At 35.9% G+C, this 72,089-nt stretch overlaps 3 protein-coding genes across 9 annotated transcripts; all 3 read right to left on the bottom strand.

Annotated features, from left to right (window-relative positions):
* Positions 1 to 33,149: 33,149 nt before the first annotated feature.
* Positions 33,150 to 48,706, bottom strand: LOC114286631 (J domain-containing protein required for chloroplast accumulation response 1). Of its 7 annotated transcripts, none has more exons than XM_028229810.2 (10): positions 47,367 to 48,706; positions 46,064 to 46,569; positions 45,758 to 45,838; positions 45,258 to 45,679; positions 41,155 to 41,266; positions 40,210 to 40,277; positions 39,847 to 39,912; positions 39,695 to 39,775; positions 35,084 to 35,260; positions 33,150 to 33,327 (listed from the first exon to the last, which is right to left on the bottom strand). In XM_028229810.2, the coding sequence occupies exons 1-10, from the start codon at positions 47,795 to 47,797 to the stop codon at positions 33,289 to 33,291; spliced, it is 1,983 nt and encodes a 660-aa protein (XP_028085611.2). In that variant the 5' UTR covers positions 47,798 to 48,706; the 3' UTR covers positions 33,150 to 33,288. The 7 variants fall into 7 exon arrangements, with proteins under 7 accessions (XP_028085611.2, XP_082729893.1, XP_028085606.2 ...); XM_082873767.1 differs by having other exon boundaries at positions 45,288 to 45,679; XM_028229805.2 differs by having other exon boundaries at positions 45,758 to 46,569.
* LOC114292762 (elongation factor 1-gamma) lies at positions 43,378 to 44,602 on the bottom strand. The gene is given in 1 exon segment (XM_028236788.2): positions 43,378 to 44,602. A coding segment is annotated over 1 exon segment (987 nt). The 5' UTR covers positions 44,498 to 44,602; the 3' UTR covers positions 43,378 to 43,510.
* A 264-nt stretch (positions 48,707 to 48,970) lies between the features above and the next one.
* LOC114286632 (putative protein phosphatase 2C 55) lies at positions 48,971 to 58,592 on the bottom strand. Its single transcript, XM_028229812.2, has 7 exons — positions 58,250 to 58,592; positions 57,342 to 57,375; positions 56,450 to 57,247; positions 52,471 to 52,795; positions 51,586 to 51,735; positions 50,505 to 50,795; positions 48,971 to 49,330 (listed from the first exon to the last, which is right to left on the bottom strand). Exons 3-7 carry the CDS (start codon positions 57,211 to 57,213, stop codon positions 49,298 to 49,300), a joined length of 1,563 nt encoding a protein of 520 aa, XP_028085613.1. The 5' UTR covers positions 57,214 to 57,247; positions 57,342 to 57,375; positions 58,250 to 58,592; the 3' UTR covers positions 48,971 to 49,297.
* Positions 58,593 to 72,089: the final 13,497 nt, after the last annotated feature.

The following is a 72,089-nucleotide window of genomic DNA, read 5'->3' as shown; positions in this document are numbered from 1 at the left end:
AAAGATGCATGATCCTAACTATGTGAAGATGACTAATGCAGCACATGCAAAATGAAATTTAATATGCTCGGCTACTAATATGACATTTGAAACAATTTGATAACATGCAATTTCAACACATTTTCAACGAAGTATGTAAACTACAATGCAAGTTTGAATGATGAACCGAGCCCAATGCATGCAAAACAAATGGATGCAATCATGAAGTATGCTAAACAAAACATGATGCTTTATTATATCCATCATAAGCAGATAAATAAAAAGGAGGAAGACGTGGGATTGGAAGACATACACGTTATTACAACATTTGCGCCCTCGCAAAGGAGGGTCCGAATAAATTAACTAGCTATTACAAAACGAATGAAATAATCAACTAAGCTAGCTAATTACATATTACAACAAATTAACTAACTAATTGAATTTATTAAATACAATTCAAAACGAACTAATTAATTACAAATTAACTAATTTAAACAAGAAAGAAGTACTAAGCTAGCTATTCTAATTACTCTGCCTTGGGAAACGAGGAGTGCTCATGCATGCACAGATTTTCACCTGAAAAAGACCATTGTTCTGCTGCCAGATGCCTTTGTCGCATAGTAGAACAGTTACACTATTTTTCACCTCAAAACCAACTCTGTTTTGCTAGAAAAGCACACTGCTTGATTTTGCAAAGGTGGACGGCTGGCTAGAAATGGTGGCCTGCTGGCCACAAGAGGTGGCCTGTCGGCCACTAATGACTGGTTTTTCCTACTGCAACAGAGAGCAAACAGAGCAGGCACTGGGTATTCTCAAGGATTTGTTTGCACAACTTACCCCTCCTTATCATCCAACAGCTCAAAGGAGTTGTAAATTTGATTCACAAACCATCAATGGACACAACTTCATTGCATGATGGCTTATGAATCAAAGGGTGCAAGTTCAATAAATACACCACAAAAGACTCTCAAACCTCTTCTCTATCATGAATGATCAAGGGAAATGGTTGACAATGACTCTTGAACCATTTTCATCACTGATAAGTATTGAACGATTCAAGACTCAAGGGTTCAATTAACGTCCGATTGAACCCAAACTAAATTATTATCTTGCATCATTTTAGTTCGAGTTTTATTGTTCCACTTTAATTACTTTTCCATTCTTTAGTTCATTAAGTCCAAAGGTGAAGATTAAGTCCTCTAATGGAAAGAAGCATCAAACCAAGAGTTGTTTTAGGCATGAGAGAAGTGTCATGCCGTTGGTAATGAACCCTCAAAGGGATTAAAACATAAGCACAAGACCTCAATCTTATGTTTTAAACAAGTACGTAGTTTGAACCAACTTTCAAAGCAAAGCAAAAGCCAAGAAAGGAGGGAGGTTGCAGAAGTGATTAGGGGTGAAAACAAGTATGGAAAGCCATGAATAAATACTATCAACTCAAATAGGATGGTGCCTAAGGCCTGAACCACCAAACTATGAGGACAACTAAACTACAAGCATGCAAAAAAAAGCATAAATGCAATAAACACCTAAAAGAATCCCAAAATAGTCTTAAAACGTGCAAAAGAAATGTTGGAATTAAGACAAAAATAGCTAAAATAGTAAGCTACAACATGGAGCTATATAAGCTAGTGAACAAGACATAAGAAGGGGAGGCTAACCCTTCCAATTTTGGATTTCGAAACAAGTTTTTAGCCACTAAAATAACTCTGATAATCAATTTTTAAAAGTTTTAAAAAAAGATAGTGTAAAGATGGGAAACACAAGGGTAAAGGCTAGAGAAGTAAGGTGGAAAGAAAGGTGAACCACCCCTTCACCCTTTAAGGCCCTATACCACAAGTTTCAGCCCAAAAATACAGAGTTTATATAACCAAAAAATAGTAGGAAAACAGTAGGAAACAAAGCATATAAAGCAATGAAACAAGCTAAACGTTATACCTCTTGAAGAGAAGAGCACTTTTAAGTAACAATTCAACACATACACACCCTCAAGAGCTCAAGATGGGCTCAAAGTACCTTTTCTCAAAGATGGTACGGTTTGGTTAAGAGTGTATAGGCAAAAGCTCAAGAAATTTCAAGAGAAAAAGAGAATTGTAGAGTGAGAAAATTAATTTTGCTCCAATTTTTCTAACCCTAAAAAATGGGAGAGAAGGTCCCATATTTATAGAAAAACAAGCCACTCCCTCAGAAACATCCATCCATACACGTGGGAGTAGATGCAAGCACCTGTGCAAACAGCTGGCACAGTTGGCACAAAATATCTGCAAAACACATTTATGGTTGGCAGGCCACTCCAGTGGCCGGCAGGTCAGAGCAGGGGCCGGCAGGTCACTAGGGTTTTTAGGTTTGAAAGGTTGGGGTTTTGGTGCAAAAACAAGGTACAAGGTTAGCAGGGCTTTGAGACTTAGAGCTGTGACTTTTTGCTGAGGACTTTTAGGCACTTGACAAGCATATACATTCATCATCGGGTGTGCAAGTGATGGTGCCCAAGTCATAAGGGCGGTAAAAAATGGAGTGCCTACAGTTGCCCCTTTTTGACAGAGCTCGAAGTCATGAAATGATGTGAGTGAATGTCAAAGCCCGAAGATGACTCATTTTGACAAGGCCGTAAGACCCCCTCTAGCCCTTGTGTTTTAGGCCATAAACACGGTAGAAGTCTTTGGGAATGTTGTGGACTGGTTTTCATATATCGAATGTGGTAAATTTCTTAATCACTAAGAATAAATGGGTGAGTAAGGACTTGATTAGGTCATGAGTAACAAAAGATGACTTTGAGACTTTACTCTTGCGTGCGTATGTCCACAGAGACAATTATTGGTGAATGTGCATTGAGATAGTTGAGGTTGTGTTATGAGATGTAATTTAAGTTTGAAATCTTTTCAGATTGAAAACGGTGAATTACAAAGATAAGAAATAATGAATTTTCTTGAATTGATAAAAAGGGACTTATGGGAAAAGATATACTATTGTATGAATACTTCGAATATGAAACGTCACATTATCTATATTCTACAATGTGAAGCATTCATGATCATAGCTATCTGTATGTTGTTATTGTTTAGGATCATTTGGGATCTCTACTAGACCTTTATGTTCATCCCACGTTGTTGATAACTTTTCAGGTACACATTTTGAGGAGTTATTCTGGATTTGAAGTCATCCTTATCTGTAGGCTTCGGGGAATTTATTTGTTTGACATAATGCCAATGTTATGTCTAGAGGGTTAATCCCTTTCGTTTGTTTGTTTTTTTTTTTTTAGTAAGCCTAAAGGCATTGTAACTTAGTGTAATTATTTTTCATTATTTTTTTATACGAGAGAGAATGTTATTGCTTCATTATTATTCTGTTGCTTCCGGATGTATGTATGATGAAAATGGACTTAATCAAGTTTTGATAATGTTATTCAGGTAATAAAAGTTGGGGCATTACAACTTGGTATCAGAGCGAATTAGGTTTGAATACTTTGGGTTCATGGAAAGTGGTTTATACCACAATGGATTTTGTTACGCTTGGTGAGGACGTGGACGTTTGCATATAGATAGACTAAGTGTTAGGACCTTATGTGTAGCATTTATATGAGCATGGGGTTAAGTTTTAGGGGATAGTACTTGTAGCCAGTTAACTTGTTTGAGGTATTATTGGAAACACGCTTGATTAATGAGGTTTCTTATGAGAATTCCTTAAGAGTTCCAGGACGAGTAGTTATTCTCGTGGACTTGGCTCGATTATGTGACTAAGTGTCTAAACTGTTTACATGCAATGTGATTATGTTGTTATTTGTTGAGTGGGTTTTGTAGCTTAGTGGTGGTGAGCGAGTGCCTTAGAGAAGGCTATCGTTTCGTTCAATAATTAGGTTTTGCCTTTTGTTAGGATGTCTAGACGAGGGAATAGAAGACGTGTTGGGGATAGAAGTACAGGTAAGGGCACAACAATTCTAGTGGTACCTGCCTTAGTACACCGGCTATGAGAGAGGAAATTGCACGCTGTGAGAGCAGTAAGAGAAGCTCTAGCTCGTCAACAGGGAGATGACACTTATGCCCTTAAGCTTACTAAGGAGTTTCTTTGCTCCAATCTACTAGAGTTCATAGGGTGCCTAAACCATTGGATGCATATGATTGGTTGTAACATATTACCAAGATCTTGATATGCTCAGAATCAAGGATAAGGCAATGAAAGTTGCATTGGTGAGTTTCCAACTAAAGGGGGATGCTAGTGTAGACACCCCATTTTGACCGGTGCTAAGACTTGGGCACTTTCTGTTAATTACACAATGAAGACAATCAGAATGTGTTTCTTACAGAATCCTTAGAAGAGAGTTGGAATTTGAGCTTTAATCCCAACCTTCACATATTTTTGGCTAAACAATTTTAGACCTTAAAACCCTCTTTTTAAAATATTTTTCCGAATGTTTCTACGATGTTCCGAGGCTTCCATTTCGATTAAAATATTACACTTTTCAGTAAACAGAGTAAGGACAAAGTGGAAATAAATGGAAGGGGGATGAATTCTTTGAAAAATATTTAAAAACATCTTCTTTATAGATTTGGAGTTGAAGGAAATACGAGGGGATGGAAGCCTTCACTAAATAAGGCATATCTCTTTGTACACTTAGAATTTAGATGTTAGGCCACCACCATTGGAAAGTAGACATCTGGGGGTTCAATTTTGACTCAAGAATCACCTAAAACCGAGTGTAAATAAGGGAGATATGCCCATTTGAAGTCGAACTAAAGAACAGATTTTGTTGACTAGGCCCGAGACAACACTAAACCCTTTTTTTAGGTTTTGGTTCTAGTGCTTGATCCATTGGAAATAAGGCTTCACTTTTGTCTCCCATTACCTCGATCTTCCTTTGTACTCTATCTTGTCTTCCACCATTTCTCCACTTGCTTAGCCTATATGTATAGATCAAATTGTTGAGAGGAGAAGGACGATAGATTAAAGAGAGAACATTTGAGCTAGAGAAAAGAGTGAAAAGTTTAGTTTTTTTAGTTAAAAACACTCTTATCTTCCATATAAACCCCATACCTTCCATACAAACTAAAATTTCATCTTTTCTACACCTAAAACTCCTCTAAAAATTCTGAAATACTTGAATTTCAGTAGCTTTGATCAAGAGGAAGAGTGGGTGTTGATAAAAGTAAACAAAAACAAGAGAGATAATCACTTTTCACCACATACATCTCCAAGCCATCATTCTAGCAATAATTCCAAGCTTTCAAATTGAGGATTGAAAACATAATTTATACACTTGAAGGTGATCAAAAGGAAGTTTGGAAATCATGAAGTTTATCCTTTCTTGAAAAGATGAATTTTCAATTTATTTCGTTTTCTTGCATTCCTTACTTATTTTGCTCTTTTGTTTTGATTTCGTGTTATATTATATATTGTTGTAATTTAATTGAAAGTGGTGAGTTAAGAGTCCTATATATATTGTTTTTAGTTTTGTTTTAAGCATGAGAAAAAGACCTTCCATGCTTAATGGTTTAATCTCTTCAGAGGTTCATTACCAGGGTATTACATCTCTCATGCCAAGAACAAACTTCTTGTTTGATGCTTCTCTTCATTAGTGGACGTAATTATCACTTTTGGACAAAATGATTAAAGAATGAAAAGGTAATAAAAAGTGCTAATAAAATTGAACTAAAAGAGGCACAAGATAATAAAATTGAGTTGGGTTCAATCGAACATCATAGTGAACCCATTGCATTTCTTACTTATTTTGCACTTTTGCTTTGATTTCTTGTTATATTATATATTATTGTAATCTAATTGAAAGTGGTGAGTTGAAACTCCCATATATATTATTTTTAGTTATGTTTTTATTGTGGAACTATAAGAAAATAGAGTTTGGCCGAGCCTATCAAGCTACCCAGCATGCTAGTTCGCCGGGTAGCCACCTAAAAGTACACCATCGCGCCCGCAACCTTCATGACCATGCCCGTGACTTCTAGGAAAAATCGAGTAGCCTTCCGACGTTGAGAAGATCAACCTTCGATGGTCTTTGAGGCGCTTGAAGCTGCTATTTTGTTATATTTATTTTATTTTGAGTGTTTGTGAGGAATTTTTATATTGTGTTGTAATATTTATTCATCTCCCTCAGATTTGTAATATTTAAAGTGTTGTAATAATTCTCCATCCCCACTTGTTATCTATCCCATTCTTTAATCACTTTCCCTAACTGAGTATATGTATATATCTTGCATGCCATGCATAGCCATGTTTTTAAATACATGATTCTGCCTAAATCTGGCTAAATTTACATCTTTGTGCTTTAATTATTACATGATTTTGTACGCTATCGTATGTTTTGCAATGTTTCACATGTCATGTTTTAGAAGCCGGATCTTTAGAATCATTCTTGTGTATGTATTGCATTAGGATTTTGTATATAGGATCATGCATATTTTACTAATTTTATTCACGGGACGTCGGTAAATATGTAAGTTGTTATGCTTTAGCATCCCGCTTGTACATAATTTTCTTATTATGTTTAGCATCCTACCATGTGACTATTTACTTACTTGATATAATTGTATGAATGCTAGTGGATGGAGACTGTGTCGCTTAATTTGGAATGATGTTGATTTTTCATATTTGTAAACTCAATTTATTTGAGTTGTACATCTTCAAAACTCTTTCAAAATTATATGAAATCAAGTTGTTCCAAATTGGGTGACATAGTCTATACTTGTATGCTTTACGTAGTAATTTTTTTAGGATTTATTAAATAATCAGATTATGAACATATACAGGAAATAAAAATCATATCATGGTTGGTAAAGGTTGATATTCTCCTTCATACCTGATATTCCGAGCTAAGCATCCTTGGTTATGACGAACAGTGGCCTCGGCATGAGTTATGGGTTTCCTAATTTTTCCAAAATAAATATTAGGTGGCGACTTTGAAAGCTGACAACGCAGTCCATTTTTGACAAAATTGCAATAAAATAGATTTTCAATAAAAGTTGCCAAATGTGGACTCTCATCTATGTTTCACATTGCATTCGTGAGATTAGATCATAGAGATCTCGGGAGTCCGAATTGTTTAACGCGCGCAGGTACCCCTCGGGCATGTTACAACTAGGTTTGGTGGAAGTATACGATGACCACTGTAGACACATAAATAAGACCTGAAACGATTCTTATAGGCCACACAACAATCACCACCATGCATCATGCACAGTAGTGACACCATGTCTGGTTTTTAATTTGTTAATTTGTTGTTGAATTACTTCCTTTTCATGAAAAAAAGTGTGGCATTTTGTCTTGAGGATGAATACAATGATTTGAGAATTTTTTTATTTTTATTTTTATTTTTTTTTCAAATTCCTGTTACAATTTGATATGGTACACTACTTATACCTGTAGACACCCCATTTTGACCGGCCCTAAGACTTGGGCGCTTTCTTTTGATTACTCAATGATGAAAACAGGAATATGCTATCTCACAAAATTCTCAGTAAAAAGATGGAATATAAACTTTAATCTTAGTCTTACACCTGTTTTTGCCAAATTATTTTAGACTCCTTCTCCATTTTCTTTCCTTTTATTATGTATTATATGTATATATATATATATATACTATGTTATATTATTATATAATATTTTATTAAATTTATTCAGTACCCTGGTTTCACCCACGCACCATACTTTTGTATATACATAATATTATATTATATAAGGGTATTATTCCTCCTTTGAAAAAAAATTCATTACACTCCCATCGTGCGTCTTTTTGTTTTCTGTGCCTTTAGACCCGCTTTGGTCAAATTATGTTGCATATTTCGCCTACTAAAATATATTTTATTAGTCCATGTATTTTAATTTTACGTATTTGTGTGTTTTTATATATTTTTCTGGGTATTTGTACATGTATTTATGCTAATAATCTATTTTATATATTATTATATTGTAAAGTGTATAGTAATTTTACTGTGCAATGCACAGTAAAATCACTGTGCATCTTTTGAAATTAACTCCTTCCACCACCGTTTCTTCTTTTGTCCTTTTCTTACAATTATTTTCTATAAAAGGGGGAAGATCAGAGAAGGAAGGAAGAATTTTTTGGCAGGGGAGAAATCAGGAGAGTCAAAAAAATTGGGAGAGAGAATAAAAAAAATGGGGATTGGTGCGAGGGAATATTGAGAGAAAAAGAATCAGAAAGAAGGAACTGTTAAAGTTGTAATTCCAAATTTTAACTGAGAATTGAGAACACATTCCACAGACTTGAGGGTAATCAAAAGAAAGTTTGTGAATCAGAAAATTCATCATGTCCCCGAAAGGTGAGTTTTTGCAAACTTTCATTTAATTTCAAAATGTGATATAATTTGTTTAAGTACTTTATTTATTGTTTTTCATAATATTTTTTTTTCGCTTTAAATGGTCGGTTGAACCACCTAATTTTACTACTTTATCTGCTGTAATTTACGGTTGTATATAAACTGCTGTAATTTACATAAAATGTTGTAGTTTACTATTTATAAATTGTTGTAATTTTATCGCTTTAAATGGTCGGTTGAACCACCTAATTTTATTACTTTATCTGCTGTAATTTACGGTTGTATATAAACTGTTGTAATTTACATAAAATGTTGTAGTTTACTATTTATAAATTGTTGTAATTTTATCACTTTAAATGGTTGGTCGAACCACCTAATTTGTTAAAAGATGTGACCCCGCCAAATGAATAGTGATCGGTGGTGAATAGTAACCTCCGACGGTAAATAGTAACTTCCGGCGGTGAATAGTAACCCCGACGATGAATAGTACCTCCGGCGATGAATAGTACCTCCGGCGATGAATAGTAACAGCGGATGAAAAAATGCCTGGTAAGATGAATAACGATCAAGAAAGGTGAATAGTAATTGTCGTGATGAATAGTAACTTCCGGCAGTGAATAGTATCTCGGGATGAATAGTGCTCCCGCAAAAATAAGTTTTCCCGAACAGAACGGAGCAGTCTTCCTACGTCAAGCAAAATATTTTCCGGCGCACATAAAGTTTCTTTATTTTATTTTATTTTATTTTTGAGAGTTTGTGAGGTTTTTTATTTTGTTGTAATATTCCTTTCTCTCTCTCTTATCTGGTTGGTAATAATTTATTCAGAGCGTTGTAATAATTCCCCGCCCCGCTTCTTTCTATCCCGTTCTTTTACTTGCTTTCTTTATTTGTACATAAACATCATATTTATTTTTCATCATAGTTATGCTTCGCATCCATGTTTCATGCATCTTGATTCGGCTAAGTTTGCATTTGTGGATTTAATCAATTCCTATGTGACTATGTGCGCTACCTCATGTTCTTGAGATGATTCACATATCATATTTTAGAGGCTGAATCTTTAGTTGCATCTCATGAGTGAATTGCATTAGGATTTTGTATATAAGATCATGCATGTTTTACTAACTTTGTTTTGTAGCTTGTTCGCGGGTCGTCAAACATGTAAGTTTTTATGCTTTAGCATCCCGTTTGTGTATGTTTTTCTTACTATGTTTAAGCATCCTACCATGTGGCTATTTGCTTATATGATATAATTGTATGAATGCCAGTGGATGGAGGTTGTGTCACTTAATTTGGAATGATATTGATTTTCATGTTTGTAAACTCAATTTATTTGAGTTATACATTTTCAAAACTCTTTCAAAACTACATGAAATCAAGTTGTTCCAAAATGGGTGACATAGTCTATACTTGTATGCTTCACATAGTAAATTTTAGGATTTATTAACTAATCAGAACATGAACATATAAATAAAATAAAATTCATATCATGGTTAGTAAAGGCCGATCTTTGATCGGGTGGGCGGGGGTGCTCATTATTGACCTTCCCCTCTCATACCTAAGGTTCCGAGCCAAGCATCCTTGGTAACGACGAACAGTGGCCTTGGCACGAGTCATGGGTTTCCTAATTTTCCCAAAATAAATATTAGGTGGCGACTCTGAGATCTGATGACGCAGTCCATTTTTGACAAAATTGTAATAAAATGGATTTTCAATAAAAGTTGCCAAATCTGGACTCTCATCTATGTTTCACATTGCACTCGTGAGAATAGATCAAAGAGATCTTGGGGGTCCGAACTGTTTAACGCGCGCGGGTACCCCCCGGGCATGTTACAGTTTCTGGCGACTCTGCTGGGGATTTTATGAAACCTTGACTCGAACTCCATGATATGACCTTTATTTTCAATTATATGTTCATTGCATTGCCATCATTGGTGCACTTCAAGTCCTTGTGTTACCCAGATACTGGTGGGAGCACAGGTAAGCTTTTTGTGACACTACACCTATTTTTACGATACTTTAGAGGCCTTGTGTTGTAACCTTTTGAGATTTGTCAAAAGGGTAGCTTTGCTATGTAGCCCTGCTATCTAGCTTTGCTATCTAAGGTTCTCAGACTACGAAGAGAGGCTATTTGACTCTTCTGATTTCCTGGGATCTTTATTGGTTATGACCCAAAGGACTCTTTGGTAACGTCACCTTGGATTCAACCCATAAAGTAGAGCCAACCTTGTACATATGGTGAGCTATAGTACCTTTCAAATTAGGACAGGATGCTTTCCCGTTTCTAGGATGTATGATACCGCTTGTGTGAATAGTGAAACCCTAGATCATTCCAAGCTAGGACAGGATAACCCTACCCTCTTTAGGGGTGTTTGTTCTCTTTCTTGCTTTATGTGCAATGTATTGGATCTATACAGGGGTTCTCAAATTCGAATGAGTGGTTCAGGATGTTCAGTTTAGCATCATTACTTCCAAAACAAAAAAAAAAATATAACAAAAACATAAAATCAAAAAACAAAATAAAAATAAAAAAATAAAAAACTCCAATATCCCACAAAGTCGACCATTGTAAATAAATAGAACTTGTGGGGTATCCGACCATCTCTGTGATTGGGGAGTGACCACCTGTTGATTGGACGGGTTTTATTTTGAATATTGCGAATGGCCCACACGTTGATTGGCAATTTGAGAATGGTTTTATTCTGAGTTCTGAACTGAGTATTCAGTCTAAGTTTGATTCCACCAAGTTTGTAGAGTTGGGATCAGACTCGAGTCATTCTAGAGAGTCAGAGTCTATTGATTTCGATAGTGCTAACCTAGACATTTCTGTCCTGTCCAGGTCTTCTTTGTCATTTTCTTTTGAGTCTGTTGTTAAAAGTTTGTTGCCATTGTTGAGTCATAGTCTCTTTTCAATAAACAAAAAAAAAGAATGCCATAGAGTCTGTCTACTTCTCTGTGCCTTTAAATCATAGCATTGACCAAAGTTTTTCAAAACTTTTTCCAAAACTCTGATAAAAACAAAGAGGAAATATTTCCTCGGGATTTGCAAATTTTGATCAACTGAGAGAAAGAGAGGTGTGCTAAGCCTTTGATGAATAAAATCATTTTTGTTAAAGTGGGTACTGAGAAAGATCCTGGCTTGGTCCAAATTGGTTCTATCTTGTCTTCGTAAGAGTACGAGCGATTAGTCACTTTGTGAAAAGATTTCAAAAAACCATTTTTGTGTGGTCCTACAAAGACATGCCTGGAATTGATTATACAGCATAGGATCCCTCTTGACTCCAGGTCCGACCTCCTTAGCTCCTTAGCTTTCAAACCTTAATTCGAAGTATTCAATGATCATTCAAAGTGTAAGGCTTGCGTAGCCGAATTGGAAATATCCCTTGAATTAGGGGCCATGATGTGATTCAAATGGAGGCAGCCCTTCAACTAGGGGCAAGAAGGTCGAATGTGATTCAGATTTGAAACAGCCCTTGAACTAGGGGCAAAAGTATGAGGCTTGCATAGCTGAAATGGAGGTAACCCTTGAACTAGGGGCAATAAGGTACCACCCTTGAGAGGCTCGCTGGGCCGAAAACCCGAAAGGGCGACCTAGGCAAAAGTTAGAGCACAAAAAAATAAATAAATAAATAAAAAAAGAAGGAAAAATAAAAAGAAAAATGAAAAGCTCGCAAGGTTGAAAACCCGAAAGGGCGGCTTTGGCAAAAGTTAGAGCCTAAAAGGAGAGTGTCAATACCTGAGTGAACCTTAGCCAAAACTATGTAGGGCCTGTGATTCAGATTGGAAACAGCCCTTGAACCAGGGGCAAGAAGGTCGGATGTGATTTAAGATTTGAAGCAGTCCTTGAACTAGGGGCAAAAGGTTGGATGTGATCAAAGAGTTAAAACTGAATCGTTTCCCAATGAAGACCACCCATAAAGGCAAAACCCAGAATTTGAGAGAATGAATTTTATTATTGAAGGACAGTCGAGTTCCTATCCATTACACTAGGGGCAAATTCAGACCCAATTAGCCTAGTCCCTACATCATCATATCTACTGGTCAAGTGTAGCAGTCATTGGCCTAGAGATTTCACACCCAATCAACATGGACAAGCTAAAATAAAAGTACCATCCTTGAGAGGCTCGTTGGGTTGAAAACCTGGAAGGGCGACCCAGGCAAAATTTAGAGCAGAAAAAAAAAAATCAAAAAAAAACAAAAATAATGAAAAAAAAAGAAAAAAAAAAGAAATGAACAAAATGAAAAAAAGTAGAAAAATGAAAAGCTCGCAAGGTTGAAAACCCGAAAGGGCGGCTTTGGCAAAAGTTAGAGCACAAAAGGAGAGTGTCAATACCTGAGTGACCCTCAACCGGAACTACGATGGCCTGATTCCTATCTTGAGGATACGTAGGTAGCTTCATCTTGAAGTTCGGCCCTAATAATTTTTCAACTCATTCATCTCGTCCATGTTTGCTTGGTGTGTCTTTAGTCGACTTGGTTGTCCTATCCGTGTTTGATTGGTGTATCTTCATTCTGCTCAGTTCAATTGGTTTGATTTAACTTGGTTCAGTTCGGTTCGATTCGATTTGGCGGTTCGGTTCGGTCTGGTCCAGTTTTGCTCGACTTCATTCGGTTCGGATTGGCTTGGTTCGGTTGGCTTGGTTCAGATATCACCTTTGATTATCTGGTTTGGGACTATGCACCCCAATGGTTGATTCCATGTTAGTTGAGTAGTGGCCATTTGCAAAAATAGGTTTTGATTAATTTGAATGAAGCTGACTAATTTTTCTCAAAAATTGTTCCATTTTTGCAAAACTTAGACCATTCTTTGGATTTGAAAAGGGAAAATTTTCAGTGCTCACAGTTTAGCTTACATGATTTGAAACAGAAAATGGAATAAGTATGCTAATCTAACTGTCATGTTCATCAAAACATTTTTATGAAAAAAAAAAAAAATCAAAAAAATAAAATAAAAAAATAAAAAAAATTCAAGGTAATGAATTAGGGGCATAGTCGAGTTAGAGATTCTGTCTTCTCCACCACTCGAGTCAACTCCTCGGTGTATGTGAGTGTGTATTCATACCAGTCAAGGTATTCATACCAGTCTGTGTATATAAGTGTGTATTCATACCAGTTAGTGTATTCATACCAATCAGGGTATTCATATCAGTCAGTGTATATAAGTGTGTTCCTTTCATACCAGTCAGTATATTTATACCAGTCGGTGTATTCATACCAGTCCGTGTATATAAGTGTGTTTGGATTTTTTTTTTTTGGTTTCGCTCTTCTTTCGTTAAGTCATTCTTTGATTCAGGTCAATATAGAATCAATGTTCAATTCAGAGTTCAAAATTCGATTACTCTCAAATTCAATCAAACAAAAATGTTTTCAAGTTCAAAGTGATATGCTAGTCACGCCATCGATGTGCAAAAACTAAACTGATTTTATTGTAGTCAGGGAAGGACATCCTCGATCACAGAGACACAAAACAAAAAAAAAAAAAAAAAAACAAAAAACAAAACACAAAAAAAAAAAAAAAAACAAAAAAACAAAAACAACAACAAAAAAACAAAAAAGAGAGAGTAGCATTTTCTCAGTTTTTCGGCAGTAGCTCGGCGGCGAAGATTACAACCAGCTTCATTTGCACACAGTTTCGTTGCCTGACTTTACCATCAGCTGCCTCGCTTCATCTTACTTCTTCGAAGCTCTTGAAGACTTTGCCTCGGCCTTGGCAGAGCTTCCGAAGGAGATTATCCCTCGCTGGCTGTCAAAGGTAGTCCCATGACGAGTTGTGACGGTCACCTGTCTTTTCAACTCCTTGATTTGTTTCTTCAAGCCACTAACTTCCCCTCGAGAATCTTTGTACATATGTTGAAGTAAAGAAAGTTGTGCATTCAATCGATGTACTTCACACGTCCTGTTCTGCAGTCGACGGGACAAGTTGGAGACCGCTGTCACGGTCTCCACACATGACCTCAGTGTATATGAGTTTGCTTCGATGTCAGACTGTGCCGCCATGATTTGTTCAACTGACATCGCTGGAAAGTTGAAAACAGGGGAAGGAGGAGGAGCTCGTGGTTGAGGTTCAGGAGAGTCAGAATCGGTCATCTCTATCGTGGACTCGTTCAGGTCTGGAAAAAGAGTGAGAGAACCGTGTGAAGAAGCCATGGCAAAGAAGAGTAATGCAAAAGAAAGAGGTTGCAGAGTGGTGACAGAGAAAGTTTGCAGGCTTTTGCTCTGCCTCTCTCTTTCGCAGGCCTCAACTTAAGAAGAGGATGAAGCCAAAGAAGAAGACAAAGAGGGAGGAAGGCTGAGATGATCATTGACAATCGGGGCACGATTGGATAGCCTGTCGGTCAGGCGCCGCGATTGTTGAAATCGTGCGCCAGACACAACGCTCGAAGAAGATGACGGAAGAGAGAGTGAGACAAAAACAGAGAGAGAGGCGGGAGAATTGTATATTTATACATATATGTATACATATTGTATATCTATGTATTATATATATTTGTTTGAACATTTTGGTCACAAGAGTGGCTTAGGTTTAGTGGTCTAATTCGATGTTTGAAGGATGGAAGGCTGAGCCCGAGGTCAGGGGTTCGAATCCCATAACAAATGTTTCTTTTGTTTTCTTTTGGTTATATATATGTCTCGTATACCTACATATATATATATATATATTTGTTTGCATATTTTGTCACAAGAGTGGTTTGGTTCAGTGGTTCGGTTCAGTGGTTGAGGACTAGGAAACTAAGCTTAAGATCAGAGGGTCGAACCCCCGTATCCATGCATTTTGTGTTTATCCTTTCTTTTTGTGTGTTTTGCGTACGCACGCTGTCTTATACCGTATATATCTATGTATATATCCGTATGTCTTTGTATATGTCTGTACATATCTGTATATTTATATATCTGTATATGTATATATGTATACCGTATGTACATATCTGTGTGTATTTTTGTCTGTATATGAATATATGTATACCGTATATGCATGTCTGTGTATATTGTCGTATTTGTATGTACTTTGTCTATACATGGTATATGTATATGGTATTTGGTTCGAACATACAATTCCTTCTTTCATTCTGTGCATCTATCGCACAATAATCTCACTTCATGCACCTATCACATAAATCATCAAATTCAATCGCCCTGTCTTGGGCATCGCACTGTCTTGTGCATCATCAAATTCAATCGCCCTGTCTTGGGCATCGCACTGTCTTGTGCATCCAATTCAATCGCACTATCTTGTGCATCCCTACATCGCACTATCTTGTGCACCCCCCACTCGCATTGTCTTGTGCAATTTCAATTTAATCGCGCTATCTTGCGCATCACACCATCTTGTGCACTCCCTATGTCTAGGAGACCTTAAATCCTCTAAAGGTGCAATTCCTTTGGTGTTTGTCGTGCCCGAATGACTTCAGATGGTCTGGTATAGCCACCTGCCTGTGATTGCAATGAGTTCCTAGGAGACCAACTGCGACGGTGGAAACTAGAGTTCGAATGGCGATGCCTAGAACGCAAAAGGTTTGGAATTTCCGAGACTAAAGTCTGGTTTAAATACCCAGGGGTGTATCCCCGGCTTGAAATCTGTATGGCAGCCCCATAGGTTGAGGCAGCGTGTATGCGCCTCAATTCTGGATACTGAACCAACCTAGTCTGTCACCCCATTGGAGAATAGGGAAAGTTGTGAATATGATCAGGAAGAAAAGCAGCATCGGTGGCTTCTACATGTAGAGGTTACCCCTTGTCATTCTACCATACCTTCTTCCACTTGCGTGAGACGCGTTTGGATTTCGAATCCACCTTTACTCCTTTCACGTGAAACGTGATGTTTACATGGTTAAAACCTTCCCCCTCTCCGTATAAAATACGGATAGGTACGCCTGTTGGTTACACCATTATCATTCTCGTTGGTTAAAACCTTCCCTCTCTTCGTATAAAATACGTTGAGATACGCCTGTTGGTTACACCATTGTCATTTTCTACTTGGTTAAAACCTTCCCCTCTCCGTATAAAATACGGATAGGTACGCCTGTTGGTTACACCATTATCATTCTCGTTGGTTAAAACCTTCCCTCTCTTCGTATAAAATACGTTGAGATACGCCTGTTGGTTACACCATTATCATTTTCTACTTGGTTAAAACCTTCCCCCTCTCCGTATAAAATACGGATAGGTACGCCTGTTGGTTACACCATTATCATTCTCGTTGGTTAAAACCTTCCCTCTCTTCGTATAAAATACGTTGAGATACGCCTGTTGGTTACACCATTATCATTTTCTTTGGTTAAAACCTTCCCTCTCTCCGTATAAAATACGTTGAGATACGCCTGTTGGTTACACCATTGTTGTTCTACTTGGTTAAAACCTTCCCCCTCTCCGTATAAAATACGGTTAGGTACGCCTGTTGGTTACACCATTGTCATTTTCTCTGGTTAAAACCTTCCCTCTCTCCGTATAAAATACGTTGAGATACGCCTGTTGGTTACACCATTGTCATTTTCTCTGGTTAAAACCTTCCCTCTCTTCGTATAAAATACGTTGAGATACGCCTGTTGGTTACACCATTGTCATTTTCTACTTGGTTAATACCTTCTTCCTCTCCGTATGAGATTGTTGGTTATACCGCCATTCCTCCTATCCCGTGAAACGCATTGGGATTGCAAGTTTACTCGGTTAAAATTATGTTGTGACACATTTGTATGTGATCTTGTGGCACATTTAATGCAATGCACCCCCTGTTATGTTTCATATCATTTGCACAAAGCTTGCCTTTTCATTGTTGTCATCTTCATATCTTTATCATCACTCCATGGCATTGTATTGCATTGCATAATCATGAATTTTCAAACAACTGGCTTCGCGAAGCGTGTAAGTCCAACCTTCAAACTGCATTTTGAGCATGTCACTTCCATTCTGCCCCTGAACTACGCTGGTTTGATTCCTTGCAAAAGGATACGTAGGCAACCTTCGGGTTCAACCACCTGCATTGCATCTTGTTTGCTTGCCCAAGTCTTACGGCCTTGTCAAAAAGGTCGTCTTTGGGCTTTGACATTCACTCACGTCATGAAATGACTTTGAGCTCTGTCAAAGAGGGGCAACTGTAGACACCCCATTTTGACCGGCCCTAAGACTTGGGCGCTTTCTTTTGATTACTCAATGATGAAAACAGGAATATGCTATCTCACAAAATTCTCAGTAAAAAGATGGAATATAAACTTTAATCTTAGTCTTACACCTGTTTTTGCCAAATTATTTTAGACTCCTTCTCCATTTTCTTTCCTTTTATTATGTATTATATGTATATATATATATATATACTATGTTATATTATTATATAATATTTTATTAAATTTATTCAGTACCCTGGTTTCACCCACGCACCATACTTTTGTATATACATAATATTATATTATATAAGGGTATTATTCCTCCTTTGAAAAAAAATTCATTACACTCCCATCGTGCGTCTTTTTGTTTTCTGTGCCTTTAGACCCGCTTTGGTCAAATTATGTTGCATATTTCGCCTACTAAAATATATTTTATTAGTCCATGTATTTTAATTTTACGTATTTGTGTGTTTTTATATATTTTTCTGGGTATTTGTACATGTATTTATGCTAATAATCTATTTTATATATTATTATATTGTAAAGTGTATAGTAATTTTACTGTGCAATGCACAGTAAAATCACTGTGCATCTTTTGAAATTAACTCCTTCCACCACCGTTTCTTCTTTTGTCCTTTTCTTACAATTATTTTCTATAAAAGGGGGAAGATCAGAGAAGGAAGGAAGAATTTTTTGGCAGGGGAGAAATCAGGAGAGTCAAAAAAATTGGGAGAGAGAATAAAAAAAATGGGGATTGGTGCGAGGGAATATTGAGAGAAAAAGAATCAGAAAGAAGGAACTGTTAAAGTTGTAATTCCAAATTTTAACTGAGAATTGAGAACACATTCCACAGACTTGAGGGTAATCAAAAGAAAGTTTGTGAATCAGAAAATTCATCATGTCCCCGAAAGGTGAGTTTTTGCAAACTTTCATTTAATTTCAAAATGTGATATAATTTGTTTAAGTACTTTATTTATTGTTTTTCATAATATTTTTTTTTCGCTTTAAATGGTCGGTTGAACCACCTAATTTTACTACTTTATCTGCTGTAATTTACGGTTGTATATAAACTGCTGTAATTTACATAAAATGTTGTAGTTTACTATTTATAAATTGTTGTAATTTTATCGCTTTAAATGGTCGGTTGAACCACCTAATTTTATTACTTTATCTGCTGTAATTTACGGTTGTATATAAACTGTTGTAATTTACATAAAATGTTGTAGTTTACTATTTATAAATTGTTGTAATTTTATCACTTTAAATGGTTGGTCGAACCACCTAATTTGTTAAAAGATGTGACCCCGCCAAATGAATAGTGATCGGTGGTGAATAGTAACCTCCGACGGTAAATAGTAACTTCCGGCGGTGAATAGTAACCCCGACGATGAATAGTACCTCCGGCGATGAATAGTACCTCCGGCGATGAATAGTAACAGCGGATGAAAAAATGCCTGGTAAGATGAATAACGATCAAGAAAGGTGAATAGTAATTGTCGTGATGAATAGTAACTTCCGGCAGTGAATAGTATCTCGGGATGAATAGTGCTCCCGCAAAAATAAGTTTTCCCGAACAGAACGGAGCAGTCTTCCTACGTCAAGCAAAATATTTTCCGGCGCACATAAAGTTTCTTTATTTTATTTTATTTTATTTTTGAGAGTTTGTGAGGTTTTTTATTTTGTTGTAATATTCCTTTCTCTCTCTCTTATCTGGTTGGTAATAATTTATTCAGAGCGTTGTAATAATTCCCCGCCCCGCTTCTTTCTATCCCGTTCTTTTACTTGCTTTCTTTATTTGTACATAAACATCATATTTATTTTTCATCATAGTTATGCTTCGCATCCATGTTTCATGCATCTTGATTCGGCTAAGTTTGCATTTGTGGATTTAATCAATTCCTATGTGACTATGTGCGCTACCTCATGTTCTTGAGATGATTCACATATCATATTTTAGAGGCTGAATCTTTAGTTGCATCTCATGAGTGAATTGCATTAGGATTTTGTATATAAGATCATGCATGTTTTACTAACTTTGTTTTGTAGCTTGTTCGCGGGTCGTCAAACATGTAAGTTTTTATGCTTTAGCATCCCGTTTGTGTATGTTTTTCTTACTATGTTTAAGCATCCTACCATGTGGCTATTTGCTTATATGATATAATTGTATGAATGCCAGTGGATGGAGGTTGTGTCACTTAATTTGGAATGATATTGATTTTCATGTTTGTAAACTCAATTTATTTGAGTTATACATTTTCAAAACTCTTTCAAAACTACATGAAATCAAGTTGTTCCAAAATGGGTGACATAGTCTATACTTGTATGCTTCACATAGTAAATTTTAGGATTTATTAACTAATCAGAACATGAACATATAAATAAAATAAAATTCATATCATGGTTAGTAAAGGCCGATCTTTGATCGGGTGGGCGGGGGTGCTCATTATTGACCTTCCCCTCTCATACCTAAGGTTCCGAGCCAAGCATCCTTGGTAACGACGAACAGTGGCTTTGGCACGAGTCATGGGTTTCCTAATTTTCCCAAAATAAATATTAGGTGGCGACTCTGAGATCTGATGACGCAGTCCATTTTTGACAAAATTGTAATAAAATGGATTTTCAATAAAAGTTGCCAAATCTGGACTCTCATCTATGTTTCACATTGCACTCGTGAGAATAGATCAAAGAGATCTTGGGGGTCCGAACTGTTTAACGCGCGCGGGTACCCCCCGGGCATGTTACAATACCATCCAACTACTTACTATTTTTTCTAATCCTTTCTTGTTTTTGTCATTAGTATGATACAATTTTTGGTTGACTTCATTAGATATTTGAAGGGCCGGCCCATTTTAAGACATTATATGATACTTTTGTCAATCTATCAGCTTCTTCACTTTTTTAGTTGTTACAAGGGCTTTTAGCAAAATTCAACTGTAAATTTCCTTGGATATTTCAAGGTTTGTTTGGATAATATGTGCAAATTTATCATGTGCATGAAGTTACATCACAATCTTCATACTTGGATACTTCTAGCACAAACTGTAGTATTACTGGTAGGTTTGTAAATATTTTAGTTTTATGTTCTAGTTTGGTTGGTTGTTTTTTCTTTTCATCCAATTCATATGTTGAAATTTTTTTTCTATACGTTGTTTTTAATAGATACAACCGAGCATAAGAAAGGATGTCAGAAGTCACGAAGCCTCACATTAGTCTAGAAAAAAAGTCATGGGTAGTGACTGCATGTTAAAATTTGTAGGATTGGTGGGCATCCATTGGGAAAGTGGTATGATAAATTCACCATTGAGTTGGGGATCGTCACCAGGCAATTTTCCCCACAAAATGTGCCCAAGTGGAATTTTATTAGCTGCGAGGATAAAGCAACACAAATTGCATACCTTTGAGTAAGATAGCTTTTTTTTTTAGTCTATAACATTCCCTTCTAGTTTATGAATTATATTGCTCAATTTTTATAAGTGTTTTATTTTATTAGTATGACAAGAAGACTTTATTTTTAGTAATGAACCTTATGTTGTTGAGTCTATCCTTGGAACGTTGAAACTCCGGTACAAGAACTATCGTTATGATCAATGCCGACATTTTAGAAGTTTCCCTACAATGGAATCAGCCCTTGCAAACCCACATGAAGATATCGAAAAATAAGTGTGGAGGTACTTAGGGGTGGCCAGTGGGTTGCCTGACCTGCTGTAGACGCGCCCTTGGGCCTCATGCTACAGTTCGGACTCGATTTGTGTCGGTTCTTAATCTGATCTCACAATGTGCAATGTGAGATTGATAAATCACCAAAGAGTCCAAATTCGGCAAATCGTTTTGGAAAACAGATTTTTGTAAAGAAGTGCCAAACATGGACTGCTTTGCCAGATACAGAGTTGCCACTTAAATATTTTTTATGGGGGAATTTAGGAAATCCTGACTCGTTTGCCTAAGGCCACGTGTCCGTCATCACCAAAGTTGCCTCGGCTCGGGAACTTGGGTACGATCGGGGGAAGGTCAGCTATGAGCACCCTCTCTCGCCCGATCCGAAGATCAGCCTCTACTAACCATGATATCTAATTTTGAAAACGTTATGCATTCTTATTCTGGTTAATTAGCCTAGAATTACTATGGGATGCGCGCAACAAAACAAGTATAGACTAGATCGCCTAATTTGGAACAGAGCATTGCATATCCGTTTGTTTTGAAAACGGTTTGCTACTCGCAAGTAGGCTAAAATGCAGGTTTTGCCACCCTCAAGTGGGCTTAGAAAAGATGGTTTTGCCACTGTCTAGTGGGCTTAAAACTCATAGTCAATGCATCATTCCAATTCAGATAACCCAACCTTCACCAACAGGCATTCAAACAGATATATCACATAAGCACATAGCCTCATGGTAAGCATGCTATCATAGCAATACTCACACTCATGCAAGGATGCTAAAACATAAATGCTTACCGAGTACTCCAAGCCAAAACAGAAACTAGTTAGTAATCATATGCATGATCCTAGTTCATGTTAAGATGGCTAATGCAACACACGCAAGATGCAGCTACAATAGGCTCGGCTAATCTATGGATGGCATATGATGATGCTACAACTAACACGTATTCAACTTGGAATTGAAATACAACGCAGTTAGTATGATGCGCCGAGCTTGGTGCATGCAAGACAAATGTATGGATGCAAAATATGCGAGCATAAGGATGCTAATTTAAACATGCCCTAATCTAACCACTGAAAGCGGATAAATAATAGGGAGAAAGACGTGGGGTTGGAAGACATACACACACCCACGCACACTTATTACACAATTGCCCTCGCTCGGAGGGTCCAAATAAATAATACAGTCCGAATAAACAATTAAACTATTCTAGCTAATTAAATATTACAAAACTTCTAATTAATTAAACAAATTAACTAAGCTATGGAAAGCAGTAAAAGGCCTCGGGAAGAGGGATGCACGCATGCTCAGATTGGCTTTGCCCAGAAATCCATTGCCATGACACATGTTGCCTCTGTTTACACTGCTCTACACCTCTGAGACTTGCACAAATCCCAAGGATGCTCCAGAACCACCTTCTGAGCACTGTGGAAGGTCACCGGCCAAAAGTAAAGGCCACCGGCCATCCATCGACCATGGATATTGATATCGGCCACAAATGTTTGGTCGATCGGCGCTGTAGATGGCCGACCGGCCATATCTTCTTGCAGAAACTTGTTTTGACAGCAGCAGAGGACAGACAAGGCATGGCAATGCATTTCAAAGCAAATGTTTGCACAACCACACTCCATATCATGTTTAAGACTCAAGGGAGTATGGTGCTCGACCCTCGGACCACCAATCGCGCATTTCAATGCGTGATGGCCTAAGAAGCCAAGTTGGGCATTTTAATGTCAAATGTAATGCACACAAACACATAAGGAACCCAACTTCAATCATGGTGATTCAAGAGGCAAGGCATGCATGCCAAATGCAACCTAAGCATGTGAGCTAAATATGCAATATGAGCATGCAAGCAAGTAATGTACATTAGGCACACAACCTAAGCAAACAAGCATGCAAGGCATGAAGCAATGTAACAACATTTGAGCAACATGCAAAAGGTGGACTTAGACTAATTTGGGCAGCTCTCAAATAAGCCCAAAACATTGGCCAAAAGCTATGAGGATGGGGCCAAATGCACATACAAGCATGCATGCAAATGGGCCAACACTTAAGCATCAAAGAGACAACTTTTAAGCACACTTAAAAGAAGATAAACATGGACACATAGCATGCATTGAAAGCTCTGAAAATCATGTTATAAAGGTGCCAAACCAAGTAAACGAGACAAGCTAAACATGCAACAATGGTCCAAGATTCAAGGAAAGCCTAAGAGGGCTTAAACCATGGCTAAGTCAAACAAGCCTCACAAGGCTAAAAGGACTTAAAACAGGTCCAAGGCAGACCTAAACAAAGCTAAGGACACACCTGGATGGCATCTAAGTGGTCTAAACATGCAAGCATACAAAAGAGGCCACACATGGAGCATAAGATGACAACCTTGTAAAGCATTAAAGGGACATCAAATGCAAGCATACAAGCAAACCATGGAGACTGAAATGGTGCTATAAGTAGTGCCAAACCACTGAAATGATGCAAGGATGGCATGCTAGAGGGGTCACTGCTCAAGGCATACAAGAGAGTTTGCATGGTAGCTATACAAAGCAAAGCATGGATGACTCAAATGACCAAAAAAAGTCCCTTAGCATACTAAAACAAGCATAAAGCTTTCACAAAGCTAGGCCAAAATCATGATAGAACAAGGGTTAAAACCTAAAGCATGTTAAGGAAAAAATATGGCATTACAAGACATGTATGCAAGGCAAGAATGGTGTGTCTAAACCAAGCAAAAATAAAGGTAATACATGGCAATATAAGCACAAAAACAGCTAAGGCGTGGCCACCATACACTTAAACAAGATGCTCACACATGAGGCAAAAATGGCCCTTTTCAAGGACAACAAGGAGAGGGGGTGGCCCTCTCCTTCTTAGGCCCTTAAGGCACCATCCTCACCACTGAAATCCCTTAGGATTTCAGTGGATTTCAGTGGTGAGGAGGCCCAAACAAAGTGGTCCCGGAGCTCACCAAAATAGCACAAAAATAGGGCCAAACAAGGCCTAAGAGGGTTCAAACACCCCCAAACGACAAAGCAACCTTAAACAACTATGTTAAGCACTCAAAATCAAGACTTTTATTAGTTATATACAAAGTCTAAAAATAGTTTCAAGATTGGTTAAAAAGCTATGCAAAAATGGAGAATAAAGGGTGAAGTTCTTACCCTTGATGACCCTCTTCACAAACAATGTTCCAGTTGGTTCTTCAAGATTGAATCCACTCAAGAACACCAAGAACAGCTCTCTGGCCCCTCAGAAACCAAGAGAAGGTGTAACTCTATGTGTTTGTGTGCAATAGTAAGACTAAAACACCTTAAGGCAAAAGAGAGAGAGATATAGATATAGAATAGCTATAACTATGAACTAACCCTAACTTAGAGCTCCCTTTGTATTTTTTTTGTGTAACCCTAATGAAGGGAGAAGAGGCTCCCTCTCATAGAGCTCACCCTTGCAAAGCTTCTTAAATAAGCTAGTCAAGAGGGAGATCCCTCCATATACGTGTATGAAGGGGAGCAAAGTGGGTGCTAGCTATCACAGTTGGCACAAAATATCTGCCAAAAGCAGATACACAGTGGTCGGCCAGCCAAAAATGTAATTTCACCAAAATAGATGGTCGACTGACCATCCAAAGTGCAGACCGACCAAATATTTGGCCGATGGCAACAAAACCCAGCCGGTGGCCTCAAGCCATGGCCGGTGATGTATGGAAATGGCCAACAAGCCATTCCCTGCCCCTCAAAGGCAAAACACAAGTGTTTGGTGCAAAACCAAACACAAAACAGTCGAGTCGGGAGATCTTGAGGCAGGGCGCGTGGCCGAGACCTCCGGGAACTCAAGACGAACACAAATATGGATGATCACCGAGTGTTCAAACGGTGACGTCCAAGTCTTGAGGACGGTAAAAAATGGGGTGTCTACACCTGCACAACCCGGCCCAATCCGACCCTACCCGTAATGATTTGGGTAGTTCCGAGAGATATGTAGAGTCGGATGATGGTCTATTTTTAGAGATGAATTCGGATTTGGGCTCGATTCGACCCTACCGACACAAAATAGACCCACCTGCAAATTAACTTTAAAATAAAAAAAATATATATATATTTTCCATACTCTCTCTTTACTAGGGCTGCTCTCTCTTCTCTCACTCTCTCGTATTGCCCTTATATATATATATATATATATATCATCTCGTCTTCCTCTCTTTTCCCTCTTTCCCGTCGTTGTTGCCACCTTTGCTCCCTGTCTCTCTCCTCTTCTTCTCGTCGCTGTCATTATCTCTATTTTTTTCTCTCCCATTGCCATCACCTCTTGCACCTCCGTTGTCGCTCCATCTCCACTCACGTGTAAACCCAACCATGTCATTGGTCACACCTTATTCACCGTCTGCCTCTCATCTGCTCCCTCGTCGCAATCGCTTCCTTCTCTAACTGTCGTTGCCCAATCGCGAAAGATCTTGATGTTTCCTGATCTAGAGATTTTCCATATTTTGAACTAGATCTAGATCTCGAGGTTTCTACTTTACAAACTGCAAAAATAAATAAAAATAAATAAAAAATAGTTTGAAAATGGATGAGAAACCCAAAAAAAATCCCAACCCGTACAACTTACCTGCACAAACCGCACTCGCACTTTAGGCAACTGTGGATCTAATTTTCAAAACCTGCACAACTGCGGGTCAAATGAGAACTGACCCAAACCCGCGTGGAACTATCCCGTGAGTAACCCTAGTGGTACTTGTGTGAATATTGATATGATGAAACGTACTAGGTAATGTTTTAAATTTTAAATATTGAAATTATCTTTAGAAATTAGATGCTGAAATTGATGTTTACAAGTTAATACCATGTTTGCATTTACAAATTAGATGCTGAAATTGGATTTAATTGTTGAATTAACATATTTAGGAGCTGAATTTTGTGCTTGGAGGTTCAAACTCTTAATTAGGAGCAATAATTTTAAGTACTATGTTTCTAGCTGATGAAAAGAAAGGGAGAGAGGTTTTCTTCAAAGAGTATATTCATTATTGTAATATGATTTAACAACAATTATTAACTTCTTCCTCCTGTCACTTTTTATTAGACGACCCATTTCTTTTCTTGTCTTGTTTTATGTTTTTTGGTTTGGGTTGTTGATCCTATGTTTGAATACATTTTCACACTTCATGCAGAAGAAATGTAAGAGAAACAAGAAAAATCATCGGAGCTTAAAATTCTCTACATTGCTGGCTCAAAGGCATTTAGAAAGTTGCAATACGATGAGGTATAAATTAAAAACCAACTTTTCTGCTTGCAATTCTTTAGTTACCCTCAAGTGAGTTTTGCTTCTTATGATTAATAAATATTAAGGGTTCTTGTTAGGAATATTATTCTTGTTATACAGAAAAATCGATTGTGATTTTGGAACATGTTATCATTCTTTTATTTTATTTTCTTTTTTAATTTTTTTTATTCAGCGATATATGTATGTACTCCATAGGATACTAACTATAAAGGTTTTCACAGCGAGACAAGAAAAGAAAGGAGCCTAAACTTGTTAATTTGTATCACAAGACACACTTTTGTTAGAAAAAGGCAAGCATGGGTCCACAATGAGACTAACATTAGACATTTAAGATTTTTCTAATGTTATTTAAGTATTTTCCTATTCATGATTACTTGCCTAAGGCACTAGAAGTGAATATAAAGAAAACAAATGCTATATATATGATGGACAATTAGCTTTATTTCATCTCATGAACAACTGTAGAAAAAACTTAAAGAACGGGAGAATAATGCTATAGAAGCTGAATTTGGTCCACTATCTGATGAGCGGCTTTCCATTAAGGTGATTGGGCATAAGTATGGCTACATAAGTGGTCTATGATGTGGTCTAAGGCCTAGTATAACATTTCTGGTCGATGTACTCGTGCTGTTGTTGAGATAGAAAATGAGAAAACTAAAAAAGAGCTTGAAGAGCAATGAAGAATCAATGAGGAACTGAATACAAGATTGCAAAACTTGGATTCTAATAGCGTGGAGATCAATGCCAGGTTGATTTGGTGTTGCAACAAATTAGTTGGGGAGGTTTTACTATTGATTTATCATCATAGCAAATACCTTCTGGATCTAGCCAGTTCATAAATTAATGAAAATGCTGTCATAGTCACTTGCATTGCATGCTCATAACCCCCACAATTGAGGATAAATAAACCATCACAAATGGTATCGAACTCTTACCCATAGTAGTTGAAACCGAGACTTCACACCACAAAAGGTGTTACACAATTATAAGGCCAAATGTCCTGGTTGCTAGGTTGCATTAGTTAAAAAGTTGTTAAAAGAACTACTAATTTTTGTATAACATTTTAACTTAATAAGAAATTTAGTAAAAGGCATGTATATGATTCTGTGATGTATAAATGCCAACAAATCCAAATAAGAAACACATCCAACTACTTTATCTACTCTTTCATTTTCATGCTTTCTTGGTTGTTCTACCCAACTTTCTTTGTGCTCCTCTATCATCAGTTGGTATGACAAAGGATATGAGGTAATTAATGAGATTAAATAAATGTACAATGACTATCTCATTAATTACCTCATCTCATTTGCTATAGCAGTTGGCAAAGGAGGAGCACAAAGAATGTTGGATATAACAACCAAGAAAGCGTGAAACGGAAGAGTAGATAAAGTATTGGATGTGTTTCCTATTTGGATTTGTTACCATTTTATACATCACAAAATCATATACATGTCTTTTACTAAATTTCTTGTATTAAGTTAAAATGTTATCCAAAAAATAATAGTTCTGTTAATAACTTTTAAATTAATGCAGCCTAACAACTAAGGCATTTGGCCTAATGGTTGTGTAACACCTTTTGTGGTGTGAGATCTCGGGCTCAACTACCATGGGTAAGAGTTTGATAGCTTTTACCTTTTGTGATGATTTATTTCTTCTCTATTATGGGGGTTGTATGTTCAAAATTTTTATTTCTTCCCCATTATGGGGGTTGTATGCTCAAATTTTTGTTATCCTTAAACTCTTATATAAACATATAGAGGACCTCTCTTTAATTTTTTTGAAATTTTTTTAAGATTTTAATTATTAATGTCATAAAATTTACCAGTGATGTGTAATTTTCTCTCTAAATTTGCATTGAATTGTAATTTTCCAATAATTTTGATTTTTTTAACCAAAACCCTCTTGTTGGAACTCTTTTTAGTGAAAATGGTAGCCTCAATTATTATTTTTTTAAAAAAAATGTGTAAACCTCCTCAAGAAAATAACGTTTCCTTCATGAAGGATAAAAAAATTATTTTCATTTGTTTTTTATGGATGATCCTACTTTTCGATATATATATTGTATAGACTTGCATTAAATCTTGTAGAGGTATTGACCTCCACCACCATCGAAGAGACTGTTGCCATGGTGGAAGCCATACACTACTCTTCATCTTCAGTGTTGTGTTGTGATGTTTTTCTACAAGTTTGGAATATTGAATTATTGTTTTGTATCTTGCTCTATTTTTGGAGTATTGACTTGCGTTGGGTATTTGATTTTCAAATTTTAATTCAAACATTGTTTGTTGTATTTTGATGATTGCTCGGATCAAAATTTTTGATTGAGCCATATAAGAAATGTGTATTTTGTTTGTTTCTTCAAATGAAATATTCCTTCAATCTCAAAATATTATTCTCTTATTTCATTTTTCCTTATCTCAAAATATTAGTCTATTTTTAAAAATCAAGTACTAAAATAATATGAATTTTCTATTTTACCCTTCATTTAAATTCATTAACATTAATAAATACAAAAAAATATAATTATTACAATTGATTTTCCAAAAAAAAAAATTGTACTATTTTAATTTTAAATCAAAGGGTAGTTTTGGAAAGTTAATATTTTCTTAAATGTAAGAATTGTACTACCGAAAAAAAAAAAAAAAAAAAAAGGTGGAATTCTCCAAAAGAGACCAATATTTTGGGACAAAGGGAGTAGTGAATTTGTTGAAAGTTTTTTCTTGTGAGATTAGAGATTGAACAATGTGTGTTTCGTTTGTTATGATTATTTTTTTTATTGAATACGATTGAATAATGATGCTTTGTTTGTTGTGAAATTAACTTTATTTTAGTTTGCTTTTATAAGATGTAGCTTATGTTTTTGGGGGGAATTAAATGGGGGACAAAAAATACCCCCATAGTCTTTCATTTACACCCCATTTCAGACACACTTGCACTCCTATGTGTTGATGATTTTTTTCCTCTTCTCCCACCCGCATGTAGTTCCCCCATGTTTTTATTTGCTGATGCTCTATTTAAAAGAAACAGTAAAATTTTATTCTGATTTGCTATGACAAGATATAATTTGTCTTTTGTTTGCTGATATAATAAAATTTTACTATAAATCATAGTAAAATTTTACTATTACATAAAGTAGAATTTTACTATTTGCGTTTTTATTATTATTTTTTAAAGAATTTCATGGATAATATGAATCTTGTTTGATAGATCTTAATGAGAGAATTTTAAGAATAGTAATTTTATTAAAAAACGATGTCTAGATCAAAAGTTGTATCATTTTAAAGTTTAAAATATTAAATTACTCACTAAGGATATTTTGATAACAGTGATGTGTGTTGAACTTTTTAAGAATTTTTTTTATACTTATCCTTAATAGATGAAACTTTTATTATGAGAAAGTTTTAACCAAATTTCTCAATAATTTTCCCTCTGAATCTGGGCAAACTTTGATATTTGGAATGAAGAAGAGGCACCACTGCTTGTGTTGTGTTGTGCATCTAGTAATAAAGAATAAAGATATGGTAATGAGTGTGGTCCATATGGTAAGCAGAGTTTTAATGATATGATAAGAAGAGTTCTAAAGAGAGTTTTAATGATATGGTAAGGAGTGTGGTCCATATGTGATGTGATGTGATGTGTGTACATATATTTTTGTTTTGTTTTTTTTGTTTTTTTTTTTTTCTCTTATCATGTTATTAGAATTCTCTTTAAAATTATAAAATTATTATTGAGTAATAAAAGGTTCAATGAACACCATGTGTATGTCAGTTTTATTAGTTCAGTTTATTTACAGTTTCTCCTAACTGCTACAAACAATGCTTTTTCAACAACATATAATATTAAAATTTTGAATTTATTTAAAACCCATTTTTCGTTGTTTGATTCACGGTTTTTTATCATAAAATGTAGAATAATTTCTTTTTAAAAATTTGGTATTTTTTTTATCAGTCAATTTATATCAAATTTAATTGTTTTCACACACAGACCATTTTCGTTTAAAAAATTGTACATATAATAACGTGTCACATTTATATCCACTCATTGAGAGTCAAAATTCTTATTACCACAGTTCATTATTATAAAAGTGTCATTGTCACATTATTTACGTGCTCAATTCTATATAAAAATCATGTATAAATATCATTTTCTTTTTTTTTTTCCTTTTTAAATAAACTCTATAATTGGTTCTGTTGGTGATAATTACAAATAAAATACCAGAAAATACAAATAATAAAAATTATAATAATTATTGAAAGGGCTGAGGCGCGGCAAATTCGCTTTCTTTAAGGAGATTCAAGCCCTCTGCGGTTGGGCAAAGCCTCACACCGGTGCAGCAGCAAAAAAAAAAAACCTTGACTTGTCCTCTCAGGATACAACAGCCCGACTAAGTTCGTATGATTCACCAATACTGCACAATTGGTTGAACCCAAAGCTTTATCACACACACCCTTTTTATTTGCCTGATAATCTCACTCATGACATAACAACACAACCAAAACTTTTTCTCTCGTGTTTTTTTAAGATATGACAAAGTTCAATATATATAGAAGTGAAAGTTTGTTAGGTAAGGCTCTTGGTGGAGAAGTTAACAAGAGACTAGACCAAGACCAAGACCAAGACCAAGAAAGCTTACTTTGGAAGTCTTGGAATGAATAGGAATGAGGAGACTTGGAGAAGACTTGGATGAATAAGTATGGGAGACTTGACTAAGACTTAACAAAGACTTGAAAGGTAAGTAAACTGGTAGAAAAGAAAAGAAAACAACCTATAACACATTATAATATTAAAATATCTGCTAACAGGTTCTCTATTAAGATTTTTATTATAGAAAATATTATAGGTGTTAAATAAACACTGAAAAATAAAAAAATTATTTTTAGACAAAATCATTTTATATAACGGAGCCTAGGCTTCTTTTTGGTTTTCTTTGACGGACTGGATAGTAGTTTAGCTTTTGGAACTCATTATAGATTTTACTCTAATGATTTAAATTAATCATTTTGAAACGATTTATTATGGACATGTGATATTATTGTATTTGTTTCAAAAAGCGTAAACGATTTATTTTAAAAACATAACTGCTATCTAGTTTCTTAAAAGTAAATATAATGAAATATAATTTTATGAACTTACATAAAATAAATAATTTAAATCATTAGAATTAGAAACCATGGTGGATTTCATAAAGCCAAACCGCACTGCCTAGTATATTTGGATAGACTAAAGACAAGCAAAAAAATATATATATATTTAGATTAGGATTCATTAGAGTCGATTTTAGGTGGATTGGATGGTCCAATCTGATCGATGAATTGATATGTTTCATGTAATTTTTAAATCCCTATATGTAAATCATCCATCAAAAAAATAGAAAAATTCAATAATCATAATTACGTAATTTCATCCTCTTAAGTTAAAGAAAAAATGAAGTTTATTTCAAAATCATATTTACAATTTATGTTTTCAAAGTAATTATTATTAATAGATTAATCTAATTTTTTTAATAAATGATTTATACATATGAACCTAAGCAGATCATTGGAGTGGGCCTTGTGTTCATATCTTAGGAGGGGAAAGCAGCAAAAATTGAGACAATCAATAATAGATACTAGGGACAATTTTTTTTTAAAAAAAAAAAAATCACAGAATTTGAACCTTGTGACAAAATAAATCATGAATTTTTAATTTTGTCAATTTAAACTTTAAGCATTTGATTGTTTTCAATTTAAACCATTCGTCTATTTTCATTAAGTAAAACCAACGAAAAAATAATGCTTTCATCATTAAATTCAATGTACGTATTTATAAAATATCTAAAATATACTTTTCATTAAGTTTAATGACTAGAATACCTATTTTTTCATCGATTTTACCTAATAGAAATAGTCAAATGATTTAGATTGAAAATAAATCTAAAATTTAGGATTTAAATTGACAAAATTAAAAACTCAGAATTTATTTTATTACAAGACTCAAACTTTCAATTTTTTTTTTTTTTTTTGGTCCCTAAATATTACTTTTCATTCTTCTACTGATCACCCCAAAAATACAAGAATGCTAACTCCCTTATCCGATTTTTTTGATAATACTTTCAAAACACTTTCAACCATATAAGGCCTCCTCCCATGACTAGCCCCGGATAATTTAACAAAAGTCAGAAATGGTAGTAAAAATTCATATGATCACCTGGGAATGCTAAGTATAAACTGCCAGAGTAAACAAATTGAATAAAATAATTTAATTTATCTACTTCGACAAAGTAAATAAAAAGCACTAGCTTTCAGTATGCTTTTAGAGCAAGAAACTCCTAAAATTCATTTAACTGCATATTCCACACATATTTTCTTACAAAGCTTTGAAAGAATACTTATTAATCTGTCATCCCAATGCCCAAGTCCTCTCCTGTGACTGTTCCCAGTTACCGATCAACCAACACACAATGATCCAAGATGCCAAAGTCCGCCAAATTTCTTTCCAGAGAACTTTATAACAATGTATTTATAATTTTGCTTTTCTTATGGTGCATCAACTTCAATTCACCATAAGAAGTATGGGGGGAAGTGTTTTCCTCACTTTTCTAGTACTCACAAGATTATGATGGTGTTTGGGAAGTGAGTTTTTATGTAGATTTTAGTAGATGTAGGTTTTTATGAGATAAAAAAGTTTTGGTGTTTGGGAAGATAGTTGGATTTTTATGTGGTTGGATGTGATGTTTGTGAGAGAAAAAGTGAAATGATTATGGGGTTGGATGTGATATTTTGTTTGGATGTGTTTTTTTTGGTTTTGCAAAACTTTTGTCTTTTAGTGGAAAAAATGAGAAAAAAATTTGGGATATGGCTTCCCAAACACCACCTATGCTTGTGAATGCCCTATAGAATAAATTGTTTATATCTATGCAGAATATTCAAAATGATATTTACATGTGCACTTGCCAATAACACCACGCACGATCATAGTCCTCTTCAAATGGCATGTTGCTATCGGAGCGTTGAATAATCATATTGCACTAAGTGAATTGAATTGGTCCCATGCCTCCTGTATGGAAAAACAATATCTGTTAATCAAACCTTTGATGATTGAAAACTTCAAAAACAAACTTGCTTTGATATGATATCATGATATGCAATCAGAGGTTATGTGCTAGTTTTTGACAGACTATCTCTTGATTGGTTGGAGATAAGAGAACTAATAAGCTAGCCATATGATCACTTGCATTTCATGAATTTTGATGATTAATATAACATGAAAATTGCTGACAGCACTAAGTTTTTGAATAAACCATGCGGGCAACAGTTGTAGCATGAATAGAACCAGTTCAGTAGTAAAAGCTGACCCATAACACCATAACCCACATCATAATAGATGCCAAGTTTATTAGGTGCATTTAAATGTTCCACACGATATTGAATGGCCCTATAGCATTTCATGTAACACTGTGAGGTAGATACCCATCAGCTGTAAAGATCCACTGAAGACAAAATGACAGCCATATCACTGATATAGCAAAATATTCTGTAAGGACACTGAAAACCTAAAAGATAATTGATACCATCAGGAGAGTGCAAAAGAATAACAAGGGGAAAAGTTAACAACACAGGCTTCTTCTATATGCTGCATATTACTCCACAGCAGAATAGGAAATGTTTATATTAGGGGTGGAAATTTGACACAGAACCTGTTAACACAACTCGAACTGTACTGGTAATTAGAAGGTTAGGGTTTGGTCATTTTTTGACAAGAACACAAATATGACACGACTCGGCAACATAAATGTTAAATGGCTTGTATTCAGGTTGAACACACGTAACCCAAACACAACTCATCTGACCCATGTAAAAATTTGTTTCGACACGTGAACACGAACCCATTATTGACTAGTAGGCATCTCAAATGCAACATGAATCTGTAGGGTCTTAAATTTTTTATTCTCATCAGCAATGGATTAGATTTAGATCTCTGTATAACATGCAGGTTAAGTGCAACTCTAAATCTCTAATATGATATGCCAACTATGACAGATTGGATTAATTTTAAAGTCTTGTTGGATATTTGGATATTAATGGGTTACAGTAATTTAGATTAGATATGTAGTGGATTAGTCATAAATTCATAAATTTTTTGAATTATTTTCATGAGGATTGGCATATATATTATCTTTGTGGGTGTAAATGTTTAAATAGTTTACCCTTATAGATGATCTGAAATAAGTTTTCTTGATTATGATCTAAAATAAGTTTTTATGTTAATCGTGTTAGGCGTGTCGTGTTCAAGTTGACATTATTATAAGTAGGTCACCTCAGTGTCAAGATAATTGATACGTGTAGTAAATGGGTCATGTTAGTAGTTGAGTGTTTTGGACATGAACCAGTAATGACACGACACGATTACCACTACTAGTTTATATGGCTTTAGTTTAATGCTTGCTTTTACAGTTCTACTACATCATCTATGGTTGAACCAGAACATCCCACAAAATCAAATTCTGAGTAGATTGTACTTGAGCTTCAAACTCTGGATAGATACATGGGACCTCAAATAATATAAGCAATGTATAAATGTAGAAGTCACTCAATATCATGTGCAACCGTGGACCCTTGCAACATCCCAGTGACAGATTGAGCAGACCATGTAGTGTGGATGGGTGACTAACCATAATTATTGATTAACACATCACATCATCAACACCATTCCCTCAACAAAAAAAAAAAAAAAACTAAACTAAACTAAATAAATAAATAAATGACAAATATTTATCTATGAAAGAACAATTCCCACACAAAGTGATTCATACCTGCAAAATATCAAAAACTTTTTCTGCAATATATTTTTGGTGAGAAGCAACACCCTTCTGCTGTAGCTTATCTGGGTGTAGACAGAGTAAAGCTTTTTGATATGCTCTCTTCACTGCACTTCCTTCAATTATATCAACAAGCGGCACAGGCTTCCAACCACTCCCAGGCCAAAGAACCTGTTTATGAAAGTATAAATATCATTAGTTGCGGAGATGAGGAAAGCATGGACCTTAGAGAAGCTATTGTATTAAGAAATTCCTTATTAGTACCAGATCCCAACAAAGAGAAGTAAAAGAAGAGAAACAAGAAGGGGGGGTGGGTGGATAACATTGGCTACAATCAAAATGTTGGAAAGAGAAGAGAGAGAATCATCTGATATTGGAATAATAAACTGGAATACAAACCAAGAACAATGTATTAGGCTTCTAGTTAAATAAAACTTATCAAGAGAAATCCGATAGTGCCGAACAATATTACAAGTTACAACTCATCATGATGCACCATACCAAATAAGAAATCATGATGTAGTAGACATTCTACTGACAGTACATGGATGTGACTGATAACATAATGCTGGAAGATTCATTCAACACCCGGAGTTGCTTGTCCTGTATAGGCCAAGGTGATTATTTCAGAAGATCAACTAAATGAAGTGTTTTTGGACATCAAGTACCAGGAGCTCTGAAATTGGGTTCAATCATCTGAATATGTAAGTTTCTGGTATAAGGCATCTCCTTGGTGGGAAGCCTTTTGACAATTGGAGCCACACCCCTTCAAGTACTTCATCCCTAATTGTACTCTCTGGTTAAATGAAGCAAAAAGTTGCATCTCTACTTAGACAGAAGAGGGTGAAGAACGGCTCAATCATAATCCATGACTAGCCTCGTATATATATATACTGAATTGAAGAGATTACAATTTTGGAAGGTAAAACAATAATCACTAAAAACTAGCCTAATATCCCGTAATACAGAATTTATGAGATCCTAAATTATTTCCATATTCCAACATAGACATCCTATGCACAAATGTATAACAAAGAACAAATATATTCACACAGAAAACAGATATTGAATAGACAAGTTGAAGGGGAGTAAACCTCATGATGACTTATGCAGGCATAACTTGGTGTATAGTAGTAATAACAAGAAAATTTTTCTTCCGAACATGCAAAGCGTTATAATTATCATGAGTTCACAACAAGTGAAAGGTACACCTGGGTTGACTGCAGTTCTTGTGCCAATCATCAGCAATTTTTGTATGGTAGTTCATCCCTGTGGATCCTACTTTCTATTTCTCACTTTTAAAAATGCAGTCAAGTAAGAATCTACTGAAAATTACATGGTATCAGAGCTTGTTTAAAACCTAGTATTTTCGCTTCCCCGGCGGGCGGCAACCTCACCTTAGCCGCCCGCCGGACCTCAACCTATTCCGCTGATAAAATCAACAAAGATTTGTGCAACTGTAGTCATGTGTGAGGCTGATGGAGAAGAATTCTTCACCTCATATGACGAGACAGTCTGGAACTGGAAACACTGCAACATTCTGCTCTGGAATTCTGCAGCAGCTAGATTATAGCTTGGTTGAGTGCCAAACTTTGGTTCTTCCACCCACTCTTGAACTTGCCCAGCAAAGTGTGAAGGTTCATGCTTGTGTTGGAGGGACTAGTGTGCGCGAAGATCAGCGCATTCTCTCCAGTGGGGTTCATGTTGTTGTTGGTACTCCTGGTCGTGTGTTTGACATGTTGCGGAGACAATCACTTCGCCCTGTTTACATCAAAATGTTTGTCTTGGATGAAGCTGATGAAATGCTGTCACGAGGTTTTTAAAAATCAGATCTATGATATTTTCCAGTTGCTGCCACCCAAAATCCAGGTTGGGGTGTTCTCAGCCACAATGCCACCAGAGGCTCTTGAAATCACCAGGAAATTCATGAATAAGCCTGGAAAGAGAAAAAGCTCATGCTAGGATTTGCGAAGTGATTCGCTGCAGGAATTTTGGCTTTGGATGAAACCCTTACCATACTCCACTCATTCTCTCCAACTGTTCTAACTTTTTATTTTTATTATTATTATTATTATATCAAATAATCAATGCACTCATGTTCCCCACTAACAGTGTTCACTTTTGACCCAAACCATTTTCAATCCATCATTTCTCCTTCACCTTTTGCACCCCACTCACCGACTCTCTCTCCACTTTATCACATGGGTTTGTCCCTCTCTCTCCTCCATTTGATTTCAAAAATCACTTATTTTTATTTATTTTTTCCAAGTCACTTTTCCTCTTTTTTAAATACCCCACTTTATTTTGAAACAATCGCACTGATGTTTTTCATATAATCCATCTATAAATATTTTTTATCTATTTTCTTTCTCCCTTGTTTTCTTTCATTTTATTTTTATTTTTTCAACAAAACACTCCAAAAAAAAAAAAAAAAAAAAAAAAAAACAACATTTTACAAACTTGTCATTTCTTCATGCCGGGGATCAACCCCGATCAGCATTTTACACCATAAAAAAAAAAATAAAAAAAAAATAAACTAAAAATAAAAAAACACAAAACAAACCAAAACACAACCAACACAAATCGGAACAGTGGGATTTTTCTTCTCGCCTATTCTGCCGGTCTTTTCTTCTTGCTACCGTCTTGGGCGGCCCTTGCCAGTGTTGCCTCCGTGTTTCCCACTCCACTGGGCATGATCACTACTCCCTGCTCCTCCACTGCAGCATATGGCGGCCCTCCAAATCGGAACATAAAACTGGCCTTCCGCTTCAGCTCCTTGTTTTCCGCCTTTAGCACACTTATCTCTGCTCGCGCATCCTTATACATGCGTTGGAGCAGAGCCAGTTGGGCGTTTAACTGCTGCACCTCATTTGTCCTACTCTGCAGCCGGTTCGACAAATTTGTAACCGCAGTCATGGTTTCCACACATGACTTCAAGGTATACTGATTGGCCTCCACATCCGACTGCACCGCCATTTTTTGCTCCACCGACCGCATCGGAAAGTTCAACGGAGCAAAACCAGAGGTGTTTGGTTGAGGTTCACTGGCCACTGCACCAGTTATTTCTCTTGTGGACTCGTTCAGTTCTGGAAAGAGCGTGAGCAGACCACGGGAAGAGGAGGCCATGTTCTGGGTAGCTGGACGGGAAGAAGAGGCCATGTTGCTGAGTGTTTCAGAGACGGGTTGGTTACAGAGTATTACAGAGTTTCTTTCTCAGCAAAGGAAGAGTTGTTTTCAGAGGATTTTCAGAAGTTTTTTTGTCTGCCTCAGCCTCAGCATCAACCTTGGTTAAATAGCGAGGCAGCCACGCGTATCGCGCGCCACTTGACACCAGACGACAAACGGGCGCGCCAGTCCAGGCACTCACGTGCCTCGCCATCATGTCCGGCACATCTTTTTATGACTTGGGCTCGCCTTTTGATGGCACGTCTTTTTATGGATTGGGCACGCCTTTTGATGGCACGCCTTTTTATAGATTGGGCACGCCTTTTGATGGCACGCCTTTTTGAAAGATTGGGCACACCTTTTGAGGGTGCGACTTTTTAGGGGTCCGACAAGACTCTGTAAACTGTCCCGACATTTGATTCCGGTTAGCTTTTCCAAGGGTCCGACAAGACTCTGTCAACTGTCCCGACATTGATTCCGGTTAGTTTCTACATGGGTCCGACAAGACTCTGTAAACTGTCCCGACATTGATTCCGGTTAGTTTCTACATGGGTCCGACAAGACTCTGTAAACTGTCCCGACATTGATTCCGGTTAGTTTCTACAAGGGTCCAGCAAGACTCCGTAAACTGTCACAACAACTGTCACCACATTGTCTGCTACAACGGTCCGACATGACCCCATAAACTGTCTTCTACATCGGTCTGACACCGCCATCCAGTGTCCTCTACACCGTTATGACACCACCATACAGTGTCCTCTACATGGTTATGACACCCCCATACAGTGTCCTCTACAACGTTATGACACCACCATCCAGTGTCTTCACCAATGGTCTGACACGACCATACAGTGTCTCTTATCCTCTTTTCTTTTTATGTATTTTCTTGTTTTGTTACTCTCTCCAAACTCAAGTTGGTTAGTTCCTATCCCCCTTGAGTTTGCGGGGGCTGTTAAAATCCACCTACTCTCCACCTACTTCACCCACTTAAACCTACTCCACTAAACCTAACCCACTACACCACTACCACCTCACCTACTCCACTAAACCTAACCCACTACACCACTACCACCTCACCTACTCCACTAAACCTAACCCACTACACCACTACCACCTCCACTTCACCTACTCCTTACCTACTACACACTCACCCTCTTCTATATATAGGAATCATGAATCATTGTAATAGACATCAATATATCAATCAATAATAATACATACAATTTATTCTCTCTCTTTCTCTATACATTATTTCTTACATGTTTCCAGGGTAAGAAGCATTAAATCACATAAAATGGTGATCAGTGTAATTTCTAAAAGAGACAATAGAGCTGCAGGCCCTCTTTTAGTGATAAGATGAAAGTAAGCTTTTGTGCAGCTTGTAGTCACAGTTGCAACATGGTGGAGATATTCTATTGTTTTTAGAAACAGAAAGCTTACAAATTGTAAAGTTGACAGCAGCGAACGGATGTTTCCTTCTTTCCCATTCGACCATTGCCAAATTTTGGCATCTGAAATCTGCTGTAAATTTATTAGTAAAATCAATGATTCTACTGAGATTAGCAGTGTTGTAATGAGGAAAAGAAATTTACATGGATATCCTCGTAATCTTCCCCAATGTTTGGAGGTTTGTCTTCGTCATTAGATAATTCTTTTATCTGTTCAAGCCAAGTGCACTAGATCATTAGTAAGATTGCACTGAAAGAAACAAGCAGAACTAGATAATGCTCTTAATCTTGTACAATCAGCTATCCATAGTGCAGTGAAGTCTTTTAGTTTCTATAGTATTATGACACATGTATGTCAACATGTAATTGGCATGGAAACTTATGTATATTAATTATTAAATAAGGAACCATGTGCCACTGACTACTTCAGAAGACCAAAACAGGCACTGCAGCAAATGAGCAAAGAGAAGAGAAAGAAAACATATCAAACATAGAGCAACCACATACCATGAAGTTCTCTTGGAAGAGATCATCTATGTTTCCAACTGTAACCTTAGAACCATCAGGACTTGACTCTGAGAAGAATACACAAACAACTTGTATCACATCTTCAAAAAAAATCTGGAGTACAATGCGTTATAAAATGGTACAGTTCACAAAAGAGGTGAAATATAATATCAAATGCACAATAATTTGAAGAAAAATGGGTAGTTAATTACATAAAAGTTCCATGACACAGTTTCAAATGCATGATTGGACCAATACTGATACTAGTTTGTCTCACAAAAGAGAGAATTTAGTTAGTCAAAAAAATTGTATATCCGAAGACCTTATCTTGCATACATTATGTATATATTTGTCCTACAACCTGATATCTTCATGTAGGTACATAAACAGAGTATTATAGGATGAACTTCTCATACATCTGATAGTATTCCTACATTCAATGACTATTTCTCAGTCAAATCCTTTCATTGAAGTCCTGGTAAGATGTTACATTTTCTCTGGAAGATAAAAAGGGATAATAGCAAGGATGTGTTTTTATAATGTGTTATAAAATGTCGCTTTTCTTGTCAAACCACCAATTACACCCCTCTAAAGATCATCACTAGCCTTCTAGGAAGAAGCACATTACAATGCCCCTGTTCATAAAAAAAATGGATCTAAGACAACATTTCAAATTAATCCAACCAGGTTCAGAATTTGCTAACCAGATGGCAATATTGGGCACGCTGCAAAGAGTTCGTGCAGCTTCAACATCTCCAAATAAAATATATCAGGATAAAATGGCTTATTCCTCTCAAATGGTTCAGCTATTTCTAACTATTTTTAATCATTTTGGGTCACTCATATTTCTCATTTTCTTGCTATATATGTATTAATACTTCTATTTTATTTTATTTTGCTATGCAATGTATAGTTCTCATATGGCAAAAAATTGGAAGAACTAACCAGAACTTGCTTTTGAGGCATCTTTCTGACCAAAAGAATTGTCACTAACACAAAAGACAGTAGTCTTTGTGTGGGACTGCTGTTTCTCAGACCCTGCAAGATTTTTGTCTACCTGAAATATCAGAAATATTTCAGCAACTGAATCCAATAATGTAGAAATTTAATGTATAAAGAGAAATAGAGAATTGTATTATTGATTGATATATTGATGTGTTTACATTGATTCCTATATATAGGAGATGGTGAGTGTGTAGTAGGTGAGGAGTAGGTGAAAAGTGGAGGTGGTAGTGGTGTAGTGGGTTAGGTTTAGTGGAGTAGGTGAGGTGGTAGTGGTGTAGTGGGTTAGGTTTGGTGGAGTACGTTTAAGTGGGTGAAGTAGGTGATAGTAGGTGATAGGTTGGTGAAGTAGGTGATAGGTTTTAACAGCCCCCCGCAAACTCAAGGGGGATAGGAACTAACCAACTTGAGTTTGGAGAGAGTAACAAAACAAGAAAATACATAAAAATAAAAGAGGATAGGAGACACTGTATGGTCGTGTCAGACCATTGGTGAAGACACTGGATGGTGGTGTCATAACGTTGTAGAGGACACTGTATGGGGGTGTCATAACGTTGTAGAGGACACTGTATGGTGGTGTCATAACGGTGTAGAGGACACTGGATGGCGGTGTCAGACCGATGTAGAAGACAGTTTATGGGGTCATGTCGGACCGTTGTAGCAGACAATGTTGTGACAGTTGTTGTGACAGTTTACAGAGTCTTGCTGGACCCTTGTAGAAACTAACCGGAATCAATGTCGGGACAGTTTACAGAGTCTTGTCGGACCCATAAAGGAGCTAACCGGAATCAATGTCGGGACAGTTTACAGAGTCTTGTCGGACCCGTGTAGAAACTAACCGGAATCAATGTCGGGACAGTTTACAGAGTCTTGTCGGACCCTTGTAGAAACTAACCGGAATCAATGTCGGGACAGTTTACAGAGTCTTGTCGGACCCTAAAAAAGTCGCACCCTCAAAAGGTGTGCCCAATCTTTCAAAAGGCGTGCCCAATCCATAAAAAGACGTGCCATCAAAATGCGTGCCCAATCCATAAAAAAGTGTGCCATCAAAAGTTGCGCCCTCAAAAGGCGTGCCCACTTCATCAAAAGTCGTGCCCGACAGAAAGCGTCGACCCATCAAAAGGTGAGCCGGAGACGCGGCGAGGCACGTGAGCGACAAAGCGGCGTGTCGGCCGCGTCGTCAGTGTCAATATAAACCAATGCGGAGGCGGAGGAAACCAAACCAGATTGAAACCTCTGAACTTGTTATTCTGAAACAATCTGTAAATACTCTGTATCCAACCCTTCTCGGAAACACTCAGCAACCCAAAAAACATGGCCTCTTCTTCCCGTTCAGCTACCCAGAATATGGCCTCTTCATCCCGTGGTCTACTCACTCTCTTTCCCGACCTCAATGAGTCAACAAGAGAGAGAACTGGTGCGGTGGCCAGTGAACCTCAACCAAACACCTCTGTGTTTGCTCCGTTGAACTTTCCGATGCGGTCGGTGGAGCAAAAAATGGCGGTGCAAACTGATATTGAGGCCAATCAGTATACTCTGAAGTCATGTGTGGAAACCATGACTGCGGTCACAAACTTGTCGCACCGGCTGCAGAGCAGGACAAATGAGGTGCAACAGTTAAACTCCCAGCTGGCTCTGCTCCAACGCATGTATAAGGATGCGCGAGCAGAGATAAGTGTGCTAAAGGCAGAAAACAAGGAGCTGAAGCGGAAGGCCACCGTGATGTTCCGATTTGGAGGTCCACCATATGCTGTAGTGGAGGAGCAGGGAGGAGGCAACTTGCTTGGTGGTCTAGGAAGCACGGAGGCAACACCGGCAAGGGCCGCCCAGGACGGAGGCAAGAAGAAAAGACCGGCGGAATAGGCGAAGAAGTGAGGTCGGTGGGTGGCCGTCTGCAGAAAAGAAAACAAATCTTTGGGTGTTGTGTGTTTTTTTTTTTTTTTTTTTTTTTTTTTTTTTTTTTGTGTGTGTAAAATTGTGATCGGGATTGATCCCTGAGATGAATAAAATATGGTTTGGTGTGCAAAGCTATATGGTATGAATGAAATTTGAAAAAGATTAAAAATAATGTGAAAGAAAAATAAAGAAAGAAATAATAAGAATATATTGGAAATCGGCAATGGTGTTCGGTATATAAAAATAGATATATATATATATATATATATATTTTTGGGTTTAATAATAATAATAATAATAATAATAATAATATATTAAGGAGGAAAGCATGTGCGCGGGTGAGAGTTGTATAGAAAAGAGATAAAGATAGGTGTGATAAAGAAAAGAATGGTGGTGGATATGATTAAAGTGGGTCTGGTGGAGAGAAAAAGTAACCTGAGAGAGAGGGAGTGGGTTGATTAAGAAAAAACAAACAAAAGTTTTTGATCATAAAGTGCATGTGGGAGACCACGAGAGAGAGAGAGTAGTGTGCTTTTGTGCTTGTGTGTGTGTGTATACTTGTGTAGTTTTTTTCCAGCCGAGAAGGAGAGAAGATGAGAGTGCAGGTTGGGGCTGGTGCCTCCTCCTCTTCCTCACCAGCTTCTTCTTTGGGCTTTGCTGGTTCCTTCTTCGCTTCTTTCTTTGGCTCATCCTTAGGCTTTGGTTTTGTAGCTTCTTTTGGTGGGGAAGGCTGCTTTGTAGACTGAACAGGTGGAACTTTTTCCGTCTGTTTAACCTCACCCAATATCTTGCTGAAATTTGCTTGATTAACCATGGTCCAGAAGTATCTCTCAACATGAGGGAACTCAGAGGTAAAGCTCGTAGTCATGAGCCGAGTGAATCCCAAATACAAATTGCATGTCATGATAATATCAGCCAGGGTCACAGCATGCCCAACCAGGTAAGTGTTTGAAGCCAAATATGTATTCAAAGCACCAAGACCTCTCTTCAATGCAGAAATAGCAGCTTCCTTAGCTGGAGGAAGGTAAACAGTGTGTCCCATTCTTGGTCTAAACCAGTTCAAAATATTGGCGTCAACCTCCAGTGATGCAAAGTCAATCCACTGCTCAACATGGGCACATTCTGTTAACGAAGAGCCACAAAGAGGATTGTCAGACTTCAAGCGAGCAACATATCATGCTATGGCATTGCTCTCAAAGATGGGCCCATCAGGAGTTTCCAGCACAGGAACCTTCCCAATAGGGTTCATCTTAATAAACTCTGGGGTTTTATTTGACACACCCATCTCAAAATTCTGGGCAAGTTCAACTTGGACACCACTGTACTCTGCAGCAATGAGTGTCTTGAAAGCATTTTTGTTTGTTTTCCCTGCATGCAAGATCAGCGCCATTTCTTAAGGGAAAAACGATTGCTTTTTTTGATATCAGATCGTAGAGTACGAGCGATCTTCCGAAAAACAAGAAGCTTTGCGAGTGAAGAGAGAAAGGAGAGAGAGAGAGAGAGCTTAGAGTTCTCTTCTTGCAGAGTTACGGCTGTGGAGAGTGGAAGGTATGTGTAGAAAATTCCAGCGGGCAGCAAAGGCAAAGTTGCCGGCCGGCTGCCCGCCGGTGAGAAAGAAATACAGGCCTAAATCTTATGGCTCTGATACCATGTAGAAATTTAATGTATAAAGAGAAATAGAGAATTGTATTATTGATTGATATATTGATGTGTTTACATTGATTCCTATATATAGGAGATGGTGAGTGTGTAGTAGGTGAGGAGTAGGTGAAAAGTGGAGGTGGTAGTGGTGTAGTGGGTTAGGTTTAGTGGAGTAGGTGAGGTGGTAGTGGTGTAGTGGGTTAGGTTTAGTGGAGTACGTTTAAGTGGGTGAAGTAGGTGATAGTAGGTGATAGGTTGGTGAAGTAGGTGATAGGTTTTAACAAATAAAATAGCTATGCAAAATGGATTAATTTGCAAGTAGAAGATTTCAAACGATTTTCATCGTCATCTAATTCAATGAATGCCATTATATTGATTACCATGAGTGGAAAACTAACATGAGTAAATAAATAACATGACAAAACGTATCAGATCAATGGTTTCTCATTGTTGCCTACCAGAAATGGAGGAAAAGAAAAGATAGACAGGAAAAAAAAAAAAAAGACTACCATGATGGAAGCATTTGGTGGTGTTTTCACCTTGTTCGCGTTATGAACATGTTTTTTTCCATTTGTTTGGGTTGTGTTAGCACTTCCTTCATTATCTGCTCCACAAGTGTCTGTGCCCGTGCCTCTCCATCTTCGAGTTTCAGTGTCAATTTTGGGTTTTGAAGTACCTTCTTGGTTGAAAATTTTGACAAATTCTTTAACCTTTCCCCCAAGTCCATTTCTCCCAATATTATCTCCAGATGTTCTGCCTGCACCTTGTGAGAGAGGTTCATTCACTTGAATTACTTCTGCTCTATTTGAATGAATTCTTTTCTCATCGCGTTTCTTTACATTTTTACTGACGCGAGCATTTGAGTGAGATACTGTAGTCTCTTTCACAATGCGGTCTTTGGCTTCAGACTTTCTAGTTATCTCGCCATTGCCTGGAAGAAAACAGGTTTAGTTTTTAAAGACAGCACAGACATAACCACAAATTTGATTTGACTTCAAACAGAAAGTACCTTGCTCCTCAATGAGAAAAGAGCGCAGAGGCTTCAACTCAGATTTCTGAACTTCATGCATACTCATATCAACTTGTTTTTCTGTATTTGCACACAAACCTATGTCAGAAACAGAATGAGGAGGTTTTATGTCTTCTCTTTTGTCACTCGAGATAGCATCATCAGTTACAGTTTCAACAATATCTGGAATGTTGTTGATGAATTTTGATCCTGGCATGGAAAGAACAGCTTCCAGAGCAATATGGAAAGGTTCAACCCTATCTTCAATGCTTGTTTTAAGACATAAGCTTTCATCTTGATTCCTACCTTCAGTGTTAGGGGACTCATTAGCTGACAATCCACTAGCCATATTGTCACTTTCAATCCTTCCATTAGAGCTTAAGCATCTTTCAGTTTTAACCTTCTCTTTTGATTTTGGACTATAGCCTCTCCTACGAGGCATCAACAGTGGTACCCCTTTGCTTGCCCATCTGTATATAGAAAAGTGAAACTGGCTGCTATTGCTTGGAGCTTCTGTGCTTTTCAAATCCTTTTTCATGTCACTTCCAGTGTCTGCTGACTCTAATGCATCAGATTTGGTCATGTATGATGGCTCCTTGGTGCTAAGAGAATATTCATGGGACAAAGGGCTATGGCGATTAGATGAGTGAATCTCATTTCTCAACTGATCCTCTTCCTTGAAAGCTTCACTTGAAAGTCTAGGCAATGGAGAGCTTACCCCATTTGAAGTGGGATCCTTGTATTTATAAGGACTGTGATTATTGGAAGCAAATGCTGGAACGTCAGTTGCTTTGGTCAATTTGGAAGGAAGGCTGGAAAGTTGAAGGCAGTTCAAGTGAGGATTTTTAAAGTGCACAATACAGGAGATAGATCACAGCATTAAATCCGTAGCCAGCATACATTTCTGAAGAAAAGTTTTCTGTGCATTCAATTGTATAGCACTCTAGAGGAGAGTAATCAATGAGCAAAAAAGAATTCGCAAAATTCAATCTAATTGAGGAAACTTCAGAAAAAATATTAAATTAGCAAGTTTTCCATCTAAAAATGGGAAGGGAAAAAAAAAGAAAGTAGTGTGCACTCAAAATTGTAAAGAATTGTTGAAACAACATAAAAAATTTAAAAAGAAATACAAACAAGAAATATGAGAGAAAATAGTAGATCTAGGAGTTTACTTATCAAAAGACATGTTTACATTCACTAGATCTACTATTTTCTTGATTTAGCAATGAAAGTGATTCCTGGAACATTACTAAATACATTGAGATGCTCAGTTCATGGCAAATTCAATATAGATATAGAAATGTATAAATGTGCAAAGAAAAATTCAAAACACTAATCAATAACATACCGATTGAAAATCCACTATTGGAAACATTAGCAATCAATATTCGGAAAGAACACAAGGGCCGGCATATAAAGAATCTGAAGTACTTTTGTTAGTTATATAGGTTTGTTCGTAATTGCGAATAGAACCAATTAGAAGAAATTGATCTGATTTTTGAGATGTGCCCTTAATATTAACAAAAATTCTGTATAAACTGCAATGAGCTCCAAGAGATAGCATCATATATATAGAAATGAATTTAAACGAGAGCAAGGATTCCAAAACCTGAATTGAAATTGAGCAGGTGGCAGAGGGCAAGCAGTGCTTAAGACCTGTGAACCAGGCGATGACGAGCCAAAAGGGTCCCGATCAGACCTTCTTGGTGAACTCAAAGACTCATCTCCCTTGAAAATATCATCAAAGAAATCATCACTTGGATATCGCTTGCGATTCACCGTTTCCTCCCCAAATACCGGCATTTCATTCAAAACAGTACCTTCCCCTACCCCAATTGAATTTTTGCTAGAATTCATGGTTTCACAGAAACTGTAACTCATCTCCTGCTTCGAAGACCGCCTCAGTGGCCCACCAAACACGTCATGAAAATCAATATCTGAGTGTTGTGAACGCTTTTTGGGGGAATAGTTATGGTATGCTAGAGCTCTTTGAGGGCTATAACCCAGTAAAATGTTTTCTCTCTGACTAAATCTCTCCATATTAATGGAAACGAAACTAATTTAATCAATAATCGACCAAAATTGGAAATTCAAATTGGAAATGGCGGGAAATCTTGTTCAGAACTAAAGGTTGAAATTCTTTACCAAAAAAAAAGAAAGAAAAGAAATGCCCCAATTCATATAATACCATGAACGAACGAACAGTTTCTAATTCAAGAAAGGATAAGAGGCTCTGTGCTCAGAATTCAAATCAGAGTCTGCATACAAAGAATTGAAGCTAATGACTCTGATTTGTATCAATTCTCCCAAGAACTTTTTTAGTTTTGAGCTTTTGAATTGAATTTCAGTGATAAATTTCAAGGTGAAGTGAAATTGGAATTTTGAGAAAGAGACAACAGAAGAAGACAGAAACTGAGATGGGGTTGGGGGATTGGTGAGAATTAAAACGAAAATGTGGTGGTGAGGGTCTTACCGTGTGGTTACTTGTTTGGATAAGAAGAAAATTCCAAAAAGAAGTGGAATTTCGTTGGACTATAGCAGGCGGTAATGGAACTTTCAAATTTTTTTTATTTTCTTGGCGATTGTTTCCTGGAATATTTTTGTGATCAGGAAAATATGAAAATAGTTTACAACGATGGTGTGCCGTGTCTCTCGCGACTCTTATCTTTGTCCTTGTATTGGGTGCAAATTCTTGTGGGTGGTCCCGCCATAGACATGTGCTTATTTCTGTGCAATTTTGTGTGGAGCAAACTGCAAAGCATTTAAATATATGCAAAACTCTCAACATTCTTTTTTTTAAATAAATAAAAAAAAAGTGCGTCATATGCAAAGTTATGATATTTGTGGTATTGATTATCACAAATGTTATTACTAAATCATACTTGCTTAATTTATTAAACAAATTAATTATTAGAAAAACTAGTTTGTTTTCAGTGGAAACATTTTTCATAACATTTTTTCATACTTTCCAACATTTGGTACAATCCAAAAATAACACCCCCCCCCCCCCCAAAAAAAAAAAATAAAATAAAATAAAAATAAAAAAATTCCTGGTTAGCAAAAGAATGAACATTCTGTCAACATGATTTTGCTTTTTTAAGAAAAAGGTTTTTCGAATCTAATGAGTTGACCTGTCTTACCAACGTTTGCATCACCACCACCACCACCACCACGCCCCCCACAGCAAAACTACCACAACCACTAGCACCATCATTTTCAATGTGTCCACCAAACACAACATTCCCTAGGTTTCATACTAGTAATTTACATAAAGAGTTTCTTACAACACTGTCAAATTAGTTGGCAACAAGAATCTACCCCCGTTCCCAAAACCTTAAAACCCCATCCTAGCAAAAATGCCTAGAATACATTGACATCTATTTATGTACAGTAGTAGTGGTTCAAGAGTGCAGAGTACACGAGGATCATTAGCAAAAGAAAGACAAAAATGGTGACTGGTTAAACTTCATCACATATAAGCATCAGACCAGAACACGCCAACCAGATTGATGATTCAAGCCAAGAAACCTGGCAGAGTCTCTAACCAGACTCGCAAACTGAAGGAGAAGACTCCTGCAATATAACAAATATAGACAACCATTAGAACCAATTTCTAGAAAAGGACTGATTCATTAAGCTTTTTCTGCTTTCTCAGATTTCTATGAAGTATATGCCAAGAAAATCAGTCTCACAATCCAGAGCTACTTTATGTTTTTGACTGAATTTTGGCTAGAATTTGGGACAAAACATTGTATCTTTCGATCGAGCTGGCAGACATAAGGAAGAAACTGATGCATTTCTATCATTTATTACAACATTAAGGGAGTATATGACCCACCTCAAATGTCAAAGACAAGTTCCACTAAACAATAACACCAGAAGCGTGTATACACACACAAAATAGCATTAGTGAGGAGACAATAGCATCCTATATACCTTTCAGAATCATCACTTTCTTACATCAAGTCAAAAGATTTTGAAACCAACTAGTGTTAAGATTTTTATATTGATGATTTAGGTCTGGTGCACAGATGATATTATGCCATTTGTATATCTAAATTATGTTGTACAAGTTATATGAAAGTTTAGAATTGAAGACACAGGCAAACATCAGAGAAAATAAAGATTTACCTCCTATGCTAGGTTGATTTGGCATGTACAACTGAACATATAACTAATTACTTATATTGTATCATGTGTGGAATGGGAAATCTTTGGATCATTTATTCTTGCATTGTCATGTGGTTTTGGTCTTTTGGCATCTCCTTTTTCAGTTGGTGGATGTTTGTTGGGTCGCTCCAGCTATTTGTGCCCAAAGGCTTTTGATTGACTTTCGGAGTTTCGGTTGTAACAAGAAAGCGAAAGCATTGTGAAATTGTAACACCTTGCATGGTTGGAACAAAATGCTAGGATTTTCAAGGACAAGTTCGAGTACATAGAGTTGTTATGGGATAGAATGTCACGTGGCATCCTTTTGGGCTTCTGTTTTCTCTCCATTTAAAGGGATTCCTTTCTTTTGATTTCTAGAGATTGGATAGCAGTGTGACGTGTAGTTTTGAGGCATTGATTTCCTTTGTTCTTTTGTTTTTATTTATTGTGGCAGACTCATTGTCCTCCTGTTTGTATTTTTTCTCTCCTTTTAATAAAATACTTTTTTTGTTGCTGATAAAAAAATAAAAAAAAATAATTACCTATATTATGCGGATGTATGTGTGTGCATGAGAGAGAGAGAGAGAGAGAGTCATACATTTCTGCTGCTGGTAATATAGGAAACGACGACGGTGATGTCATCAAGCTTGCCGCCATAATAACGGAATCCAGCATCTTGGGCAGCTGTGGAGAAAGGAGTCTGACGGTTCTTATCCTGGGCTCGTTGGCGAGCCAGCGCTGCTATCTTCTGAGCTGTAACCTGGGGCCCCAAGCCAGCTCTCATGGCATGAACCACCACTGCATTAACCTCATTGTTGTACAAATTGTCAAAGAGTCCATCAGTGCCAGCAATTACAACATCTCCTGGAGCAACAGGAATTGTAAAGACCTGTATCAAACACGGGTCACATCGGTTGTTTATCAATTCCATATTCAATCAGGTAAATTTTTGAATAATTGCTGAGACATCATGCATTGTGCTATTCTGTGCTTTGCATGGCATTTGTTTGGTTGACATCAGTTGCTGAAATTGTTTCTATACAACCAAAATTGCTGATTGAAAATGACCCTGTGGTTCTTGTGTGAAATGTATAGCAGAACTACTAGTCAGGTTAGGAAAAAGCTACTAGTCAGTTTCAGGGTCACTCCAGAATAAATGAGAAGCTAGCAAGAAAAGTCAACGATGCATTCAAGTAGGAAAAGTGACTCAACGGAGAGAATTTTAAAAACCAACAATGGTTGAGAATTAGAATGATGACTCAAAACATCCACAGAATATTAGATTATATAACCAGATAACACACAAATGCAAATTCATTATCACAACATGATATGTCAAATTCTCACAAAAAGTCCCAATGCCAACAAGGATTCCACTTGCACAAGCAGGGACGATAAAATCCCAGACTCTGCAATGTTTCACTCACGAGAGAAACAGACTCAGTGCAAAACTCTGCAACTTACTAAAGAAAGTAGGGCACTTTTGGTGGTTCCGGGAAGAGGGGAATAAAAACTCCAGGAGCATTGAATTGAATAGATGATCCATTAACATCACTTACAAACAATCTAGAATAAAACTACCAAATTTATGCCATCACAAATATAGAATCTGCAAATCCACCAAAACAGAAACTTTCTGCACTAAGGGAGCAGCACAAAAGTTAAGTGCAGTAACTGACCTGACCAGTGCTAGGTAAATCACCGCCATTTCCGCTCTCCAATTGGTATGTGAAGTTAAAATCATGCTGCTGCACAGGGGATCGGAAAATGGTGCATCCATCTCTAACCACTATAAACCCACTGTCTCCTAAATTAATGGCATGCAGATCCTGCAAAGCAAAGCAAAGCAGAATTAAAAGTTTGTTTCTGCAAAATACACAAAATAGATGTTCCAGTTATCTTGTTCTTATTCCGAAGAATTAAACCATAAAAAATAATCAGGTGACAATCAAAAGGAGATTTTATAATGGCCAAAACTAATAATAGAACCAGATATGAGTTTCAGTTCCTTTCATCCAGGAAAAGTGGGGTAACCCAGATCCTACTATACGAAGGGAGCATTCAAAATGGAACAAAACCTTTTTTTTAACAAAGCTTTGACAAAGTGTTCAGTCTCAAATTCTAGGTTAAGTTAGCTTTCAACCTTCTCAAGTCCAAAGCCCAACTCTTGAAATGCAATTGCTCAATACTGCATGTGTGGTATGGAAAGCTTTCAGGTTTATTCTTCGTATGTATGACACTATCATTTTTTATTTATCACATTCAGTGAAACAATTGATAATCAATGCAATCTCGGGACTCACTGATAAACTGGTCTTTCTTTGGATAAGAAAACTTAAAAAATACATAACAATGCCATTAGAGGTTAAACTGATCTCCAGTTCAAATGAAACCTAGTAAAAAGGGAAAGAAAAGGTCACATAAACTACACCTCGAATTCCCCCCTTCCCCTGTCCTCTCCTTTTAGTACCCACCAAAAACCCAAATATCAAAGCTTTACAGGTCAGAAGCAACTTATACAAGCAATATAACAGAGGCAGTCAACTAAACACAAAGCAGCAAACCTGCTCTGTGAGTGCAATGATACAAGCAGTTGAGGACCCTTTGGCTTTCGTGCTTGAATGAGCCTTCTCCAAGACCTTGGCGGGGTCAATAGAGCCTTTAGGCTCCTCTTGAATTGCATCTACTGAATGAGACATGAGTTCTCGAGCAAATTGTCCTGCATCAACACCCAGATCAGCCCAACCCCCAACACCATCTGCTATGCCGATTGCTTGTTCATCTGCACATATAAAGTGGGCATCCTCCCCACCAGTTTCTTCTTTGTCAGGATGAGGCAAGTAAAATGACCCTGAAATTAACTTCAGTGTTCTTTCTGCTAGGTCCTTCCTGTAGTCAAAAAGTAACATAATAAATAAAGACAAAACTCAATAACACTACCAGCTTTTATACTGACTTAAATAGATTTTCACAAAATTTTTTTTTTTTTTTTTTATAAAATCAGCTCCTGACAATATATATATATATATATATATATGGAACATGTGGTCGATTATAAACCAAACACACCTTTAGCTAAACTGTCAGTTTCATGCATAAAGTAAGCAGATCACTGCAAAGCATGAAATGCTTTGACTATGAATATACAAATAAACATTTTTAAAATGAAAGCAGATTACCAATTGTTAGGTTTTTTGTAATTGGCAATCCCGTTGGACAAAAACACCATTCAATTGTAATGGCTTTCGTTTTTTGTATCTGTGAGGATATGAGAGTTTAGATGCGAATCTAACCCGTGTTGTGCCTGAGTAGAGGAGTTTGTACTGACGTTCTGTATCTTGACTTGAGAAGTCCTTGTTTGCCCTGATGAACCACTCAAGCGGTTTTTCATGTGCTCGAGTAGTGAAGTAGTTCATACAGTATCTCAGCCTGCATACTGAACTTCTGGGAAACATGTTTACTGCTCAAGTGGTAGACGTTGCGCTCGAGCGGTTGGCCTATATGTGAGCACTGCCTTCAGTCTCATCGCTCGAGCGGTAAAGTAAGCGCTCAAGCAGTCTTCGAGGCTCTGTTTAATATAAAGTACACCGTTTACACGTTTTAAGGTCGAATCCGTCCAAACTCTCAGAGAGGAGTAAAAAACAAAGTGTTCTAGTGATCGATTGATCAACGAACTAAATATTGACAAACATCAAAGGTTGTTTTTGTTCTTTCACTCACAAAAAGAGAGCCGTGTTCATTGGTGGATTCCAGATAACTCGGGTCTAACACTCAGATGGATTCCAGAGTAGCTCATCGTTGTGGATTTAACATTGGACAAAGCAATTCCAAAGTGAAGACGGTGATGGAAAAAGCACTTCGGGTTCGGTTCAATTTGTGCCTGAATTCGCTAGGTAATTAAGGGTTCTCGTGTGTAACTCTTTTTTGTTTTCTTAATAGATTGTTTTATGGCCTTGACCCATGATTTTTTTATCACAATTGGAGGAATCCAATTGTAGTTTTTTTCACATTAAATCATTGTACCGATTTGTTGTTGATTGTTTGATTGGGATTAATATTCATTGTTTAAAATTGAATTATTATCACAAATCAATATCTCAGGAGATTTTAGATTTTTCACCAACGAATGGAATCAAATTTAATATGGTCATGTCCATGGCCATAGAAGGTAAAGGCATATTGAGCAAATTGATTGCACCTTACAAAAGTAACAAACATAACAGAAACCAAAATATAATGAAGAAATCATAGACAAGTTATGTAACAGTATTAGCGTAAAAAATATTGTTACTGGTGCATGGTGAAAGATGAGTACACTATTTCTAGGAGTCATGCATAAGTATCGTCCATGTAGGAGGCACCAAACCACAAAAGAGAACTCGGTGAGAGTTGAGTTGGCTTTAGGAGGATAGAGGGTTGGTGGTCAGCCCGATGGGTAAGAGAGCCTTATGGGAAATATGGCAGGCAGGGGTGTTCGGAAATTCGAAACACCTGGTCAAAATGAGCCAACTCATTTGAACCAACTATATTTTGGACGATTTCAAGAACTCCTTCGGATAGAACCAAACCAGATTCACCAGTTTGTTTGATTTTTGGTAGGTGTGGAGTGTGGTCTAAGAAAACCTATTATACTTTAACCAAACTGATAAATACAAAAGTTGTAACACTTGCCACGTTTCGCCATTTGATTAGGTCTATGAATTAGACTTTATATTTCCAAGACCTTATCTCTTCCACCCTTCAAACTTCAATCACTTAACTCTCTCTCTCTCTCTCTCTCTCTCTCTCTCTCACACGCATGGTCTCAGAACCTCTCATCTAGGGTCTCACTCTCTCATCTCCCTCTTTCTCATGATCCTTCTTTCTCTCTTTGAAGACGCAAACCCTATTGAAGTGAGTTTAGTTGAAGATGAAAACCTTAAGGCTAAAGGTGAAGACTTTCAATCTTTGATTTCAAACCTCACAAACCTTTATCAACTCGTTGTGTTCCTCATTTGGTGACGACTTCACCTTACAACTCAGTCAGTCAAACCCAAGGAAAAGATTTGTGCAGTTTTTGTAATTTTTTTGGTTATTGGTTTGTCTTTGTCGATAATTTAAGTTATGTAAATAGTTTGTAAAGATTTTGTAAGTGGGTTTGTACTCCTTTTTCTTCATGAAAATTTTTATATTTTATATTTTTTTCTAGTTCATTATTTAGGGAAATAATTTCAGTTTCTAAGTGGATTTTGTATTTTTTTTAGCTACTAGTTTAATTGGTAAGTGTTTTGTAGAGGTCTTGCCAATGGGTTTATGATATGCATGTCAACCCGTAAAACTAAACCAAAACGGCCACAGGACCAAGAACCATTCACTGATGGTTTCAAAGTGTGATCTGGTTGACAAGACTTTCGATTTGACATTGGATTGAGGTCTCACCCAACCCAACACGACCCGACCTATGTACAACCCTAATGGTAGGCATAAGGAGGCAAAAGACCACCAAAGACATGCTCCATGACGGTTGAGGCAAATTTAGGATGCGAAAGAGAGGCAGAATGGAGCTGTGGGACTAATGAAACAGAATCTCCCAGCCGAAGGAGGTGATTACTTAGATACCAAAGAGGTGGCTTACTATATTTAGGGAATTCTGGCCATGGAGTCCAACTCATTGCATGTGATGAAGGCATGTGGTGGCACCTAGGTAGTGAGGAGTGTTGCAAAACTTGTGATAATAGATGGGAACACAATGGGGTGTTTTAGGAAGTTGGTTAAAAGCTGGCTTTTTAGCTTATTTTTTGGCTTTTTTGTCTTTTTGTGGATAAAAAATGTGAGAAGTGATGTGACCCAAAATGGGTTAAAAGCCAAAACTTCCCAAATAAGCCCAATATATGATGAGTTAGTTCAGAAGTTATGTTCTTGCCTTAACATAAGTTCGTATGATAAACTACTTTATTACAACACGAAGAGAGACAAGACAAAATATTTGTCACTAGAGGACCAAAATGGAGTCAAGATAATATTTTATTTAAATGAAGATGAAGTTGATGTTATTGTTGTGTATTTGTGTCTTTAGAAGAATGGCTTCACAATTCTATAGTAAAGGGAAAAATTGCTCCTGCAAGATCTCCCTAAAACAAAATTGGCACCCAAACAGGAACCTTATCAACTGGATGAATCCAGGATTATCACTATGGGGGTGAGAAAGTATATATGGAGGTGCAAATCTTTATAATTTTAAATTTTGCTAGTATAATATATGATATTTTTCAAATTTTTGGTGGTGCAGTCGCCCCCATCACACCCCCTAGATCCATCCTTACGTTAGACGCTTCATTACCATAGTTTATCAAACAATTAATTAGATTTTTATTATTACCTTATGCAAGATATATTAATTACACATTACTTGTTAGTCATTGCCAATTTGCATTGTATTTTGCAACTATTTTGATCACACTTTACCACATGACAACGGTTTCATAGCATTCAATAAATTCCTCACTTCAATCCGTGGAATAAAACTAAAAAAATAAAAATAAAAAATTCTAGAAGAAAACATACTGTTCTGAAGCAACTGCAGCACTTGCAAGTTGTTCCTCACATCCAGAGTTGTCAAAGGACACATCAGCTGCAGTCCTGGCAGAGGAACTTGCAGGTGATGAGCTGTGGAAGCCCTTCAATCTGAACCCCAAGTATGGAATAGAGTTGCCACTCCTTTTCGTGACATTATATATGAAATATCCATAGAGAAATAAACTGTTGGATTGTTCCTTATTTCTCAAACTCATGCAGGCTTTTTGGCAGCTGTCGAAACTTTTATTGCTGTAAAACGTAGCAGCGTTACTTGTTGACACTGTGAGATGCCCAAGCTTTGAAGTTAAATTATTCAATAAACAGTGGCCAAATACAGCCCTAGAACCACAAATTGCCATTGGCATCTTCTGAAACTTTATGCCCAAAGGAAAGTGGTTGGATTCAGATAGTAGGCGATCAACGTGATACCCACAAACCTGAAATGAAGGCCCTGACACAGACGGAATAGAAAACGTGCGGGAAAGTGCTCCAACAACTGAAAGATTTTTCCTTCGATTTACTAAATGCAAATTTGATTGTGCAGCAACAGTTCCAGGTCGTAAAAGCACATGGAGATCGCTAAATGATGAAAATGGCGAGGAATGGAAAAACCTAGTGCTGCCAAAAAACAGTTTTCCCTGGCCAACAAGAACTCTGACTGAGTCTTGGAGCACACCTTCTTTCCCTGCAATCGACCGCTGGACTTCCCGCTTGAATGCAGTGCCTAGACTGGAGAAATAATTAGATGGCATCTTACCCTCTCAAACAAAGCAATTTCTCTTGCACCTGTTTATTACATATATCACAACCATTGGCACAATGTTCAAAAGATGAGCTCATAACTCCAAGTCATCTATTATCAAGTTACTAAGTAACAAACCTTCTGCTCCACAGTGTAACAGGAAATCAGCAACCTGAAATGAAGAAGCAGGCTAATATATAAGGAGGGGAAAACTTCTTTCACAAACGACAAATATGTTGTCTGTCAGAAATATCTCTGAAGCATATACCCGTCTCTGTGAGCCTTTACCAACAATTTTCTTTTTCTTTCTAATCTATCTCTTAATTTATTGTAAAATGAAAATAAGGAAACACAGGACGAATTTACAGAAGAAAGGACCCAGCCAGCGGTCGAACTACAAAAGTGGTGGAACTACAAAGGGGTTGAGGGGGGCCATGTAATTCCATTTTTTGAAAATTCCATTATTATGTTTATATTTGTGTCAAATGCATAATTAGATGGTTCCCTATAAAAATCAGCTTGCTAACTCTCTATTCCATTAGTATTTCAGTATTTATAATAAGATGATTTCCAACTGTTTCACGCGTTAATTAATACTATATCAATTTCATCGAATCAATTTTAATCAACAACATGTCACAATTTTTTCATTTTTCTTTTTTACCTATACAAAATTTCTGGTTCTGCCCCTGACCCAGCTAAAAAGAACATCAAAACCAACATATAACTCCTGAAAATCAATACTATGACCGAAGTTATTCAGATAATGTAAAAATTTCCCTCCATGGCACCATGTCAATCAAGAACAAAAAGAGAAGATACAATCCCGTTTATCTGATTAACGCAGTGAATCGCAAATTAACTATACAAAATTTCATCCTATTCCATTAACAGAAAGTGGCCAAATTCAATAACCATATATATTCAAATGATGAACATATAGACATAAACAAATATATGAAGAAAAAAAATTACTCAGAAAATAATTCAAGGTCACAAATAGTAAACTAACGAACTAAAATTCAAAAACCGTTTCAAAATCGAACCTTTCTCGATGAATAAGCACCCTGGTGCTGCAATTATGGATGACAATTCGGAGATCGAAGTTGGTGGTGAACCTACGAAGGTAGATAGAAGAAGGCACGAGGCTCTCGATCTTTTGATCGCATACTGTCTCTGTCTACCACTTTATGCTTTGGGGATCGCCTCAATGGTGATAAACGATATACGTACGTAACTCCGGAAACTTCGGGTGAGCTGAAAACACAGGAAACCCTACAACTCACGAGTGGCAACTGAATTTTGGGAATTGATAGGTTTATTATAATTATTTTTAAAAAAAATAATATTAGTCTATTACATTGAATATTTATTTGATATGTTGTATAGGGATAGTTACGGATCGAGTGTGGAGCAGATTTATAGAAATTTGTCTCTACTCTATATTATATTAGGGGCGAGGTAAATCGAAGGTAGAGCAGAATGCAAGTTAATTTTGTATGTTAAAAAATAAAAATATTAATAAAAGTTATAAATAATTTTGTATATTATGAATAATAATTTATAAAAAAAATTAGTGATAAATTTAATTTAGAGAGTGTATAAAATAATAGGTCTAGTGAATATTTTTTTGTTGATGAGAGGTCCACCTTTTGTGAAATAATTTAATAAAAAATCATTTTTTGATTTTGAAGGACATTTTGGACTGATTTGACAACTTACAAAAAAGTCAAAAAGCTACCGCTATTCACCCAAAAAAATATATAAAAAATTTATTTTCATACAAATTGTGAGACAACTCCCTATGACGAAAGGCGGCTGTGCTTGACAAAGGCGAGGATAAATTACACAGGCGGAGGCAAGCTTAAAGACTATGTTGTTTGGCCCATAGGAGCCATTACGGGTCCTATTTTGATAATTCGAACCGTTTAATGTATAGAACTCGTTGAGTACTATATGCTTATAAAATATCACGTTAGTCAGATATCGCTAACTATATGATCAAATCAGTTTTGTATAAAAAAAAAAAGAATGGTGTTATAGTTAACGGTTAAAAAAAACTAATCCGATCAGATAGCTATCGATATCCGATCAAAGCGATTTTTTACAAGCATATAGTATTCAACGAGTTCTACACATTCAACGGTTCCGATTAGCAAAACGGGACCTATGGTGGGCCCCCATGGGCCGAACAACACCGTCCAATTTATGCTCGAAAAGAAAAGAATCATCTCCTCCCTTACACTCTGCCACGTTGCCCCTTACGCTACTGACCATACGGCCTATTCCATCACTAACTTCTTCTATACACTTATTTATACAATTTTTTAATACACATTTTTTCATAAAAAGTCAAAAAGTTAACCCAAATATTCATATTTTTTTCTCAACTATTTAGTCTAAAAAGACAAAAAGTGCACTTATTTAGGACACCCCGAACAACTCCTTTGTTTCCAATTTTACCCTTGCTGACTTTTTTATCTATTCACTTTAGTTGACTATCTGCTCAAAAAACATTTATATTTGTTTAAAAAAAATTCCTATCTGTTCAATTTTTTTCTTATTTGTTCAAAAAAACATTTCTATACGTTCAATTTTTTCCTAAATGTTTAATGTTTTTACCATATTGTTAATTTTTTAATCATTTCAAGTATCTGTTCAAATAATTTTTTATCTATTCAAATTTATATCTATATATTCAAAATTATTTTCTATCTGTTCAAATTTTTTGATTTATTTGTTCAACTTTTATCTATTACAATTTTTCCCTATCTGTTCAAGCCTATTTCACCTATCTATTTAATTTCATAGCGCCTATTTTATATTTACAATTTTTATCTATTGAAATTGATTTCAAACCAAGAACCGGATTTCTATATATACAGAGAGAGATAAAAAGAGAGAAATTAGGATGCGGTGATGAAACTCGATCATATTTCTAGATGAGATTAGTGAGATCTTCATTAGAGGTCATCTTCTTTAACCATTCCAACATCATCTTCCATTTCAGTCCACTTCAAATTCATATATACGAAAATAAACAGATTTATAAATATACACATTTATTCTTTCAAAATTTTTGACTATCAACAACAACAACAAAACTAAACTCATTTCATAATAATAAATCATCTTCAAAGAAAGAGGCAAGAAATGCAAATTTTATCAGCTTTGATTTGACTAGCTAGCTTAGGCCAAGTTTGGCTACAAAGGAAAAAGTGCACTTATTTCATCTTTTTATCTTTTTTAGGTCACATCAATCAACATTTCCTCTCTACTTTTTCTACACATAATACAAAAAAAGTCAAAAAGTGCACTTATTTAGTCTTTCCAAACTAGGCCTTAGTATTAAGGCCAAGTTTGACATATCTTGAAAAAGATAAAAAGTCACTATCCTATTTAAATCACATCATCTTATTTAAGTCACATCACCTCTCTAACACATCACTTCAAATCCAACCTAAACCCAACTCATATTTAATAAAAAGTCAAAAAATATGCTTATTTAGATCATTCCAAACAACCCCTAAGTATAGATCTTGAGGTTGCAAAACTGAAACAAGTTGGAGAAACATTTGAAGCAGTTCAAAAATAAGTCAAAAGTTTGTGGACTTTAAGCAAAGAACTATTAGGAGAACAACACAACATTGCCTTTAAATCACTGCCTTCAAACCATACTGCAAAATGTGCTAAAATTGCTATGAATTTTCTCCATGGATTTATCACCAGATCCCCAAATTTTAGATTCAAAACGAAAAATGAGCCATTGAAGAAATGCAAATTAGGTGAAATTATAGTTTAACAACCCCAAATCGACATTTCAAAGCATATGACATTCACAAAGTAGGCATCCACAGATCGAACATTTCGCTCATGGAAAAGCAGAATCTCTTTATGCCTGTATAGATATATATAGATCTTTATATAACTGAGATACAAAAATTATCCTCTAAAATTTAATTACATCACACCAAAATCCACACTATCCATTCTCAATCTCTCCACCTAGGGTTTCGTTTTCTTCAAACGATGCACCAAACCTAATCAATCTCATCTTCTCTCTCTCTCTCTCTCTCTCTCTCTCTCTCTCTCTCTCTCACACACACACACACACACACATCTGTACTCTCTAACAATGTCGACGGTGAGATCATCTCATTCTCCTACTGACAACAAAAACAACTACATCGATGCGATGCCGTTTATCGCAGACCAGATTTTCCAAAGTCGGCAGTTTGTCTGGCACCTACCGAGTCTGCGCGGCGCCGCTCGGTTTCTCTACCACGCCACCAACCGGAGAATGATGCGCGAGCCGTCAATGCGAGTGCATGAGTCAGCGGTGGAGCAGATCAAGAAGAGACAGAGCTATTTGACGAACTCATGGTCGATTGTGATTCTCGATCTCGTGTGGAACCTGGCCTTTGTGGTTGTTGTAATGGCTGGTGTCGAGATTCGATCCTTATTCTTTTTCGTACAAGGATGATAGTGTTAAAAAGGTTTTCTATATATTAATGATTGGGGGCTCAATTTTTTTGGCTCAAATTCGGCTCGAATTTTTTTTTTTTTTTTTTTTTTTTTTTTTTTTTTTTTTTTGTGGCTGGGTTGATGCTTTGCTTATTATTATTATTTATTTTTTTCTGTAATGTATTAGCCTAGAAAAAAAAAAAAAAAAAAAAATGCATTTAAGGCAATTTCGAGCCTCATTTTCGAGGCTTCAATCACAGCCCTTTTCTATAATAGGTTAGACTTAACCTAAAAAATTTCTAAGTATAAAAGTTGGATTTTTCAAAACGTACGATTTTGAAAATGATTTTTGGTAGTAATTATTTTTTATATTGTAAATAGTGTAATTTGATTTTATGAAATTTTTCTATGAGGTATTAATCACTTTACTTCAATGTCAAATGTCAAATTTAGAAATTTCAGTCAAAATATTATTTTTGTACTAACAGGGAGAATTACTTTCAAATTTAATTGGATTTTGATTTTTTTGTATTTTTCTTTGATAGGGGTATTTCCTTATTTATATTGTAAACTTAAGTAAATGAAATATAAATGTAAGAGACTAAAATGAAAATATTTACTGAAATGGTTACACATAGAAATAAGGTTGATGTGCAGAGAGTGCCTTAGGAGTTGAGTTGTGTGATTAGTCTTGTCTAAGGTGACCGCTCAAGCGGTCAAGTGGTCACTCGAACGGAGATACAAGGTTCCTAATATTTTCACTATAGACGTGCAAAACTTTTGGGAGATTGTGTTCACCGCTCGAGTAGTGAAATGTTCGCTCGAGCAATTTGTTCAGGTTCAACAAGTATAAAACTCACATTTTGCTCATTTTCTCTCACTTTTCTCTCCTTTCTCTCCCTCACCCCCCATGTCCGAAAACCCTAGCCCTAAAACCTTTAATTTCACCCTATTTTACTAAGGATCCATCATACATCTTGCAAGATTAGTGAAGAATAAGTGAAGTCACCATCTTGACCGGTTAGATTGTGATTTCGCCAAAGTTTTTGCTTGGGTCTTCCTTGTTAGCTCTCATCCTTAAGGTAGGGGGTTCTCTTGACCATAAATATTTATGATTTGGTGTGATTTTGTGACATTTTAGGGTTTTGAGTTGATTATGAGTTAGAAAACTTTAATGTAAGTTGTTTGTGTACAAAATGGGGTTTTCACTTCAATTTTTAAAATGTGTTGAATGTTTTGGTACATTGATGGATAATAATTGATAATTTGAGGATTTAACAAAGAAATGAGGATAATCCCTAATTTTCTTGAAAACCCTATATTTGAGATTTTTAAATTAAAAAAGGGTTTGAGCTAATTAGCGCTTTATGTTAAAATTTCACTTGATACTCCTTTAAAATACATACATGGGATAAATTATAGATTATGATGATATTATTAAGGATTTATGGAAGAGAATCGTATGAAGACTTTGGAATGTTAGAAAGATGTAAAATAATATCTTGCATGGGATTGTTGTTGGTTATGAGAAGGACTTGGATTCATGAAAATGGAGAATATTTCGCTAGTTCTACTTATTAATTTTTTATGCAACTAAATTATATTTTGGATAAATTATAATATTTGGAAACTCATGCATTGCATTGCATACACATGATTTTTGGATTAAATGTAGAGTAATTTAAAGGTATGTGTGGTTTTGGAAATGCATTATGTGTTTTGAGGTGCCCAATTTCTCTCCCGTGCTCAGAGGCCAGAAAATGTGGGGATATTATTGGTATTTTGGTAGAGATGCCCAATTGCCATTCTGTAATAAGCGTCGGTAAATATAGAGGAAGGTTAAAATGATTGATGGGTGTCCAATTATCCCTCCATGCTCGGTGGTCGAAAATGTGGAGATGTTTTTAAAATGAAACGGGTTCCAATTGCCTCTCCGTGTTTGGTGGCTAGTAAATGTGGAGGTTTTCAAAAAGTAAGAGGTGCCCACTTGTCCTATTGTGCTTGGTGACTTGTAAATGAGGGAAGTGTTTAAGATATGTAACATGGAGTTTATTACAAAATGAAAGTTCTTGGTTATGACAATGGTTAATGAATTGGGTCAAACATGGGTTAAAAATTATGCATTTCATAATTGAGTTTCTAAATAAAGTTAGGTCGTACGTATGACATGGAATTACATGAGCATAATCATATTGAACATACTTGTATGTTGTTAAGTTTATTTGCTACCGGGCGTAAAAGCTCACTCCCTTTTTATGGTTGGATATCCTAAAATTCTAGGTAATGAAGGTAAACCTTGATACCGTTGAAAAGTGAATGGAATTCAACATGGAGCGCTCAAACTTTTTTGATGTTGTTTGCCTACAGCTATCAAGCTTATCTGTTGAGTTAAGATTTTATTTGTTGAAATCAAGACCCTTAGTCTTGAAAAGTGTAAGCCCTTATGGCAAATTAGATGTATATTTTTATATTTTAGTGTATTGTAAATTATTACAATGAACTTGAAGGGGAATTTATGAGAATGTAACAGATTTTAGTTTATAGAAATGTTTAATTTTATTTCTTATTTATAAGAATGTCATGAAATTGGATAATAATAATGGATTGGTAACAAATAATATGGTATAAATATCGGAGCGTTACAATCGTGGCGGCGGCAGTGGTGTGATGAGTCGAAAGGATTCGTTGGTGGTGTTGTTGAGGGTTTAGATTGATCTGAGATGCGAGTGAGTGATGTGTTGTTGAGCATTTGGATTGATCTGAGATGTGAGTGAGTGATGTGTGTGTGTGTGTGTGTGTGTGTGTGTGTGTGTGTATGTGTGTGTGTGAGAGAGAGAGACGCAGCGTCGGAGAAAAGAGAGACGACAGCAGATGGAAACAGAGCAAATAGAGAGAGTGAGAGGGAAAAAAAAGAGAGAGATGGAGTGGCTGGGTTTTGACCGTATATCTCTATATAAGAAAGGTATTTTGGTCCATTTGTTTTAGTTTGTCCTTATAAACAAACTATTTTTGACCCTGGATCTTTGACCAAAGAAAATTCAATTTTGGACTTTTAGCCCGTGCTCCCTAATTTATATTTAATGAGAATTATATTATATGAGATAGAAAATAAATAAATAAAAATTAATATTAAGTATATTATTGTAGTGTTTTAACTTTATTATAATAAAAAATAATTAATTATATATATATTTTATACATATAAATATATTTAATATATAATCGGAGAGGGGTTCAGGTGGAACGGGGTGGAGAAAATCCGTGCGGGATGACGCGGGGAATACGGGTGCAGAGCGGGGTGGGAGAAAATGACCATCCCTAAGTCCAGCTTCTCTCCAGTCTTGAAACGAACTCGACAGTGCTGTTGGGAAGTGGTGGGCTCGATTCCGAGGACATCTCGATAATTCAAACCGTTCAATATTTAGAGATCGTCTAGTACATTATCCGTACAAAAACTCACATTAATTGGATATTGATAACCACTTGATCAACTTGTATTTGTATTTACGATTTATTTAAAAATCATAATTACCGTTGAAACAAATACAATTTGATCAAATGTCTATCAATATCTGATCAATGTAATGTTTTGTAGAGATGATGTACTCAACGAACTCTATACATTGAACGGTTTGAATCATCGAAATGGGCCGAAATCGGGCCCACCACGTCGCAACAGCACTGTCCAATCTGATTTCGAACTGAAAAGAAGCTGTGGCCATACATTAACCTTTTCGGTTGTATTTATAAGTCAATTTATTTAATTTATTTGTTAAACAAAACTTGATTGATGGTATTTAGTTATAATTTTATATTATAATTTTTTTTTTTATTTTTTCAATTTATTTGATTAGAAAAGTAAATTTTTCCCAAGTTCCAATTTACAACTTCTAAGCTTATTTGAAACCGTTAAGTGCATAGGATAATAAAACCTTATCTCTTTGGTCTTAATTATAACTTTTGAGAATATTTTGAATAATCACACAATAAAAAAATTCATATTACAACTTATTTAACCAAACAATGTTTAACTTCTTTCACCCATTGTGAAAAATTGTACCAAAGACATTTATTATATAATGCCATCTTTGAAATGGCATCATTTCGTGCAATTTATTGGCCATGTTTGATTTGTATTTGTGAAACAATTTAAAAAAATAATTTTCTAGTAACTGTTTTTAAAATTTGAAAATTTATTTGGTTGTATATTTTGAAAATAGTTTTGAAATTTGGGATGATTTATTTTTTTTGGGAGGGTAAATTATAGTGACATCCCTTGAGATTTTTATTTGATACAAATCTTCCCTCACATTTGAAAAATTACACTTACCCTCTTATTATATTAAAATGACATATTTATCTTTTAGCCTTTATGCATATAAAATAATAACATAATACAAATATTTTGTTCATGTCATTTCAAGTGAAATAACAATCATCTTCTTTGGTTTAACTCACACAAAAAATTGAGTTTCCTTATTTTCCTTATTTTTTATATTTTAGATACACATAATCTAGATATACTTAAGAAATATAATATTTTGTGATTTTTTTTTAAATTCAGCAAATACAATATATATATATATATATATATAAATTCAATATATTATTGTATTCAATGGATTTTTTAAAGTTTTTTTTTTACAAATTTTATATATTTTTAAATATATTAAATTGATCTAATCTAGATATAATGGTGAAAATAAAAATAAAAAATTATATTCATATATAAAAATTTATACAAAAAATATCATAAAAAATGTTGTAATAATGATATTATTGTAAATATAAATCATATTTATGGTGAAATGTCACCATTAAACTATATTATTGTGTTTGAAAATTTTATATAAAATTTATGTTTGAATATCATCACTCAATAAGAATATGTTCTGGTAAAATTTAATGATGGAAAGTTATAGAATGTAGTCACCATAATAAGAAGAATAAATGGTAGAAAAAATGATAAGATGGTCATTTAGAAGATTTTAAGGCATGTCATCAACAATCCAATAGCCAATTTGTAATGAGATTACAAACCTCTCAGAAGGAAATATAATTTTTCAAATGTGAGGGGGGGAACCTGTATTAAACAGAAACCTTAGGGGGTGTCAGTGTAATTTACCTTTTTTTTGTAATTGAATAAATGAGTGTGAGAGAAAAAGTGATTGATTGATGTATAGAATGTGAGAGAAAGGGAGAAAAAAAATTATTGATTTAAGTGTAATAGAGAGAGAAACGATTTTGGATATTGTTTTCAAAAATTTTCAACCAAATAAATTTTTAAAATTAAATTGTCTCTCAAGATTCAAATCAAATAAGGCCATTGTAATCTAAATGTAGAAGTCAAAAGTATCATTTACTCAATTTGTAAATAGTAAGTCCTTTTTTTTTCAATTTTTAAAAATTATTTTTACCTAATAAAGTGTAAACAGAAATTATATCAAAGAGTGTAACACAAATTCTTAAAATAAAAAACAAATCAAGGAATAACAATGTTAAATTATAGTAATGCTTTTATCTCACCATAGAGATGTGATTTTGCCGCTTGTTACTATTGTTTTATGGAGAATTTTACAATACACACCTCTTATTATATACATTTTTAATTATGTCATTTTTTATAATTATAATCAATTTTTTTTTAATTATGACATTATTTTGAGATATTTGATTATGCCTCATGTAATATTTAATTATGACTTATTTTTTATTTTTTATTTCACTTATGACTCAGAAAATAGAAAATTATGTTATTTTCTTCTTTAGTTATGTGGTGTATTGTTGGAAATTTTGGTTTTATAAGATTTACTTTGGGCCAACTTTGAACCTAAAATTGAGTAGGCCCCAAACATCTTTTGAGGTGGGTCCGAAGAGGTGATGTGTTCCTTGCCTCATAGCAAGTCACATGGTGAAGACGGTTCGTCAAAACCATTTATGAGTGAATGAGAAGTTGACGTTGTTTTCGGGTTTGTGAAATGGACAATTAAAGAAGTAAATGTGGATTTCCTTGAAATGGGTTGTCCTACATTGAAACTTTAAGAGAGCTTGTGTATGTAATAAGCTCTTGATATACTAACTTGGGTTGGGCCCCAAAGGGCACCCCAAGTTTGTATAAGGGAGGAGTTATGGACAAATGGAACCTTGGCTCAAATCACCACACGTATGCGCGCGTCGCCGTCGCCGTCATCGTCACCGTCCTTCCGACCGGGCGCGGGTACGGTTATGAGTGTGGGTCGAGTTGGTTCTAACATTAATATTTTAGACAAACTTTATTTAAATTTTTCGAAATTCTTATAGGAAATTATTTGAATTTCAAATTGAATTTAATTAAAAATTAAATTCAAATTTTGTGTCCAAAAACTGTCTCTTTCAGTCCAAATTCCACAACAGGTTTAAACAGTCCAAACATGTTGCCAATCTGTTGAACCCCGGACAGATTCAGTTCCTGTCCAGACAGATTCAAATTTGTTGCAGTTCCCCAACATATAGAAACTACCAAGCAGTTATCTGTTGCACATGTTCATTCAAAAAATCCACCTGTTCAGTTTGGTTTTCAGACCTATTCAGGTCTATAAATAGCAGGCCATTTTCCAGTAGTTATTTCATCCGAAAATAGTCTGAAAATCCATTTTCTTGCTGTCCAATCTTTGCTTTGTTGCATATATTCTTCATATATTTTTTAGGAAAAATTTAAAAAGTATAGAATACAAGTTCTAGTTCACCGGAAAAATTTGTTTGGAGTGCTACTACAAATTTGTGAAGATCATTGTATCCTGGGAGATAGACACCATTAGTCCGTAAACACCGTAGTGGGGCGAAGCTGTCTTAAGGATAGAATGTCACACACTGGACTTGATCTTTTAAATATTTGTTTGATTTTTGTTTCAATTTATTTATTGTACACAGAAGATTGTTCCAACAATCTTAAGACAAATTCGAATTACTCTGTTTACATAATTTTTCGTTTGTTTCCCTTTCTCTTTCTTCTTCTTATAGAAATTATTTTCTGTGATTTTACAAATATAATATTCTGATTGGAAAACAAATAGTAGTAATATACTGTTTGACAGATAGTAGTAATATACTGTCTATTTTCTTTGACAACTAGTAGTAATATACTAGTATTATTAACAATTCAGAATATTTATTTGTGAAATTGTGTCAGAAATTAATTTTGATTTTTAGAACTTATTTTTTGAGTGTTCATTAATTAAAATTATGTTTCAGTATTTTAATTATTGAAGTGTTACAGAAATTTAATTTTCTGTGTGGAATTAATTTGGTTAAATAAAATTTTATTTTATTTCTAAATTAATTGAAAAATAAAAGTTACATTTCTTGTTTCTTTTATTTTTATAGAATTTAATTCTGTAGTTTTGGTTTAAGCTTTCTGTGTAGTATAAAATTCTAATTCTAATTTTGTTTTATAATTTAGAATTCATGGCTACTGAAACTGGTCAAACTAATGCCCAAACAAGTACCAGTGTGGTGGCTGCAATTGCTCCAACCCCTCCTGTTGTGATTATGCCAGTCAATCACGGTGAGAAGCCAGAGAAGTTCTCAGGAACTGATTTTAAAAGAAGGCAACATAAAATGTTGTTCTATCTTACAACTCTAAACCTGACTCGTTTTCTCCGTGAGAATGCTCCTACTATGAACGAGGATGAAATTGACCGGCAAGTGGTTGTTGCGGTCGATGCCTAGAAACATGCTGATTTCCTTTGCCGGAACTACATCTTGAACAGACTTGACAACACATTATACAACGTCTACAATCCTATCAAAATAGCAAAAGAACTTTGGGAGTCTTTGGAGAAAAAAATACGAAATGGAATATGCCGGCTCAAAGAAATTTGTGGTTGGCAAATTCCTGGACTTTGTGATGGTTGATTCTAAGACTATAATCAGCCAAGTTCAAGATCTCCAACTCATTCTGCATGACATTCACGCAGAAGACATGTCTCTCAGTGAATCCTTCCAAGTTACAGCCTTAATTGAGAAATTACCACAAGGCTGGAAGGAATTCAAGAACTACCTCAAACACAAGCGCAAAGAAATGTCTTTTGAGGAATTAATTATGCGTATGAAGATTGAGGAGGACAACCACAATTCAGAGAAGTGGGCTGGTAAGTATCTAATGGAGTCTAAGGCAAATATGGTGGAACATGCTCCAAAAGCAAAGAAATGGAAGTTTTCTGGAGAAAATTCATCACAAGGCTCTAAAGGAGGGGAAACTAAAAAGTACAAGTTTAATGGCAAGTGTTACATCTGTGACAAAGAGAGACATCAGGCCAAAGATTGCTGTAGCAAAGGCAAAAATAAAAGAAGAATAAGCAAGAAGCCTACTCAAGCCCATATGACTGAAGTGGACAATATTTCCAATGGTGTAGATGACATTAATCTTTCTGCAGTTGTTTCCGAGACAAACCTTATCGAAAATCCTAAAGAATGGTGGGTGGACACTGGCGCTACTCGCCACATTTGTGCCGACAAAAAGATGTTCACATCTTATTCTACAGCGGACAACAGTGAACAATTTTTTATAGGCAACTCCTCAATTTCTAAAGTTGAAGGACAAGGAAAGATTGTACTTAAGATGACATCTGGAAAGGAACTCACTCTCAACAATGTGCTGCATGTACCGGACATTCGCAAGAATCTTGTTTCCGGATCTTTGGTGAGTAAGAATGTGTTTAGGCTAGTGTTTGAAAGTGATAAATTTATACTTGCTAAGAATGGGATGTATGTAGGAAAGGTTACATGTCTGATGGCCTTCTCAAGATGAATGTAATGACCGTTGTACCCTCAGTTATTAATAAAAATACATCTTCTTCTTACTTGCTTGAGTCTTCAAATTTATGGCATGATAGACTTGGACATGTTAATTATGGATCTTTGCGTAGATTAATTAATATGGAATGTTTACCTAAATTTGATATTGATTCAAATCATAAATGTAAAATTTGTGTTGAGGCAAAATTATCCAAAACTCCTTTTCATTCAATTGAAAGAAGTACAGAACCACTTGAATTAATTCACAGTGACATTTGTGATTTTAAATCAATTTAAACTAGAGGTGGGAAAAAATATTTTATCACTTTTATAGATGACTATACTAGATATAGTTATGTTTATTTAATTCGAACCAAGGATGAAACTTTGGAAACTTTCATTCAATACAAGAATGAAGTTGAAAATCAACTTGCTAAGAAAATTAAGAAACTTAGAAGTGATAGAGGTGGTGAATATGAATCACCTTTTGGTGAATTTTGTAAAGAACATGGAATAATTCATCAAACCACCGCTGTAAAATGGAATTGCTGAAAGGCAAAATAGGACTTTAAAAGAAATGATGAATGCCATGTTAATAAGTTCTGGATTACCTCAGAACTTGTGGGGGGAAGTAATACTTTATGCTAATTATATTTTAAATAAAGTACCCCAAAAGAAAGTGAATCAAACACCTTATGAAATGTGACATGGGAGAGTACCATCCTACAAATATTTAAAAGTGTGGGAGTGTTTGGCTAAAGTGGCTATTCCTAGTCCTAAAAAGACTAAGATAGATCCTAAAATCGTTGATTACATTTTCATTGGTTATGCCAAGAATAGTAGTACATATCGGTTTTTGATTCATAAATCAGAACATTCTGAAATGCATGTAAATACTATTATTGAATCTCAGAATGCATTATTCTTTGAACATGTATTTTCGAATAAAACTGGACAAGAGACTAGTACTAACAAAAGATCTCATGATACTATTACTAGTCGGATCAAGAACAAGATCAAGAGCAAGAGATAGATCAAAATAAGGAAGAGGAACTTAGGCGTAGTAAACGTGCTAGAACTTCAAAATCTTTTGGTCTAGATTTTCTAACATATTTGGTAGAAAATGAGCCTTTAACTTTTAAAGAGGCTATGTCCAGTCTTGAAACTCCTTTATGGAAAGAAGCTGTAAATAGTAAAGTTGAATCCATCTTGCAAAATCACACTTGGGAATTGGTGGATTTGCCACCAGGTTGTAAACCTCTTGGGTACAAGTGAATTTTCAAAAGGAAGATAAAAGCGGATGGATCAATTGACAAATACAAGGCAAGACTTGTGGTCAAAGGTTTTAGACAAAAAGAAGGTCTTGATTATTTTGACACATACTCACCGGTTACTAGAATAACATCCATTAGAATGCTAATTGCTATTGCATCGTTGTATAATCTAGAATTTCATCAAATGGATGTGAAAATCACTTTCTTAAATGGTGAGTTAGATGAAGAAATTTACATGGAATAACCAAAAGATTTTTCTGTTCTAGGAAAAGAAAAGAAAGTGTGTAAATTGGTTAAATCATTATATGGTTTAAAACAAGTTCCAAAACAATGGCATGAGAAATTTGACAAGGCAATGATGTCAAATGGATTT

This window comes from Camellia sinensis, chromosome 6 (genome assembly GCF_055761805.1).
Source record: "Camellia sinensis isolate YWXY chromosome 6, ASM5576180v1, whole genome shotgun sequence".
NCBI classification, from domain to species: Eukaryota; Viridiplantae; Streptophyta; class Magnoliopsida; order Ericales; family Theaceae; genus Camellia; species Camellia sinensis.
This window is presented reverse-complemented; position numbering and strand designations above follow the sequence as displayed.

What these genes read in the sequence shown, in the direction of transcription:
- LOC114286632 (XM_028229812.2), bottom strand. Translation starts at nt 57,213, where the DNA reads ATGCCATCTAATTATTTCTCCAGTCTAGGCACTGCATTCAAGCGGGAA. An exon ending in GCTGCAGTTGCTTCAGAACA is followed by an intron (nt 52,796 to 56,449) that starts GTATGTTTTCTT and finishes TTTTGACTACAG; the next exon opens with GAAGGACCTAGCAGAAAGAA. An exon ending in ATTTACCTAGCACTGGTCAG is followed by an intron (nt 50,796 to 51,585) that starts GTCAGTTACTGC and finishes TGTTTGATACAG; the next exon opens with GTCTTTACAATTCCTGTTGC.
- LOC114286631 (XM_028229805.2), bottom strand. Translation starts at nt 47,797, where the DNA reads ATGGAGAGATTTAGTCAGAGAGAAAACATTTTACTGGGTTATAGCCCT. An exon ending in CCTGCTCAATTTCAATTCAG is followed by an intron (nt 46,570 to 47,366) that starts GTTTTGGAATCC and finishes TCAACTTTCCAG; the next exon opens with CCTTCCTTCCAAATTGACCA. An exon ending in TGCTGTCAACTTTACAATTT is followed by an intron (nt 35,261 to 39,694) that starts GTAAGCTTTCTG and finishes TTTCATAAACAG; the next exon opens with GTTCTTTGGCCTGGGAGTGG.